At 34.8% G+C, this 72089-nt stretch overlaps 3 protein-coding genes across 3 annotated transcripts in view; all 3 read right to left on the bottom strand.

Annotated features, from left to right (window-relative positions):
- Positions 1-3777, bottom strand: part of LOC131056496 (hexose carrier protein HEX6) — a 4028-nt gene extending 251 nt beyond the window's left edge. The window contains exons 1-4 of the mRNA XM_057990832.2: positions 3627-3777; positions 3211-3536; positions 705-1331; positions 1-242 (exon numbers count right to left, since the gene is read on the bottom strand). The exon at positions 1-242 is cut by the window's left edge and continues 251 nt beyond it. Coding sequence (XP_057846815.1) covers positions 1-242; positions 705-1331; positions 3211-3536; positions 3627-3759 — 1328 coding nt within the window. The 5' untranslated portion in view covers positions 3760-3777. The remainder of the gene's footprint in view (positions 243-704; positions 1332-3210; positions 3537-3626) is intronic.
- Positions 3778-16722: 12945 nt separating this feature from the next.
- On the bottom strand, positions 16723-19477 carry LOC131056495 (sugar transport protein MST3-like). Its single transcript, XM_059208743.1, has 3 exons — positions 19064-19477; positions 17263-17889; positions 16723-17154 (listed from the first exon to the last, which is right to left on the bottom strand). The coding sequence occupies exons 1-3, from the start codon at positions 19475-19477 to the stop codon at positions 16723-16725; spliced, it is 1473 nt and encodes a 490-aa protein (XP_059064726.1).
- Positions 19478-30213: 10736 nt separating this feature from the next.
- LOC131056494 (hexose carrier protein HEX6) lies at positions 30214-51433 on the bottom strand. Its single transcript, XM_057990830.2, has 4 exons — positions 51148-51433; positions 50742-51067; positions 50002-50628; positions 30214-30812 (listed from the first exon to the last, which is right to left on the bottom strand). The coding sequence occupies exons 1-4, from the start codon at positions 51275-51277 to the stop codon at positions 30342-30344; spliced, it is 1554 nt and encodes a 517-aa protein (XP_057846813.2). The 5' UTR covers positions 51278-51433; the 3' UTR covers positions 30214-30341.
- Positions 51434-72089: the final 20656 nt, after the last annotated feature.

The raw sequence follows: 72089 nt of genomic DNA, 5'->3' as shown, positions 1-72089 counted from the left end.
AATCCTTGTGCAATGGCAAATGTAAACAACAGATTAACTGCAACAACAATACTTTGCCCAATTGACCTCACCTCTAATGAAAATATCTCACTCGGTACTAGCCATCCTAATGGACCCCATGACCATGCAAATCCTACCACATATATACAAATCATTACTAATAATAAATATGCATACCCTTTCGAAATGCTTCCATCTCCCGAAGAATCAAATTTAGTAGCCAAAATGATAGCAACTATTACCTACACATTCAAAAAATATTAACATATCAACATTAATAGTATAAATCAAATAATAAATGAAGAAATGTTTGATAAATTGCAATATTCTCATAGTTACACTCACAACACATTTAATGTTTAACTTAGGTCAAAAATGATGTGCTTTTATGTTAATTTTTAAATTAGATAATTAAACAAATAAATTAATGATGAATTTGAGAACTTCTCGAATTGATTGTATCTTTTTTCTTTCAATGCTTGAGATTGTACTCAAGATAGTGAGTGAAAGAAGAGAAATTAGAATATCTAGCTCACTATCTTAATGATGGATCATAGAATATGATCCCAAACTTTGATAAAAAAGATACACGCAGTCAAATCCAAAAACTCTCAAATTCATTAACATGGTTGATTATGAGATTCATAAAATAAGGAGGTTAGAGTTAGAGTCAGCATTTAAGTTTTGAGTAGAGAGTGAAGTACCTGACAAACGAACATCTGTAATCCCCCTTGCAGAAAGAGGAGTCGACGCCCATATCTGTCGACAGCAATCATGGAGACCACCGTAGCAGCTAAGCCAACGACTCCTAAAATGACAGCGGACATGAGAGAGGCATTTGTCTGGAACCCAATTGTGCGAAACAACACCGGAGCATAGAAAACAATGGCATTGATGCCTGTCAGCTGTTGGAACATGGGAATTGCCACTGCCATCACAAGTTGTGGCCTGTATTTCCTCTGCAGCATATTGTACAGGGGATGTTTCACCATTTCTGATGTTTTCGTTGCTTCCATCATGTCACTCAGCTCCTCCTCAACGTCAAGAGTGCCACGGATCCTCTGCAACATAGCTCTAGCCTTTTCAGGGCCCTGTGTTTCCATGAGACTGTTGGGTGTCTCTGGAAGCCATAAACTGCCTAAGGTTAGTATTCCAGCAGGGACAGCAGCCAGAGCAAGGGAGAGACGCCATCCCCAATTCTGGATTTTATCAGTTCCATAATTTGTGAGACTGGCAGACAGGCCGCCCACGCTAACAAACAGCTGGAACCCCATGTTCAGTGCTCCTCTAATTTGCTTCGGTGCCATCTCTGAGAGATACAGGGGAACTGCCTACACTCCAAAGCATGGATTTCAATACTATGTTAGATTCAAGTTCTTAGATAACAACTGTTATAATTGAAAGATGAAGTTATGTGACATCAAATATGACATCAAATATGAACATATTTTTTTTGTTGAGGTCTTAAAAAAAAAATCAATAAAAGAGAGGACTAATAGTTGTGTGTTAACTGTTTTGTTTGTGTGTTGATATGAGATCATCTGATTTGTTGGTTTTTGGATCCAAAGAATATATTTAATTCAATTACTAGTACTTATGATCAAATATGATGCAAAATCAACATACATTTGTTGAGGTGTCAACAAAAGATCAAAAAAAGAGTAGATCAATAGTTGTGAATTAAATCATGTTTTATTTGTGCGCTCATACAAGATGACAATATTTGTTGGTTTTTGGATCTAAAGAATACATTTAATTCAATTAGAAGTACTCTCAATCAACACTAACAACTTTAAAATCACAAATACTAATGCTATGCTATTTAAGATATTATACAATAAACAAACAAATACTATCACAACTATTGAAACATGCTCAACCACTAGATCCTCTTCTTTACAAACAAAAAAGTTTAAATAAATTGAATTCTCTTCAACCAAAAAAAATACATTAAAAGAGCTGTCAACTACCTAACAAATTTATGTTTGTGTTAAAAAATAAAAGTCAATACTAATACAATATAATGTCAATTAGTGTTTATCTTGATACAACAACAAGACATTAATCAATACTAATATAATAAAATATTGATAAATCCTAGAATAAAATAATATTAACCAACAAATTATTATTCTACAATCAACCTATATGAAAGTCATGAAAACATATTAAGACTATATATTATACTTCATGATATGAAGTCTTAGAGGGCCTTAATTGAAATGATTTAAATTTATTAAAAAAAAAGATAAATCACAACTTAAATTGTTTATTGATACATTAATTTTTTTATAAAATCTTTTTTTTTAATATTATTAAATATTAAAAAAATCATCATGATAGTATTTCAAAAGTGTAAAATAATTTATTACATTCAAAACTTTATTTATCACTATTAATATTTGAGAAAAATAAAACAAACATATAAAATAAAATATCAATATCTATTATTAAAAAAATGTTATAACATTTAATTATAAATAGTTTCTATTTCATATCATAGCTTTGTTGAATATCCTTTCGATAATCCAAAAATGTCTTATTAAATTAAAATATATATATATATATATATATATATATATATATATATACTAAAAGAGCTATCAACTACTTAACAAATTTATGTTTATATTAAAAAAGATAAGATATTTCAAAACTAATATTATATAAATTAATTTGAGGGCACCCTCTCTATTCTAACCATAGACTAGTTAATTATAATATAAAATCATATTATCCAGCAAATTAATGTCTTCAAGTTGAATCATATAACTTAATTTGCTATTTAAACCCTTATAAAATTTCTTATATAAAGACAAAAAAAAGCATATTGATTTTACATAAATCAACAAATTAATGCTATGCATAATCAAATCTTATCCATAGATAATAATATCTTGATTGGAACACAATAATCATTTATATAAAATCAAATAAATTAAAAATAATAATTTTAGCACTTTTGTTTTTAAATAATGAAATTTTCATCATCCATGTCGACTACTAGCTCAAATATTTCTGAATTCTATTATGTACAGTTTTTGTTACCAAAATTCCAGATCAAACACCATCACCATGATTCATCACTTCTCTCTTACTTTCTTACTCTAATAATAGATCAAGATGTTAGATCAAGATGTTTGATCCAAAACATAGACAACAAAAAAAAATACACAAAGAAGTCCAAACAAGATAAGATAGAAGACATACTTGATCAGCGAATCCAATTCCAATGCCCAGCATGATGCGCCCAGCAATCAACATACCCACATTAAGAGCGCCGCCATTGATAGCAGCGCCTACCAAAACGCTCAGACCGCCCACCAAAATGGAGGGCTTTCGTCCGTAGAGTCTGGTAAGAGGGGATGCCACCATAGAAGCTATTAATCCCGCTATATACAGTGACGATGTGAAGGTAGTCAAAATCTGGCTGTTGAATTTGCAGTAGGCGCTAGAACGGGCCTCCTCTTGGTGCATCTTTCTGTAAGTAGCCCGGAAAAATTTTCTGAGGAAGGGATCCATGGAGGTCACTCCTCCTGTAAAATTCAAACAGAAATCCATTACCCATTCTAGATCTCAGTCTAAAAACAGCAACTGAGTCTAATTCAAAGGAAAGAGAGTCAAACCTGCGATTCCGTTGTCGTAGCCGAAGACGAGGCCTCCTGTTGCCGCTACAATGCTCACCCCCACTACAAAGGGAGTTATTCCCCCTTTGTATTCCTTCTTAACACCACCCTTGCTGCTTCTCCCTTCCTCCATGTTTGCCTTTGTCTTTCGTCTCGCTGCCTCACAACGCCCAAGAAAGTCTTGTATATATATTTATTGTATAGCTCTCTAGTCATTGATGTGGCCAAATTTGAAGTCAAGCCACTCAACGTCAAGGTGGGCAGCTGTAATCCAAAGTCTTGCTTCTGGTCAACTAGTAGATGAGACTAACTAATGCGCTAGGCTGGGCTGGATACAACGAATGTCCCAATTGTGCATTTTGAATTCGGCACTCTAACTTTGACTCGATGCAATTGTAATAGTGTGTGCATATTCATGTGATTTTTGGTTGGGTTTTGGGTTCATTTTGGGAAAATCAGAACATATTTATTAATAAAAATGATTTTGATTATATTTTTTTGTGAAGTCTTATTTTTCTAGTTTTTATATGTATCTATAAAAAAATCCTTCTTCGCATTCTTCATTTATCATGATGTTTATGACTCTACACATACATGATATTCACCCTTCATACAATTGTGAAGATTTGTCAATCTAGGTTCATTTCTATGATCATATGATTGACCCCATGGTTGTGAACTTGATCCTTACCTTTTTTCTAAATTTCACATTTAAACTTGGTCGATTTTACTTTTTCTACTAGTTTTTATAAGTTGAATAAATTCGCCTTTGTGTGACTTGGTGCTATGTGCTTGTATTTAAAAGCATTTGATCATACTCATTTCACATCCTTGCACATTCAAATCTAGTCAACTTCACTATTCTACTAGTCATTGTAAATTTAATAAGCACACATTTGTGTGACTTGTTATTATTTGCTTGTATTTAAAAGCATTCAATCATATTCATTTTACATCTTCATACATTCAATCATTCTCTCTCTCATCCTAGAAGCAATGAGGAGCAATTAATAGCGAAACACTTAGACTCGGTACATTTTTAAGTAGTAATGAATTTACACACCTCACTTTAGGACACTATTTTTTGTATCTTTGATCTTTTTACATATATTTCAAGGGTTTGACCTACGTGAAGATATCATTGAAACATAGTGACAACCCTTCCAACGTATTTTTAAGTACCACAATCCTTGAATACACACACACACACACACAACTAAGAGAGTCACAACACATAATTACACATAGAGTAGGATTAGATTCGCATACCAAAGAACTCTATGGCCATGAAACAAATGTAGACCCACAAACTCAACTTGGGACATAACACGAGTTCACTCCAATATTTAAGGGATTTCATTGGCAAAGAAGAAAATGAATGTTACTAGGCAAAAAACAATAAATTTCATATTTGCCAAATGTTAGTCATAGAGTTGAGCACCCTATACACCACACATTCTTTCATAGTTTAGCATTTACTTTCACAACACATTAGCATACAACTCTTCTTTATTAGTCAATTTCTATTTGTGAGTTTTAAGAATTCCATTTGATTATCCTAGACTAGGCTTAGGGGCACCCTGTATTCTTTAACATCTTTTGAACTTGATCAATCATAGACAACCTAGTTTCCTCCAAAATTTCATTATTAGTAAGGTTTTTAAATCTATGGCCACAAAACCAAACATAACATTATCACACTTTGAGTAGGCATAAGTCCCTCAATTTTATGTTTTTCTATTTCCTAGATAAGTGAGCTTGCATTTTATTTTTAATTTCCATTTGCAAGATAAGATCTACTCTTTTCATATTTTTCTTTTGTTTTATCAAATTTCTTATGAAGAGTGCAGACCAAAGGATGAACCTACATGACCAGATTGCATGGAGTCCCTATGACATGTCCCTTTATGCATGATTATTTACTTTACATGTATGTTTGTGAGAGATGCATGTTTTTGAGATATATGATAATTCTATGATTTGTAGGTATCTTAAAGTTGGGACAAAGTATAGCAATAAAATTTACACACCCATGCCATTTTCTATTTGGTTTTGTGTCAATTTTAGGAGAATTCTTAATACATCTACACATTAGCAAACCATTACATAGTTTTGTGGAAAGTTGGGCTCATTGTCCTAACCTTTACATGTCCCCATACTATGCCAACCCAATTTATAAGGGTTGTGAAATAAACATTTCTACTAGGGATATTGTTATACATTTTTTATTTGAGATAATAAACTATATAATAACCATAAGTTGAAGTACACTTTGCTAAACATCCTTAATGTAATTACTACAGGTAAAATAGGTTTTGAAGGGATCCCAAAACCCTTAACAAAATGACCAACAAGAAACCACTAGAGAACCAATAACTACATCATTTGAAGGGGTTTTGACACCCAATATCATAGCAAGAAAACAATTGAATTGTAACAAAACAAAACCATTAGACCTCAAGTCCTCAAACCAAAAAAACTACAAATGAAAACTAGACAATGCTTTTTCCTATCAATCTTCGCCCTCTTAACCTTGGGATGGGAGTTTCAAACTAACCTAGGAAGGCCTCTCTTGTTGGATATTATTGAGAAGTTTGCTAGAATGATGTTTTGTCATTGATGTCAACATATGCTTCTGTGTATTCTAGTGTTGTAGTCAAATTAAGTGAGTTGGTTTGGTCAGTGCGTTGCAAATGAGTTGTTACGATTTAATGGGTTTTGAGATAAGTATCTCTAGTTGATTCAACAAAAGTTTCAGTGGTTTGCATGATGTTTTGATTGAGTTGTGTGATCCGGTATTATGATTATTATTCAGTTGTTCGTTTTAGTTGGTATTTTGTTTTGTGCTTCGCATTGCTCTGGAATTGCTATATCTTGGTTTGCAGATTTGGATGAGTATTTGGGATGTTCATTTTGTCCTCAATTCAAATGGTTTGTGATTTGGAAGTCAACAAGTGAATCTTTTAGTTTGTCAGTCAGTTGAGTTGATTTTCTTGAGGTTCGATATAATGATGATAAAGATTCTAGTAAGTGGTGATGTTGTGGTTGTTTCTCTGGTGATTCGCGTTGCTTGTGGATATTTATAGATCGTGTTATATCTGTGTTGTTGGTTTGCATTGATCATTTTGCGAGGTATTGATCATTTTCTTGATCTGGTGGTGTTCTTCATGTTATGCAACATTTATGGTGATTGTAGTGTATTGCAGATGATCGAGGCATAATTATTGGAGGTGTTTCATGCTTGCAGTGGTGATTTGGGTCTAGACTATGTCTTACCCGACATTTTTTTGGGTTTGCATGTGTTGTTGTAGCGTGTGAGGTTAATATTTTGTAATTTGTATTAAGGATTTAGTCGACCTTGAATGAATTGTATAAATACATGTAATATTCATTTGAAAGATGTATCTACGTGTGCAAATATTATTTTTATCTTTCAAAAGGAAAGGAGAAATTAAAAGAAGTGTGAAAGAGTGTGCATAAGTGTGGAAGTATTGAGTCTTGGGGTAAGTGCACAAAGATGGTGATCAAAAAAGTGGACACACCCAAAAAAAACATGAAAAACAACAAAACGCGCATGGGGTATTTCAAATTTAAAGAAACCCGTACTCGTTTAGGCTCATTTTTCTCGAGCCTAACCAAAGATAAATTATGTATGGGGTTTAAAGTATACTAACCATGTACACGGTTTAAAAAATAAAACCGTGTACGTAGTTTAGAAACTAAGAACCCTGTACGCGGTTTAGAAACTAAAAACCTTGTACGCAGTTTTAGTTTTTAAACTGCGTACACGTTTGTCTGTCAATAAAAAGCAATTCATTTAGCATTCCATTAGGTTTTTCGGTAGGATATATACATAAAATATAAAATTTAAGTATGAGTTCTTATACTTTAAGTTATATTTTATGTATATATTATCAGGATGTTTGAGAGTGGTTCTAAATCTCTACGAGTTATTATCAGCATTATCTCTCTTGTCTCTTCCCTACTTCCTTAACCCCTACCTTTTTGTCTCTTACGCATCTCCATCTCTACTTTCTTCCCTCTCTCTCGAGTATCTCTCCCTCTCTTTATCATCTCCCTCACCCTCTTTCTCTCTTTCATATATCCCTCTCTTTCTCTCCCTCTCTCAAATGTCTCTATCTCTCACTCTCTCCCCCTCTCTTCAGTGTCTCTCTCTCATTCTATCCCTCTCCCTCCCCCTCCCTTTCTCTTCCTTTGTCAAGTATTTCTTTCCCTCTAACTCTCTTTCTCTCTCCCCCTCTCACTCCATTTCTCTTTCTCTCAACTCTCTCTCCTTCTCTCTATCAAGTCTTTGGCTCTCTCTCTCTCTCTCTCTCTCTCTCTCTCTCTATCTTACTCTCCTCCTTTGTCAAGTGTATCTCTTTCCCACTCTCTCCCTACCTCCCCCCCTCCATTTCTATTTTTCACTTAAGTCTCTCTCTCTCTCTCTAAAGTCTCTCCCTCTCATTCTCTTTCTCTGTATCTCACTCTCTCCTTATCTCAAGTGTATCTCTCTCTCATTCTCTCCCTCTCTCCTCCCCCTCCCTCTCTCCCTTTTTCATTACCTCTCTTTCTCACTCTCTCTCTCTCTTTGCACCTCTCTCTCTCTCTAGTCTCTTGTACTCTCCTTCCATCCCTTCCCCCCTCTCACTTAGACTCTCTCCATCTCTCTCTCTCTCTTACTCTCTCTCTCTCACCTTCCCTCCCTCCACCTCTTAGGTCTCTCTTTCTCTCCCAATCTCTCTCTCTCTCTCTCTCTCTCTCTCTCTCTCTCTCTCTCTCTCTCTCTCTCTCTCTCTCTCTCTCTCTCTCTCTCCCTTTCTCTATCTATGTCTCCCCCCTCTCTCTCTCTCATTTATTTCTTGTCTCTCCCTCTCCCTCTCCTCCTATCTTAGGTGTATCTCTCTCCCATTCCCTCCCTCTCCTCTCCCTCTCTAGGGTCATATGGTATTCGTAGGGGTCATATGGTATCCTAGGGATCCATGCATGTGTCCTAAGGGGTCATAGGACACCATATGACCCATAACGACACATAAGAGGTCATATGGAGTCCTAAGGGGTCATAGGATACCGTATGACCCCTTAGCACACCATACGACCCATAATGACACCAAATGGTGTCCTAAGGGGTTATAGAACACTATATGACCTCTTAGGACACCATACGACCCATAACGACATCATATGGATTCCTAAGGGGTCAAATGGTGTCCTAAGGGGTTGTAGGAGAACCTGAACTTGGAGGACACCATTTTGTGTTTTTTCATGTCATATGGTATCTTAGGGATCCATGCATGTGTTCTAAGGGGTCATAGGACACTATATGACCCATAACAACACATAAGAGGTCATATGGAGTCCTAAGGGGTCATAGGACACCATATGACCCCTTAACACACCATACGACCCATAATGACACCAAATGGTGTCCTAAGGGGTCATAGAAAACTATATGACCTCGTAGGACACCATACAACCCATAACGACACCATATGGAGTCCTAAGGGGTCGTAGGAGACCATATGACCCCTTAGGACACCATATGACCCCTAACAACACCATATGGTGTTCTAAGGGGTCATAAGGTGTCCTTGGGGTCATAGGACACCATAAGACACATAACAACACCATATGGTGTCCTAAGGGGTCATAGGACACCATATGACCCATAGATCACAATATAACCCCTAACAACATCTAAGGGATCATAGGACACTATATGATCCCTTAGCACACCATAAGACCTATAATGAAACCAAATAGTGTCCTAAGGGGTCATAGAACACCATATGACCCTTTAGGACACCATATGGTGTTGTTATGGGTCGTATGGTGTCCTGAGGGGTCATATGGCATCCTATAACCCCTTAGGAAACCATATTGTGTCGTTATGGGTCGTATGGTGTCTTAAGGGGTCATATGGTGTCCTAAGGGGTCATAGGACACCATATGACCTCTTAGGAAACAATATGACCTCTAATGACACCTAAGGGATCATATGGTGTCTTAAGGGGTCATAGAACACCATATGACCCTTTAAGACACCATACGACCCATAACGACATCATATGGTGTCCTAAGGGGTCATATGGTGTCCTAAGGAATCATAGAACACCATATGATCCCTTAGGACACCATATGACCCATAACAACACCTAAGGGGTCATATGGAGTCCTAAGGGGCCATAAGACACCATATGACCCCTTAGTACACCATACAACCCATAAAGATTATCCAACCAATACATCCACATGATCCAAAGAAACCAATACGTTCATCTTCTCCAAACATTCTACTTTATATCCCATCTTCTTTAAAAATAAAAATAAAAACCGACCACCTTGTCAATCTTCTTATCACCTTATCTATATGCAAAAAAAAAGAAGATATATTGGAGGGAGAGAGAGAGAGAGAGAGAGAGAGAGAGAGAGAGAGAGAGAGAGAGAGAGAGAGAGAGAGAGACCTTTTACGTGCTTGAAAGGGGGAGAGAGGCAGACAATACACATATGTGTGTATATATATATACTTAATATATTACATATTATTTATACATATATATATATATAAATATTATATATAATTATATACATATATATATATATATAGATATTATATATTATATATTTTTATATTATATATAAATTATATATTATATGTATATACACATATTATATATACAATATCATACTATAAACACTCCCAAAATTTAAAAATAAAAAGCATGTACATGCTATTTATAGTAAAAATAGAGCATACGTTCTTTTTATAGTTAAGATAGAGCGTACGCGCTTCTTACAGCATAAGTACCCCATACGCGCTTTTTATACCATAGGTACCCCGTACACGCTTTTGACTATTTAGGCTTGGAAATAGGCCTGAATGACAAAGCTACGGTTTGGAAGTTTGATTTCCCTCCATTTCCCTCCTCTTTGACGTGTTTTATTTTATCAACTTGGTTTCTCGACTTTGTCATCATCAGGTTTACACTTCATCAAGTGGGTATTTCTAAAATTGCCACCATGTTTTCACCCATCTTCTAAGCTTTCTAACCATATAATTTTTTAAAAATTTGAACAACAATAACATATTATTATTGAATTTATTTTACCAGTGTCTCCATAGTTTTCACAGACATACATGCACCATTTTTTAAATAACTTTTGATATACCTATCCAAATTTAAAAAACGTTATATATTATTGTAGTGCACTTGATTCTTTACAAAAAAAAAAATTAAACTGTATTTATTTTTTTAGTGCAACTTATGCTTCACGCACGAACAGGTACCTAATTTTCAGGATGTGCTCGATTGGAAAAATCATGAAAAAATAAAATACTCAACAAAAACTTACAAAAAAATACACATCTTCTAGTGCTCACTCTTAACTATCTTTCTGCCAAAGGATTTGTCAAAATGTTAAATCTAACTATGACTTTTTTGATTCGCACGTCAGACACTATGTTATGTTTTTTGAAAAAATCAAGGTCTGTTTTTCGTGCGTGAAGGACTTGACCCCCTTAATCTTATCCAATTTTGAAAAAGTTTATTTGTTTGGAAACTAGATTCAGAGTACTACAATATTTGTTCTTTGATTATCTTCATATCTTGAGTGGATGACTTTCAAATTTTGCCTCCAAGTTCAAGTTCACTTGATTTCAGAAAAAAAAAGTGTCCACTTATACCCCCCCTTTTGACCACCATCTTTGTGCACTTACCCCTTGAGTATATGTGCTTAACTGAAACTGTAACCTAACATTGGGATGTTATTTCATCAGTTCATGTAATTCGGATTGTTGTCTAAATCTTGTAAGGTAGTGAGCCTTCCTCATGGTTGTAGACCTTCTTGTATTTGAGCAGTGAGCTCTAGGCAATGTGCCTGAATGCATGTGCATTCCCCATTGTAATATTTCACCTACTCCTAACAGGTTATTATCTCAATGTGGGTAGGTTCCCACCATGTTTTTTCCCTTAACTGGGGTTTCCACATCAAAAATTTTGGTGTTATGTATGTTATTGATGTGGTGATGGTTCATGCTTTCATTGCTAATAATCAGATTCGAGTTTGTGTTTAAGTTAAGTAGAGTTTGTGTGCAAAAGGATTCACACCCCCCCTCTTCATTTGTTGCACTGTTGCCTACATCTCTTCCTTTTTTAGATGATCATCCAAGAAACATCTCCTTATATATCAATACATTGGGGAGAAAGGACATCACCCTCTCTCACTAACACCTCCAAGGGAGCTGTGTGTGAAGTGAAAAAAGGAAAACCCAATGGAGAAGATAGCTCCATCAACTTAGTAGCATCACAAGATCTCCCAAAGTTCGCCAACAAGGTCACAAGAACAACCATCAAGTTAGAAGCATCACACGGCCTCACAAAGTTCCCTACTAAGGTCATAGGAATAATATAAGGTCAAATTGAAGTTGTACCAACTTAAGAGGAAGATACCAAAGGACCAACAAAAATAAATTAGGTGAGGGATAAGAATAATCGTCAACCCCTGACGATGATGATTCCCTAGGTTGGATGGTCAAATAGTTAGGAAGGGCTTCACACCATCAAGTAGAAGACTTTGTACTTCTACGATGACGATGAAGATAATAAGAGGCCAAGTGATTGGAATGGCAAAGCACTATTGACACTAAAAAAGGAAGTTTCTCATATTCATGTCGCTTAACTCACTTCCTACCTTCCATCATTAAATTGCCTCTACATGAAGTGGTTTGGAGATGTCTAAGTGCACTAAAATATGAGAATAGATTGAGTTGCTAACACCTAATGAGGTAGAATCCACCTTCAAAAAATTCCAATTGTATTTTCCAATATATTTAAAACATAAAATGAAACCCATAATAAAGAAACCCCCAACACAAGGGTTGAAAAGGCTCTTTGGTGAGAGACCTCTAGGAATCAGAAATCCACTTATGCAAATTAGGGAGAAAAGGCCAAAGGCCATTGAAATTGCAAATAGTATTATGACAAGAATTTTTTTTAATAAATTTTCAACCATCTCCTTACCACAAACCATAACAAGGGGAGCGTATATAGAAGCAAACAAGCCTTCACATATAGAGGAGGGCACAACTAAACCAACCATGTCAACAAAGAAGGTATCACCATTCATTACCACATTGCGGAAAATAGTGATGAGCAACAACCCAATAACGAGAAGAAAACCAACAAGAAGCAGTGAACTAGAGAAAAATGAGTAAATAGCAATGTGTTTGACCCATTAATAAGTAGCAACCCATCAAAAGTGGTGAACCAATGGCAAGAAGTGAACCATCACTACATGATGTACCATCAATGAGCAACTCAAAATGGAAAACGGGTTTCAACTATGGGTGAGGGTGACATCTTTTAATTTTTTGTTATACGTTCTTAATGTTAACCCCCTATTATTCTACCATATATCATCCTAGTGGTTTTTTCGGATCACATTATGTGTGATCATATTCATGTTGGTCATTTTGTATCATTATTTGGTTCAAATAATTAGTCTTAGGAGGCATACATGGGTGCAACCATGAAGTGTCGGATCACATTATGTGTGATTATATTCATGTTGGTCATTTTGTATCATTATTTGGTTCAAATAATTAGTCTTAGGAGGCATACATGGGTGCAACCATGAAGTGCTCCATACTAGAGTGAGTGACATAATTTTATTCCTAGACATAGATTAAATTTAAATTGAGATAAATTAGATGTGAAGTTGAATTGATAATAGGTGAGGATAACTATGCCTACACTAGGTAGTTGTGTAGTAACCATAGTTGTTCTTTGGTGGTTACCTCAATTTCAAGTAGAGTCGGTGAACCTTTAATAGGAGATTGGCCAATTAAGGTATGGGTCAAAAGAAAGAGGTCATGATAGAGGTATTATTCAAGGATCAAGAGACATCAGTCCTCCAAATGCATGAAGAGCAGGAGAGGGATGAAGAAGGGTTCTTCTAAATAACCCCCCTTGAGTAATATGATAATTATTCTTGTTATGTTTTAGGTACTTTAATATACTTAAACTATATGATTTATGATATTAGAGATTCCATTTCTCATGTGACTTAGTCTGTGATCACAATATGTCTATTTTATGTTTATGGTGCTTAGTGTATGTTTGTATTTGCATATTTTTGTAGATAGTTACATATAGATTGTATATGTGTTCTTATATATGTGCACATATGGAAGATGCGTCCTAAATTTTCAATGCACACATTTATATTTTTAATGAATGAAACATTAGATTTTTTTATTAAATCCTTAAAAGTGAATCAATTAATAGATCACAAGAAATCATATAACCATAACACATGTAATGGATGAGCAAGATGCATCATTGGGATATGCACTAGGTTCAACTTTAGGATCTTTACTTTATTGTGCCTCTATATAATATGTGACTTCTTCAAATCATTAACCTGGGGAAACTAGGGATGCATGCATCCCATGAATTAGACATTCTTGGGGCTATTTTGTATATTGTTAATAACATTGGGATAAATATTTAACTTTGAAAAAATATGGTACCAAAAAGTAAATGAGGGAGACATGTTTTTGTAATCTCGTGATTTTAAGGCATGTGTTTATGTACTATCACTTAGTGGTTTTGTGCAAGTTTATTTCTATAAAAGAAAGCACATGAGTAGTTGTTGAGGTTGGTTGCCATAATCTTTAGCTTGTTGGTTAATATTGATTGAACATCTCTTGTAATTTGCATATATACAAGGAGAGGAAGCATGCATTGAGATGTGTTGTTACATGATTCTCATTTATTTGTTCATTTTTTTTGTTACATTATTCTCATGTGCCATTAGTAAACTTAATATTTTAGAAGCCTTGCATGAAGACTCTACAACTGCATTATAATATTTTTTCATAAGGTAACATTGACTATGTGAGTGCTTTTGGAGATTGTTTTTTTTTTTCTTAGAGGGCTTTTCTAGGGTACAAATTATGTCATCTTGATCATATGTTCATATATTCTTTGCATTGAGGATTCTAAATTTACTTGTTTGATTATTTTTCTCTTAAGTAGAGTTATATGAAAATAGCTATTATTCTTGTAAGTTTCATTTCAAACTGATCTAATAATCTCAAGTTTTTGTTGATCTATCTATATGTGTATATTTATATATATGTCAACACTATTCATAGATTGCATATATTTTGTAATGCCTTAGGGTAAAAAATTGCTCTTCATAAACCTTTGGTGCTTGGTTGGGTTGATGATCCCCCTATTTGGTTGGTCTCTAAAGGATGGGATTGGTCAAGTTCTAGAAAAATTGTTAGATACCTTGGTATCCCTTTCTTTATCTCCCCTCCTCTTAATTGCATGTGGGATTGACTCTTTAAGAAAATTGAAAAGAAGCATGAAAAGTGGCAGACCCATTTTCTTTCTTTGGTTGGAAGAATTCAAGTAGTGAAGAAAGTCCTTATTTCCCATGCCATTTACCACTCTTTTGCATGAATCTTTAACAATGTTTATTTTAATAAACTTCAAAGGATTTTGAGAGAATCCATGCGGTTTGATGGGAAGGGTAATTAAAAGAGACACTCTGTTTCTTGGGAGTGGTATTGTATACTAAAAGGTTGAGGTGGCTTAGGCTTAAAGAAGTTAAGAGTACATGATATGGCTTTGGTTTCAAAGTGGATTTTTAAGGCCTTACAAGGTGAGGAGCCTTGGAAAGTGTTGGTTAGAAATAATTTGTGCTTGTCAAAACTTAAGAAAGACAAGTCGTGGGCTTGTATTCATATTCTAGACTTTCTCTTTGGACAACATGAGACTAGGTTTTTTGGCTCTATGGTGTTTGCATCTCTATGGAAGGCTTGGACTCAGATTAGAAAATTGATGATCAATTGGTTAGCTATGTGCATCTCTCTTGCTTATATTGTGACTTCTAGATCCATATGGTGGAATCCATATTGTAATGTTAAACCCTTGGCCTTAACCCAAGGTTGCTCTACAAAATCTTGATTCATACAGAGGGTGTCAGTATTTTTCAAGTTATCCTGAGGGATGGAAAACTAAGGACATGAGGACAAATGAGATTTAATTTCAATATTCCCTCATTTCAAAAGAGGACATTCACCATGATTATTGATGCTTTGGGGGATAGGTTTCTTGGAAAGCTAATCACTGATTCAGATTTTCTCAAGCAAATAAGATGGATTGATGGCACCAAGTTATTGGAAGTGCAAGTTAATAAAATCTACAATATGATGATTGGATTAAGTGACATGTATGCTAGGTTAAATAGGGCCTAGAAACTAAATTGCCCATAACCCAAATGGCTAAAGATCTTCAACCACCTCTAGCTATTGAGGATGTGTTGTGTTCCTATGGTCTGTCTAAGGATGTGTGATTTTTGTAATACTTTTGAAACCTTTTATCATTTATTTATTTATTGTAAACTAGCTATTGCATTATGGACTCTTATGTTTGGTCTTCTTGTTTCTTGGCATAATGATGGTGGGTTTTCTTGGTCTAAGATTATGGTTGGTTGTGGATAAGTTTGATATTGTCCTTAATAGATTTTGGCTTTGTCTTACTTTATTTTGTTTCTTTGGAAGAGGGGAAATGAAGAGATTTTCCTGTCAAAGAGGAGGCTCCTTACTGAGTTTGAATGTGAACTACATTTCTATGTTTCTGTAACTATGGAAATTCCCAAGGATATATTATGACGCTACTTCGGGAAGGTGTTATGCTCGTGTACAAAACTAATATCCAGTATGCTCACTTTTTTCCTCACATGAAGCATGGTCCGAATGAGGAGGAAAAAGAACTGCAACACAATTATAGGGTTGAGAAACAAATTATAAAGGAGCAGGTTCCTTATATTTGACTATATTACCTCATTGTTTGAGATTGTTTTGATTCAATACTCTCGGTATACATTTCTGATAAAAACTTGGGGCAGCAAATGCATATATCGTTATATAAGTTTTGTACTCTATCATTTGTGTGTGTGTAAGAGAAGTCCTAAAAATATTTAGGATTACAATGATGTAAACCAATCAAAAGTAAATCTTATTAGAATAAAAAGTATACATAGTTGCAACAATTATTTTCAACATTGCTTGATACCTTGATTTTCATTGGTGTTGGAATTTCTCATTGACAAATCTCTTCCAAAACCAATGTTCTTTCCACACACTATTCATCTCTTCTATGCCTATGTTTTTGGTCTCAGGGAGAAACAAATACACAAATATGGTCATGAGAAATACCCATCCCGCAAAGAAAAGAAAAATTCCAAACTTGAAGTGGCAGAGCATGGCAAGAAATCCTTGTGCAATGGCAAATGTAAACAATAGATTCACCGAAACAACAATACTTTGTCCAATTGACCTGACCTCTAATGAGAATATCTCACTTGGTACTAACCATCCTAATGGACCCCATGACCATGCAAACCCTACCACATATATGCAAATCATTAGCAACAACAGATACGCGTACCCTTTTGACATGCTTCCATCACCCAAAGAATCAAACTTAATGCTCAAAATGATAGCAATTATCACCTACACATTAAAACAATATTAACATATAAATATTAATAACAGAAATCAAATAAGAAAATGTTAATAAAATTTAATATCCTCATAAAAGCACACTCAATGTTAAATTACCTGGGAAATGAGCATCTGTAATCCCCCTTGCAGAAAGAGGAATCGACGTCCATATCTGTCGACAGCAATCATGGAGAGCACTGTAGCAGCTAAGCCAACGACTCCTGTAATAACAGCGGACATGAGAGAGGCATTGGTCTCGAACCCAATTGTTCGGAACAACACTGGGGCATAGAAAACAATGGCATTAATGCCTGTGAGCTGTTGGAACATGGGAATGGCCACTGCCATCACAAGCTGTGGCCTGTATTTTCTCTGCATCAAATTGTGCAGGGGATGTTTCACCATTTCTGATATTTTTTTTGCTTCCATCATGTCACTCAGCTCCTCCTCAACATCAACAGTGCCGCGAATCCTCTGCAGCATAGCTCTGGCTTTTTCAGGGCCCTGTGTTTCCATCAGACTGTTGGGTGTCTCTGGAAGCCATAAACTCCCTAAGCTCAGTATTACAGCGGGGACAGCTGCCAAAGCAAGGGAGAGACGCCATCCCCAATTGTGGATTTTAGTAGTTCCATAGTTTGTGAGACTCGCAGACAGAGTGCCCACGGCAACGAACAGCTGAAAGCCCATGTTCAATGCTCCTCTCATTTGCTTCGGTGCCATCTCTGAGAGATACAGAGGAACTGCCTACACTCCCAATCATAAATTTCATTACTATGTTAATCCAAGTTATTAGATTAGTACTGTAAAAAAAGATAACCGAATGAATGAGGGAAAGTCATTGATCAAGCGATCTAAGGAATCAGGAGACAGAACATTGAAACATTTTGAAGTTTTTCTATTATGAATTTTAATCATGAAAGCTTGTGAAGTTTTGGATTTTATAATAGTTCATTTAGACTGTCCAATTTAAATTATTATTAAAGTGAATACAATTATTTATAAATCAGTCTTAAATCACATTAAGCAACATATTAGATCTAAAAATTATCAGTCAATTCTAAATATTTAACTTTTAAATCTAAAAATCAAAAATATTTAACTTTTAAATCTAAAAATCAAAACTTAATATATATGATTTAAACCGTTTACTATCGGCATATAAATTCTAACTATAATCCAAATCTTTTCTTTGGTAATCTCCATCTCATAAGATAAAACCGCTGTATTAGAGCATGCAATGGATGCCCAGCAAAACAAAATTACTCTCTGTAACTCTAAGCGTTCCGCACTCTGACAAAAGCTTATAATCAACTTAACTTACAGTCAAGTCACATTATTACAGTCAGATTGAAATCTAATTAATTCCTGCCCTTTTTTGGTTTTTAATATTGTCTTGGCCGATTTATGCTTAGTATTATATGGATTTAGAATCAGATCCGCTGGGCCCTGATGGGCCAATCGGGTATTTTATTGTCTTTACTATCATATTTGCGTTTTCTAAGGGTTTGAATAGATGCGCAGGGCTGGATGGTCAGTCTTCACCTTGTGAATTGAACATGCATTTGGAAATTAAAACTAAAAGAAATAGGCGGGCCAGAGCAGGTATTTGTCCATGTCTGCTAATAATCAAATCTGTAGGTTCCTTAACTGCGTCACTAAATCAAACTCGGCAGGCATTTTAAACTGCAAGTGCACGTGATAACTATTCCAATTACTATTTTCCTCGTCTGTCAATTGAGGAGTCCAAAAAGATCCCCCCACTATTCACTGCCCGCGTCCTACATTTCAAAGATTAAATGCCTAAGTCCACATGCCATCTTTTACAACACCTACCTCATTGGTTGTGGCTGATTAACTTAACAACTTTTATCTAAGAAAACAGGAGACAATTGAGTTACAAGATGGGTAGAAGACATACTTGATCAGCAAATCCAATGCCAATGCCCAGCATGATTCGCCCAGCTATCAACATACCCACATTAAGAGCACCGCCATTGAGAGCAGCGCCCATTAAAACGCTCAGACCGCCCACCAAGATGGAGGGCTTTCGTCCATAGATCCTGGTAACAGGGGAGGCCACCATAGAAGCTATTAATCCTGCTATATACATGGACGAAGTGAAGGTAGTCAAAATCTGGCTGTCGAATTTGCAGTAAGCGCTGGTACGGGCCTCCTCTTGGTGCATCTTTCTGTAAGTGGCCGGGAAAAACTTTCTGAGGAAGGGATCCATGGACGTCACTCCTGCTGCTACGATGCACGCCCCCACTACAAAAGGAGTTATTCCCCCTTTATATTCCTTCTTAACACCAACGCTGTTTCTGCCTTCCTCCATAGATTTGCTTCAAAATGCACAGGATTGATTGCCTTTGGCTCTCGTCTCAAATTCTCACAGCGTTCGTCAAAGTCTTAGTCCACAACCCAAGAAAAAAAGAAAATTTTAGCTGGGATTTTCAAGCTTGAGCTATTTTATATACCTAGCCCTGTGTATTTATGGACAAATTTGAAGGCCTCTGATCAGTGTCAGAATTATGCATTTTGTATTCCGCAGAAAATTTTACTGCAACGTGACTTTTGTTTTTTAAGCTATAAACTTAGCCCAATGCATTGTAATGGTGAAATTTGACTGAAGGTAGTTTATTCTTTTGATTTATATATTCATATGTTTTAGTTCTTTACAACCCTTTTTTATTATTTATAATAAAATTTATGATTTAATATTTTTTTTTTCATTGAGTTTTGTGTTTTTTATATAATGAAAAGTTTGAGTTTTTTTTTTCAGTTTTTAATATTTTTATGCATAAATCTTTATATACATATTTTCACTTTTAATAAAATTTATGTTTTTTTTGTTATTTTTTATCGAGTTTTGTGTTTATATATATAAATAAAGAAATTAGAGTTATTTTTTAGTTTATATTTTTCTATGTACAAGATTTTACGTACATTTCTTCATATCTAATAAAAATTATCATTTCCTATGATTTTTCATTGAGGTTTGTGTTCTTTATATAAAGAAGAAGTTGAGTTATCCGTTTAGCTTCTATATTTCTATGTATAGATATTTACATACATTACTTTAAATTAGATAAAATTTGTCTCCGTGTTATTTTACATTGAGTTTTGTGTCTCTTATATATAATGAAGAAGTTGGATTTATTCATTTAGCTTGTATATTTCTATTTGATTACATTTGATAAAATTTATGGCTCCATGTTATTTTTCATTGAGTTTTGTGCTCCTCATATATATGATGAAGAAGTTGGCTTTGTTCTCTTAGTTTATATATCTCTATGTATAGACCTTTACATACATTTCCTCACATATAATTAATTTTATGATTATGCATGTAAATTAATATTCACTGTTTGTACAATTATGACCATTTATTCCTTTAAAGTTATTTCTACAATCCTAGGATCAATCTCATGGTCATAAATTAGGCCTTTGCCTTTCTAAAATTCACAATCAAATTTGATCTATTCTAACCTATTTTACTAGATGTTGTGAGTTGATTAAACACATGTTTGTGTAATTTAGTGTCATAGGATTGTATTGAAAAGCATTCATTTGCATGCATTTTACATCCTCACGGATTCAACCATCCTCTCTCATCCTATAAATGCCTAAGCAATCAATGGGGAAATGCTTGAACTTAGCACATTTGAAAGGAGTAATGAATTTGCACAATTCACTCTAGGATGTTTCTTTTTTGTCTTTAATAATTTATACACACATTTCCAAGGGTTGACCTACTTGAACATTTCTCATTACAATAAAGTGACAACCCTTGTAAGGTGTTTTTAAATATCAATGTCCCTAAATGTAGGAAAAAGAGTAGATTAGACATAGATCAACAAATTGGGTCATAGAATAGAAGTACATGTACAATAGGTTCGAATCCACACACCAAGGACAAATTTAATGACTAGAAGACAAAACTTGACCAATTGGCTCAATTTAGGGTAGAACACAACACCAATGCAGGTTCTATTGCAATTTACTAACAAAGAGACATTTTATTAGGCCGAGAACAATTAATTTAATATCATCAAATGGCATTCATTCTTTAGTTATAAAGCCAAGTGCCTCTATCCACTAACTTTCTTTTTTTTTTGTATTTTCACATTTATTTTATAATACATCACCCAACAATTCTTCTTAATTAGTCTATGTTGATTCATGTTGAGTTGTAAGCATTTCATTTCATTATCGTAGACTAGGCTTAGGTAGACCCTATTTTTCTTTACTTTTTTAGTGAAGTTATTTTATCCTATATATAGAAAGTGGGAATTTCATGTGAAAGGGGTTCAATCAACTTCATTCAATGTGTGCCCCAACCCAATCCCTCTTTTTAACAACTGATTTTTCTTGTATTCAATTGTAAGGTAGGTATTTACTTGTGTACTAATTTGGTTGTTTGAAATCTTGATAAGATTCCTTCATTTATAGAAAACAGAATCATATGATGTGCATGGACTTTGCTAACTAAAATAACTACTCCATCAAGTATCATCACTATTATAAGAGTGATTCATTAAGATAAATCTAATATTTATTTTGCATCTAAGGGGTTACCTCATTACCACATTATTCAAGAACATCAATTCTTATAGCTGAAGATATTGAAATATTTTAAGCACTATATGTCATCAAAATGGGTTATACAAATTTACAAAAATGAAGTAACCATAAAAGGATTAACTTCACAAAGTTTTTGATTTGATCACTTTTCCTAGCATTATTGGATCTATTACAATAGCTATCACCTTTACTTTGATGTTTTGTACCTAATTATATAACATCCTATTAGGTCATAATTGGATACAAACTATAGGAATCATTCTCTCTTTACTTTAAATGAAAATTTGAAATCAATCCAACGTTATAAGGGATTTATATAAACATTGTCATGAAAATTTGTACAAATTTTTCCAATTTGTAGAGAAATAAAATATCTTAATATTTCCTAATTAATTGATTACACCTAGACTACCATTAGGAACTTTTTCCTCTTCCTTTTAACATTGTATATTGATCCATATGATAATTCAGGATCCTTTGAATTTCATGATGTGATGAGTGACATAAAGTAAATAATAATGATTATACCTGAACCCTCCCTTACACATATGTCCTACTAGATATGGTGAACTATGACCTATTGATTTTTCTATATATATTATCTTTCTAATGTGGTAAAGGATTTTCAACTTTAAATATGTTGGGATATAATGGAAAATAAATAGGTCTGGGACAAAACTTAGGTATTTTAGAAACCATTCAACTATCACATATACACAACAGTATTGGTATAGGTTACTTTCCTACTAAAAATAATAATGCAATAGGACCATCATAAACAAGGTTAAATTATCATGTATGATTTATCATAACATGGATCTACAAATGTTGCATCCTTGATTGATCTATGCGGAATTTCTTAGGAATGTAAATCATCTAGAAACTTTCATTAATGTTGAAGCTTATGTTATTTTTTTTAAATTTTTTAGAATTTTTACTTAAGTTGCATCATGTTAGAAGTTGCCATATATTCTTGATACTTTTTTTATTTTATTTTAGGGAAATCTCTCTTCCTTTGGGCAATCTTCTTAATGTATATTTTATCAATTTCTTAAATAAAATGTAATAGATATATTAAATTGTCATAGTTAGTTTTTGCATCATTGATTAGCACAATTTATAATAATGGTCCTGACTTCATATTATTAATAGATCATTAAGATAAATCTAATCAAGCATAATTTATCTAATAAGCTAGGTTCCTTGGTATATATGAGAAATTTTTTATTTATTTATTTAGGTTATACATTTCTATGTACAAGATTTTACATACATTTCGTCATGTCTAATAAAATTTATCATTTCATGTTATTTTTCATTGAGGTTTGTGTTCTTTATCTAAAGAAGAAGTTGAGTTTTCCTTTTAGCTTTTATATTTCTATGTACAGTTCTTGACATACATTTATTTACATTGAATTAAATTTAAGTCTCTATGTTATTTTACATTGATTTTTGTGTCCCTTATATATAATGAAGAAGTTGGATTTATTCTTTTAGCTTTTATATTTCTATTTTGTTACATTTGATAAAATTTATGGCTTCATGTTATTATTCATTGAGTTTTGTGCTCCTTATATATATATATATATATATATATATATATATATATGAAGAAGTTGGCTTTGTTCTCTTAGTTTATATAATTCTATGTATAGACCTTTACATACATTTCCTCACATTTTATGTTTATGCATATATATTTTAATATTCACCTTTTGTATAATTATGACTATTTATTCTTTTAAAGCCATTTCCATAATCCTAGGATCAATCTTGTGGTAATAAATTAGGCCTTTGCCTTTCTTAAATTCAAACTCGAATTCAATCAATTCTTACTTATTTTACTAGCTATTGTGAGTTGATTAAACACATGTTTGTGTAAATACTATGTGATTGTATTTAAAAGCATTCATATGCATGAATTTGACATCCTCTCTCATTCTATAAATGCATAAGGAGAAATTAATGGTGAAACACTTGAACTTAGTACATTTGAAAGGAGTAATGAATTTGCACACCTTACTCTAGGATTCTTTATTTTTGTCTTTAACATTTATATACACATTTACAAGGGTTGGCCTACTTGAACATTTCTCATTACAACAAAGTGGTAATCCTTCTAAGGTGTTTTAAAATACCACAGTCCCTAAATATAGGAAACAAATAAAAATAGACTAAGATAAACCAATTGAGTCACATAATAGAAGAACATATACAGTAGGATCGAATCGACGCGCCAAGGACAAATTTCATGACTACTAGACAAATCTTAACTTACTGGCTCAACTTAGGGTAGAACATAACTTCAATGCAAAATATAATGAAATTTACTAGAACAAAGAGACATATTTTATTAGGCCAACACCAATCAATTCCATATTGTCAAAGGACATTTATTCTTCAGTTGTAATGCCAAGTCCCTCTATCCATTTATTTTTTTTGTATTTTCACGTTTAATTTTATAATATACTATCCAACAACTCTTCTTAATTAGTCTATGTTGATTCATGTTGAGTTGTAAGCATTTCATTTGATTACCTTAGACTAAGCTTAGGGAAACCCTATTCTTCTTTACATTTTTGGCGAACTTATTTTTATCTTATATAGAAAGTTAAAAAATAGAAAGAGAGAATGATGAGGAGGCAACAGACCGGAAGAAGGTAACCTTGATCCAGCCAATCTTTAAGGCATACAAACTCAACCGGTAATCCCTAATTCCAAAGATCCTTACACAACACCAAGTCAAGCAATGGTTCAATGACACCAAACAACACCTTGGAAAACCCCAAGGCTCCACTATGTCCACTTACAAACAACTAACACTTCTCAAGTTCTTGTGTGACTACACACACCCTTGCATACATGAGTGGGCTACTACTAGGCTTTTAGGGTTTGAATGGCCCACTTGACCAATTCAATACAATGACTCTTGGAGGGGTGTTCTCACAACACCTTAACACAAATGAAATGAGATTTCATGGTTTAGTTCCACCGGATCTTCAATTTTGACTCACTTGCCCACAAACTGAACCGGTTGCTATTAGGCCTCCTTTTGAAGGAATCAGGTGATAACTTTTGACACCCTGAGGCTCTAGGAAAACAAATTATATTTTCAAATACCCTTTTGGGAGTTCTCAACAATATCATAGTTTTCGGTATCGGATCAACTCGCAGATATCCCAACCAATACTACACTAACAGACCTAATAGGTCTATTAGACCTATTTGATTGAACACCTTCCACAAACTAATTTGGTTCTCCTAATGGGTGACCATCACTGACCATGAAATGTAATGTAAACCTCCAAAATACTCTTCTACCACATTCAAACCCTTTTTACAGTGCTCTACCACTCAATTCTCACGCACTGCACTCATCAAACCGGTCTGTCACATATAGATGCCAGACCTAAGGTTAGTTCTCCATCCTCTTTGCCCTATTGTATCCTCTTAATGTCTTTTGGAACTGACATATGATATAGTATCCTATCATCTCCTATATCGACAAAATGTTCAGTTAAGGATTGATAGGCCAAAATCCATTATTGCAATCAAACCCTAGGGGTTTAAGGGCTTTAGGCTACCCGATAGAGATTTTCTTGTAGAATGGGGCAGCAATCACTTCAAGACTTCACACTGAAAGAAAAACAAAGGTAAAATGATCTAGTTATAGGAACTATGCCATGAACATTCTTACCAATCCACCTTCAATATGCAATCAACAGAATTTAGACGGTTTTTTCGAGTTTCCAACAGTTCTTGATGCTTCAATTTCTTTCCAAATCAACCAACTCAACCAACATACATTCTTCAATGTTTGGGGCCTTTAAAGGTGTTTCCCAAATGATCACAACCTCCTCCAACTATTTTTCAAACTGACTGACTGTTGGAGAATCACGACTTACAAAAAGTACAAAATTGTCATGACAACAAATTGACAATATGACAACTTTTGCATAATTCAACCAACTTAGACTCTAGACTATCATAGTCCCCCAAAATGATTACATTTGATTCTAAAACATCAAAAATGACTCAAACAGACTTGTGGTCACTTGATCCCTCATTTTAAACCATTGTGACCCTTATTGACTCAATTTGCTCTACCAAACCCTAGATGACAATTTGACCCAAACATGGACAAACTTGTCACACTCCTAGCTCATTGAATTACAAAAAGGACCCATAGGGTCTTATTAAATTCCTTCTAGGCTAATAGAAAATCATCTTATTCTTGGTTCATGTCTTCATAGGTAGGTGCTCCTGCACCAGAGAATTTCATATGGAAGTGCTTCATTTGAAAGGGGTTCAGTCAAATTCATTCAATGTGTGCCCCAACCCAAACCCTCATTTTAACAACTAATTTTACTTGTAAATTCAATTGTAAGGTAGGTATTCATTTGTGTATTCATTTGCTTTATTGAAATCTTGATAAGATTCCTTTATTTATAGAAATAAATCATATGATGTGCATCCTTTGTTAACTAAAATAACTACCCCATCAAGTGTCACCTCCACTATGGCTATCACTATTATAAGAGTGATTCATCAAGATTATTCTAATATTTATTTTGCATCTAAGTAGTTACCTCATTACCACATTATTCAAGAACATCAATTCTTATATCTAAAGATATTGAAATATTTTAATTGCTAGATGTTATCGAAATAGGGTATAAATTTATAAAAATGAGGTAATCATAAAAGGATTAGCTTCACAAAGGTATCGTTTTGATCATTTTTTCTAACATTTTTAAATATAAATTACAATAGATATCACCTTTACTTTGATGTCTTCTACGTAATTATATAACATCCTCTTAGGTGATCATTGGATACAAACAATAGGAATCATGTCCAAGACATATAAGCGCCCACCCCCACCAATCATAAAAGGATTAGCTTCACAAAGGTATCGTTTTGATCACTTTTTCTAACATTTTTAAATATAAATTACAATAGATATCACCTTTACTTTGATGTCTTGTACGTAATTATATAACATCCTCTTAGGTGATCATTGGATACAAACAATAGGAATCATGTCCCCTCTTTACTTTGAATGAAAAAATGAAATTAGTTCAATGTTATAGGAGATTAAATATAAATATATCATGAAAAATCTATACAAATTTTTCCAATTTGTAGAGAAATAAAATGTCTTAATATGTCCTAATTTATCAATTACACTTAGATTACCATTCAGAACCTTTTCCTCTTCCTTTAAATGTATTATGGATCCATAGGATGATTGGGGATCCCTTGAATTCCACGATGTGATGAGTGATATAAAATAAATGACAAGGATTATACATTCCCTCCCTCACACATATGTCCTACTAGATATGGTGAACTACCTTTGTCTCTTCATGGTGATATTTTACAGTGAAATTGTTCTTAGTCATATATCTAAAGATAATAATAACTATGACTGTGGTATTTATTTTTCTATTTATTAGTTTTCTAATGTGATAAAGGTTTTCAACCTTTAATATGTTCATATACAATGGAAAATATCTAGGTTTAGGAAAAAACTTAGGTATTTTATAAATCATTCAACTCTAAAAAATACATGACTGTAATATTGGTATAGGTTACTTTCCTAATAAAACTAAAAATGCAATAGAACCATCATAAATAATGCTAAATTATCTTGTATGATTCATCATAACATAATTCTACAAATTTTAGATCCTAAATTGATCTACATGGAAATGCTTAGGGATGCAACTTCTCTAGACACTTTCACTAATGTTGAAGCTTATGCTATTTTTTAAGAATTTATATGCATATTTACTTAAGTTATGTATCACGTTACAAGTTGTCATGTATTATTGATAATTTTCTTATTTAAATAAAACCTCTCTTTCATTGGGAAATCTTCCTAATATATTTAATTATTTTCCTAGAGAAAATGTAATAAATATATTAAAATCTATTACTAGTCTTGCATCATTCATTAGAACATTTTACAACAATTGCCCTCATTTCATGTTATTGAAGGATCATTAAGGTAGACCCAATCAAGCATAATTTATCTAATAGATTAGGTTCCTTGATATATATGTGTAACTCAACTCTTACATATCTACATATATGACCCAATTTTAATTAAAAAAAAATTGCAATCATGACTAATGAGCACCTTCCTTTTTTAAACTTGAATCTATAACCAATATTTGATAAATGAACCTATATCCTTTCCTTTTTCTCTCTTACCACAAACAAAATTATAAATAAGAACCACAAACTATGTCATATAAAAAAGTAATAGTGCTCCTATCAACTTTGGAAATATTAATATACTCATTAAAGAACATGTTAATGCTTTTTCATAGACCTTTAAGCAACCCCCTTGGCTTAAGTATCTCTTAAATAAATTTCCTTATTTTATACAATGGCCTACTTTGCCCCTTATCTAATCATAATTTTTTCCTTTAGTCCTAATTTAACGTTCCATGAGCTTCGATTTAGGTTTTAGGGAGTTAAAAAAAATTGAGTTTAACATATGACATCTACTAGAAGGTGAGCTTGAAAAATAAGGTGAATCTAATTACAATATGAATTTATGCTAAGTGACTGTAAATAGAGAGAGAGGGGGACCGTATCTTCACTAATTTATTTGTGATCCATCTTTTATGGATGCAAATGGAAGACCCTTAGTACATAAAGCAATTTAAAATATATTACTACTTATAATTTAACATTATCTATTAGCAGTTAATATAAATATAAATTTTATTGACACACAAGACATTACATATACTCTTATCTTAGATGATCATTAAGAATTTGTATCACCATGGGTATCTTAGTAAGATATGTAGTATTGTGTCTATTTCATGAAATGCAAATCTAGTTAGGGATGCCCTAGAATGCAACGATCAACTAACATTCAATTCTAGTTTCAAAGTTAAATGGCTAATTATTAATTATAACATAAAAATTTAAAATTAATATCTATCTAAATAAAATACTATATATATATATATATAAGTGCAATCCCTTGAAAGAAATCATGTTCTCAATAAGTTTTCATAAAACCTAGTCTTATAAAAAAAAATTCACCACAATGTTATGATATATGTTAAATATATTATTTTTCTTAAGATATTATTTGAGCCTATTACATCCCTTATCCTACTACAAATCTCAATCAAGTTATTATTGATTGGTCCAACAATCTCAAATTGTTATTTGATTTGAATAAAGTGCATAAACAAACTCATTTATAAGGAATAACCGTCACTTAAAATACTGAACAATCCATTTTTTGATCATTTTAAGAATAGTCGACCTACTCAACAAATGGCAATAAGTAATTAAGAACCAACCACAAAAATGTAGACTATAATTGATATTTTCATACATACCCAAATTTGATATTGGACTATTATGTTTGGATTCTATAAATATATTTCTAAGTTTTTGAGATGATACCATGTCATTTATTTTTTGGACATTCCTTTTAAAACTCAATGTTTAAGTTTAAGTTTGGACTATGAAATTCATGTTATAAATTATAACTAAAAATCCTCTAAGGATGCTCAATAGATTCTTTATATCCAGATCTAGTATTGTACTATTATGTTTGGATTCTATAAATATATTTTGAAGGTTTTGAGCTAATACCATGATCTTTTATTTTTTGGACATTAATTTTAAAAATCAATGTTTTAGTTTAAAATTAAATCATGAAATTCATATTATAGATTCTAACTAAAAAACCTCTAAGGATGATTTTTTTATTGGGGAAACTTAGATTTTTTATTCTATTCTGAGCCTAGAGAGACCACTTACGAAGGATATCTTCCCATGAGGCCACTTCCAGAGGGTCGTCATTCCCCACACTTCACTTTTTCAAGCTTGCGATCTTAATGACCTAGCAAAGGCATAAGACTTGCAAGCTTAGTGGCCCAGTGGGAGTTTGAACCTTGGTAGGTGCCTCACCAACAAAGTGTTTCTACCATGACAGTAAACATCTGAAGATATCTCTAAGGATTCTTGAAACATGTTTTGAACCCCTCTTTTTTTGTGGAACATCCAAATCTCTCCAAGAGAAACCTAAAAATTTAATACAAAAACACTTATGTTTTTATTCTCAATTGTAATTATTGTATTACTAAAAATAATTTTTCTAACATGCATTTGATTGTTTGGGTACTTATATGTATAGAAATATATTCTTTAGTTTATTATGCTTTAATGGTATATATTATTCCTTTTCAAATGAGTTGATATAGTGTTCAGAAATACAAGTGCAAAACTAAGGGAAAGGAATATTGTCAAACCTTAAATCTTTTTTTTTTATGTTGTTAATTTTGCATTAATTCTATTATATGGTACTAAAAAATGCTTCATTTTTTATTTAAATTTATAAAAATATTTAATTAAATAATCTTAATATTAAAATATATTATAGAGTATCAACTGATTGTATAATTTGTGCATCAATTAAAGATTATATTTGGTATTTCCTATCACGTGTGAAAAAACTAACAAAATGTATAATTCAAAATTGAAATTATAGATACAAGTCTTAAAATTATTAAGGATTACAATAGTCTAAACAATTTGAAAGTAATATTTGAAGAATACAAACCATGTACTCAATTCTATTGAGTATTTTCTATTTTTCTTGATCCCTCAATTTTTATTGGTATAGGCGATTCCTCATTGATAAATCTCTTCCAATACCAATGCTCTCTCCACACACTATTCATCTCTTCTATGCCTATGTTTTTGGTTTCAGGGAGAAAGAAATATACAAATAAGGTCATGAGAAATACCCATCCCGCAAAGAAAAGAAAAATTCCAAACTTGAAGTGGCAAAGCATGGCAAGAAATCCTTGTGCAACAATAAATATTAACAATAGATTCACTGTAACTGCAATACTTTGCCCAATTGACCTCACCTCTAATGAAAATATCTCACTTGGTACTAACCATCCTAATGGACCCCATGACCATGCAAATCCTACGACATATATACAAACCATCACTAATAATAAATATGCATATACTTTTGGCATGCTTCCATCGCCTGAAGAATCAAATTTAATGCCCAAAATAGTAGCAATTATTACCTACACATTCAAAAAAAATTAACATGTATAAATATTAATAACATAAATCAAATAAGAAAGGGGGGTTAGATTTGATAAATGACAATTTCCTCATAATTACATTCAATGTCAAATTGACAAGGTCACTTAATTTACTTTAAATGACAATTTTTCAAGTTAGATACATCTAATTGAATAATTTACTTTTATGATTTTATGAGAATCATATGAACAATGTTTAAAACATATGTATACTATATTATATATACTTGAAAAACATTTGTTGAAAATTTTGAGGACAAATAAATTTAATTTGATGAAGAGAATAAACTAAAAATGCACACTCTTTTATATAAATTTATATGTAATTAAACTATTGGTGGAATAACTAAAAATATTATTGGTTATATTAAGAAAATTCATGTGTTAATTGATAAAAAAATAAAATAGGTTTAAAATTATTAAAACATGATAACATAGTTTATTTTTCTAAATACTAGATAAGAAAATAAATAATAAATTTGTAAAATTGTTGGAAAATACTTATACATAGTATCTCATAATTCTTATGTTTAACTAAAATTATATGTTAACTTTTTTTGTAAATCAAAATTCTATGATACAATCAATCAATATATAATCACGAATGAAGATAGGAATGAAAAAATAATATGATATGCTTTTACAATTTTATTGAATATTAATTGAGCCATTTTACTAAATTTTGTTTGACTATGGACAATTATATTAAAAAACTAATGAATATTACAAAGTTGTTAGCATCGTCTAACTTAATCATGCATTGTGAGATTCTTTTGAAACATTCTAAAAGTATTAATGTATTTTATCAAAATTTTGAATGATTATAGACAAGTTAAAATACTATCAAATAGTATAAAATACTAAGAGTTACTTATATTTATCATGCATCTTTCAACATTATGATCATGTGTTTAACGATTTTTTGTTAGGGAGGATAAACATTCAAATATAATTAATTTTCATATATGATATGTTTGAATCACTGCATAAAAATTGAAGGGTATCTATTCTACTAAATTCTCTCAAATAAAATGTGATAGACTATAATATTAATTTTTAGTATTGCAATATAATTGACCAAGTAATATAGATAGTAATATAAGTAGGATAAGGTGTTGGAATACTACTTTTATTGGTTTAACTACCTTTACCTAGTTGTCCAAACATAAAAATTGTACTCTAACTTGCCTATGGTTATTATGACCTTGCTTCCTTTCTGGTTTTCTCTGCCCAACCTCCCCAGAGATTTTACTGATCCAACCATCTTGATAAAAATTGGAGCCTTTTGTTTTTTTTCCAAAATTTCAACATGTCTATTGTTGACAGTTCCCTTCTTCCCAAGATCAATGTTTTGGTTGAAAAGAATTTCCTAACCCCAATATCACTTAAATTAGAAACAATACATGGGATTGGGCATCAACTAATCGAGAAGAGTGAAGAATTTTGCAAGGGCAACATTATATATGTCAAGGAGGTTTTTTCAAAGCTTAAATCTATTAGGTCTAATTTCCTTATCCTCCAAAATTCACTCAAAGGTAATTTGATTATTCCTAGTAAAGAAATCTCTCTTTAGAAACCTGGTGAGCCCTACAAACTAATGGATACCCAAGGAGAGTTATCTAGAAAGGGACTAAAAGGAACAAATATTGCTCATTCCTAGTCACATGTACAAAATGCTCCCCCATTAGTGGTTGGCCTATCAAATACACAACATAATACTATAAGGCCAAAAATTATACTTGATGGGCAATAATAGGATATTATTAGACCACAAGTTGTACTCAAGAGGCATGATTTGGGGGGAAATGAATACTTTGTTCACCTTGATGAGAACATGTCTCATGCCCCTCAAGACATTACAATGGATAATGAGAAATTGGAACATACATGGGCCATAGGATCTTATCAAGTTCTATAAGAAAAAAAAGATTTGAATTCACAAGTTGATATAGAATTTGGGCTCAATGACTACTTGTAGTTGAGGACATTTCCATAACCTCTTCCAAGGAATTGTTTCACCTCCTTGAGACCCCACCCTCAAATTTAGCAAGTCGAGAAGAGTTGTCCGACTCGACTCTATGTATTTGACCCGAGGAGAAATTGATTGAGTTAGTGCAGAGTATTGTTGAGAAATATAAATTGGATCTAACAAGATATCAAGCTGATCAAGTTATGTGGGAAATTAATAAAGATTCATCCCAATTGCTCATTCCCACCTCCCTAGTTACATCTTCATCTTCATTTTCACCCTCTGGTGCACGAGCACCAAGGTCATTTTTTGGTAAATAGTGTCACAAAAGAAGTTTTGTGTTTAGAGTCTCCAAATTCATGTAATAAGGCCATTCTTGATGTCTTGAGTCAATTTGAGTTCATTTGGCAAATAATGTAAAAGTTCCAAAAAATGCAAAAAAGTTGTCAATATGGCAAAAACTGCAAAATTGCAAAAGCAAGGAAGACCAATGACCATAGGATTTGAAAAGATGTTATTGTTAGTTAGATATGGTGGGAAATTTTTAAATACATCATTTAATGGTTGAGGTAAGGGCTAGAGTCCATTGGAATGTGATTTGGAACAATAAAAACTTATTATTTCCTGCAATTTCCCACATTCTTTGTTGTTTCAAGCCCTTGTATGGCCCTGTATGGACATAAATCCACTTCCAATTCATTTTAAGTGGTAGATATTTGAATCCTTTCTTTGTTACAAGTGGTCTCATGTGATTTGGTAAAGTTTCAAGCAAGTTATTGAAGCTTTTCTGAAAACCGTTTGGAAACCCTAGTTATTGAGGGTTTGAACACATAAAATATTGTAAATCCCATTTCAATCGGTGGAAATTGAAGAGTCTTGGTGAAAATGGAAAATTGAAAGGTGTTCTAGGTCCCCACAAAGTGGCAGGAGCAGGGGAGTGAGTTTGAAGCACGTTTGGTGATGCCCTAGGTCAATTTTCTCATACATTAAGCCATTGGAATCACATAGAAGGAGGACTTTGTATAAAAATGAATTGGTGAGTGTTCCAAGTGGTGGGATTAACATTTTCAGACCCTAAGTTCTATGTCTAAGGCACAGAGATGAAGTTTGGTCATTTGGAGCTTGAGTTCCTCATAGTTGCTTTGCAAAAGTGGCCTAATTAAGCCTTGCAACAGAATTTGCAGCCAATTATTGAGCCTTGTGTTCCAAAGAAACCCTATCCAATTTTGACATATGTTGTATAAAGCTCAAATAGGTATCTAAAAATGGTTTTATGTTTCTGATATGAGTCTATACTGAAAATTATGCTCGAAAAACCCCATTTGCTGCATTTTTTAAAGCTTGTTTCAGATTACCAGTCAATTATTGAGTCATTTGTTCCAAAACAACCCCACCTCATTTCTTGATAAGTTGTTAAAATTCTAAAAGGGTATCCAAAAGTGGTCTCATATTGTGGATATGAAGTCAGGGCTAATAATTATGTCCAATTGACCCCTTCAAGAGGGCTACTAGGCTATAGGCCTAATTGTGAGAGAAGTAGGTTCATTCATGCCTCTAGGAAGTTGGTAATTATTTAGTTGGGTTGAAACAAGTTATTGATCCCCTATCTTGCATCACCCTCCCATGCTAAATCTTCTAGGAGAAGAAATCCAAAGAACCATAAAACTCGGGTGGAGAATACATCTAGCCTCCAATCCACTTTACATTAGAATTTTACCCCTAAATAGGCCTCTAAACTACAATCCTCAAAGTTTAGTTTTCCTATGAAAAGAGCTTCTATCACTAAGATAAATTTATAGTTTGAATTCTCTTTTGAGAACTTTCCTTCTCAAAACAAAATGCAAAAATACAAAGCCGGTAACTCTCCTCAGGAGCAATGAGGGTTATATCCTGGAATTTTAGGGGCTTAAATACATCTAACAAATAATGCTTAATAAAGCATCAACTAGAGTAAAAAAAAATGATATTTCTCTTATACAAGAAACTAAATTCTCTTATTCAATTGCAAAGACTTATTTTAAATCTTGGAAAGAGTGCCACTTCTTTTCTGTTTCAGCCAGAGGGGCCTTAGGTGGGTTGGCAAGAATTTGGCTTAACAACCAAGTTTTACTGGAATTGGTCTCTTCTATAGATTACCAAATGGTTTGTTTGGTCACTTGCATACTTCTAAAGATAGTGTTTTGGTTGTTCAACATATACGAGCCAACAAACATAACCCATAATTTTTTTTTTTTGGATCATATCTCTTTAGCCTCCAAGCCACTTGTTAATGAATTAAAAATATATGGGGGAGATTTCAATGTTGTCACAAATGAATAAGAAAAGGTTGGAACCATAATCCCGACCAAGAAAGTAATGGAGGACTTCAATGATTTCATCTCTCACAGCTCACTACTAGATTGTGTGCCCAAAAATGGTTCATTTACCTGGTCTAATAAAAGAAAAGACTTCCATCAAATCACTGAAAGACTTGATCATTTCATTCTATTTGAAAACTGGTTATTCCCCCTTTTGGATTTCTCCTCTGCAATCCTAACTAGTGCAGGATCAGACCATTTTCCTATCTTGTTGAATATTTTTATTAACAAAGTGTCAAGTAAGCCCTCCTTCAAATTGGGATCAATGTGGTTCAAGGACCCCTCTTTCATTTACAATCATATTTTTGTGGGAAAACTGTCTGTACATTAAAGTTTCCCGCATGTTTCAACTTGCTAAGCAATTATCTTTTCTAAAAGATAAAATAAGGATCTAGAACTAGACTTATTTCAAGAACATATTTGCTAAGAAAGTACGAATTGAGAAAGAATTATCATATATATAATGTGGTCACCAATATTGGTATGGGCTAGGCTCAATTGATGTAGAAAAGCAAATCAAGATGGATTTAGAAGAAGTTCTTTTGAAAGAATAAATGTATTAGAAGCAAAAATCTTGAGAAGTGTGGCTACAAGGAGATAAAAATACAAAATTCTTTCATGCCTTCGCAAAGTTAAGAAGACAACATAATAGGATCGAGGTTGTTCAAAACAACCTTGGTTAGATGTTAACCAATAGAAAGGACATAAAGAATAAAACTATATCATATTAGAAGAAATTTCTCTCGGCCATGTCAAACAACCTTTCGACTGTCTCCCTTGATCACATCCCTCTCCCGGTTTCAAAACCTAAAAATAAAATGCTCATGTCTAAATTCTCTATGTTTGAATTGATGGAGGAGGTTTGCTCCATGTCCCAAACAAGGCCTTGGTCCCAAATGGCTATACTACATAATTCTTTAGAAATATTGGGACATTGTGGGTCAATATGTCCTCATGGACTTATAACAAGGCTACATGAATAGTGCTATGTTAAAGGAATTAAACAACACCTTTATAGAAATCATACCCAAAAAAGATGCTTTACTGCATTGAATATTTTAGATCAATTGCATTATGTAACACCATCTACAAAATCTTCACTAAAGCTATGACAAGGAGACTAGCTTGTATAATAAATCTTATCACCTCAAAAGAATGGGGAAGCTTTGTCTCAAGGAAAGAGACTCCTGATGGAGCATTTTTTCCCACAAGTTATTACGCTCCATTACTATGGAAAGGCTATCGTCAATGGTCCTAAAATTACACATGATAAAGGCTTATGAAAAACGTTAATTGGGAGTTTTTATTGGTTGTCCTTCATTGATTTGGCTTCAATGAGAAATGGTTGAAGTGTATAAACTCATTCACCTCAAGCCCCAAATTCTCGGTATTATTAAATAGATCACCTTGTGGATTCTTCACTTCTTATAGGAGCCTATGGCAAGGTGACCCTTTTTTGTCTTTCCTTTTCATCATCATGGTTGAAGGCTTAAGTAGGGCTATTAAATTTGCAAACACTAGAAATCTATGGAAGGGGATCTCAATTCTCTTTGTCCCAGACACCTTCACACATTGCCTTTTTGTAGATGATACTCTCTTGTTTGGACAAGGAAAAATTATAGAAGCTAAGGTATTAAAGGATGTATTATCTGAGTACAAATCCCTCTCACAATAAGAAATCAATAAAGAAAAATGTAAAATCTTTCTCCTCAATGTACCTTCCCTTGTTCAACAAAGATTGGCATTTTTGGGGGATTCACTATTGGATCATTTTCATGTAAGTATCCAGGGATCCCTTTCTGCTCAGAGAAAGGTAAACACAAATTCTGAAATAAAATACTTGCATCCATCTCAAAAATAATTCTTTCATGGAAGCACAAATGGTCGACTCTGGCTAGAAAAATAACCATGATTAAATCAGTCTCCAATGCCATCCCTACATACCTCACAACTATTTTAAAACTTCCCAAAGGTTCCTTATCTAACCTCCAAAGAACTCTTCGATTGTTTATTTGGGCAAATAATTTACGCAAGAAAAAAATTCCAATAGTTGCATGGGATGAAGTCCACTTACCAAAACACAGATGTGGGTCTGGCATTATAAATTTGGACATGCAAAACCAAATGCTGGGCACCAAATATCTTTGGCAAATATATTAGAATCCAAACAATAGATGGTGTAATCTCCTTAGTTAGAAATGTCTTGACACTCTAAACAGAGAAATGATCTTCATAATTGACTTTCCACCTAACGGCTCTAAAATCTTCAATTTTTTGTCCTCTTGCAAAATAATAATTTTGCCTCACATCTCATGGTTATTACACAATGGGGAGAAGGCTAGATTCTGGGAGGACTCGTGGAATAGGCATGTGCCTCTTAGAAAAGTTAGATACTGGGCATCTCTTGATGTTTCCCTTAAAGAAATTGGGGCATTCATATTCAAAGACTATTTACAAATTGATTTCTTTATCCATCCTCCTCACATGACTTGGAGATCTGTTGATCCTCTACCTTTCTCCAATAAGTTGAAATCGACATTTCAGACATAATTGAACAACATAGATGTGTTTTTTCCAATCAAGAGGATGAAATTATTTGGTTAAAAATAAAATTAAGAAAATATAATGTGAAAGATGGTTATAACCTTTTGGTCAATAATTATAGGCCTATCTCTTGGGCAATGAACTTGTGTTGGGGGGTATCTTTTCTCCTGACAACTGGGTCCTTTGTGTAGCTAGTCATTAAATATAGAATATTAAGTAGCATGACATTGGATAGACTAGGGATCGCTTTTGTCTTCCCTTGTGTCTTTTGCAAGCATTTCATAGAAGATACAAACCACCTTCTCCTCTAATGACCATTTGCCCAAGAATGTTGGTGTCGACTTCAATAAAAACTAAATTGGTTCTTCCCTTTTCTTCAAACTTTGATTGGCCAATTTCAAGGATGGTATTCACGTCACAAATATTTTATATTTTTTTGCATTTGGGAAGTGACACCATCTATCTTAATATGGAATATATGGCTAGAAAGAAACAATAGGATCTTTCGAAGGGAAAAACTACCACTTTCACAAGTTATCTTCTTGATAGAGAAAGGCATTTTAGAGGTTGTTAGGAGTTATCTCTCTAGGCATATAAATAATTTTGCCAATTTCACTTCATGGGATGATCAGATCATTAATTATTGGCCTCTCCTCAAGCCCATCCCACTCCAAGGGTTTGTCCGCTCTTCTCCTAAAAAATCTCTAAGATAGGATGCTATATGGGTGCCACCTCCACATGGTGTATGGAAAATTAATTTGGATAGAGCCTCTTAAGGAAAATCAAGCATATTTTGAATTGGAGTAGTTATTCACAACTCAAAAGGAAATATAGTTAAAGTTGCATGCAACATCGTTTCATAAGGATCAAATAACAAAGCAAAATTCAAGGATCTCAGTCTTGGTCTGGATTTGGCCTTGGGCCTTGGCCTCAAACACATCCAAATAGAAGGAGATTTGATTCTTTCTTTCAACATCGTTACTAACAAATCCACTCCAAATTGTAAGTTACACTACCTACTGGATAAGATTCTAATGCAATTACAAAATTTTGATTATTTTGTAATTATGCACTACTTCAGAGAGGCCAATGTTTGTGTAGATTCTCTAGCCAATTTTGCTATAAACAATGGTGTCGTCCTTAAAAAAAAAAAAAATTAGATTTTCTAATATTCTCAAAACCGCCTAATGGAGCTATCAATTGACAAGAGTACCACCTTTTATGGGCTCTCAAGATACTCGCCAATGTTGTCTTATTGGGGCTATTGGGTTGATGAGATGGTGACCTATGTGGCATCTACTCTCTACTCTAGACTCATTGACCTAACCATAGATATTGTAGACACCAAAAATTAAACCTTCTTCTAGTCACGAATTCTCTTCAATAACTTAATTGCCTTACTCACAATTCCCCTTTCTTCTAAATTATTTATCTTTAATTTATTAATTAATTTGCAATTAATTAATTATATTTTACCATATTTCTCTATCCCTTTTATAATTAAATACTTTTAATTGTTTCATTATCTAATTTTAGTCTTCTATAGTTGAATAAGTTCTCTAGGTTATCCTTCTATTCCCCATTTCCCTTTTCAATCGGGTATATAGATTAAATGTTCATTTACTTTTACCCACTTGTTGATGAAATTAAATAATTTTATTATTTAATTCTCCCTTTTTCCTCCACCTCTCCACCCTCTTACAATCTCTACACTTGTCCTTCTTCATTTTCCGGCCTTGCCACTTGCCTTTGGATTCCTTCCAAGCATCTTCCCACTCTATCCTTATCTTGGGTAAAATTTCTCTTACACAATCTCAATCGTCCATCTCATGTGGGATGAATTCAAACTCAACCATTGATATGTTGATCTCCCAATCTATAAATTTGAATCTTTCTTCCATTCTCTCTTTAATCACTACTCTTGAGATTTATTTTTATCTAATTGTTTGTGCTTGTAAATTTATGTGGACTATTATCATTGCAATTTGGAAAGAGACTCAAGAACTATGGAAAGATTAATAGAGTATTTATTTAATGGTGGTTTGTTTTGATTTGTTTTATCTTCATCATGCACTCTCATCTTCATGTTGTTCATAGGGTAGTTTGATTTTAGCATAGATTGGAGGAATTGGTGGTTTTCCTTTGATGATTTATGCATGTGGAATTTTAGTCTATACATTTTTTTGGTGAACTCGACATGAATCTAATGTTTATGGTAGCAAATCTTACACATTTTCTTGTGGTTTTCTTTCAAACCCGTGTTGTTCTTTTATTCATAAAAAATTTACATGTAGAATTTCATAAAATGGTTTCATGGGGCTTTTAGGTCTCGCTTTTAGCTTTCAAAATCATTTTACAGTTTTAAAGTTTGTTGAGAATTGATAGATTTATCATCATTTTACTATTGCAAATGTAATTGCTCCATCAAATTGTAAATTTTCTTTCAAACCTGTGTTGTTCTTCCATTTATAGAAAATTTTACATGAGGAGTTTTGGGAAATGGTTTCATGGATTTTTTAAATCTCACTTCTAGCTTTCCAAATTATTTTAAGGTTTGGAATTTCGTTTAGAATTGAGAAATTTATTGCTATTTTACTATCACATCTATGATTGTTGCATCAAAGGGTATGCAAGCATTTGATCTATGTTTTCTTGGCTCCTAACAAGTTTTTGTAGCTCTTATTTCTCTTGACAAATACCCCCTCTCAAACTATTAACAGTCTTATTGCTAAACTAAAGCATGGAAAGGGGGGTTCTTTTTGAAACTTCTAATGTATGGTCTTGAAGGATTTATATTGTCCTTACAATTTTGCTTCCTTCATAGATTAGAAAACATTTCAATTTGGTGCACTAAATTGAACTCATTTTTTTGTGGCTTGCACACTTGTGCTTCTATTTAGGGTGGATCCATAGTTATGCACATATCCTCTCCCCTTGCCTTCGTGGATATGGGGTGCATGAGAAATGCATAATGATGGCTTGCTCTTCTTTTTAGGTAGGCTTCCTTGGGGATTTCATCACCCCTTGGCTTGATCTCGAGTGGTATTTTGTTCAGGCCACTATATAAAAGGGTAAGAGCGAAAGATGTAGCCCATCTTGTGATCATATGTTGATGGGCGTCAACTGGAATGGGAATGTAAGGGCCTTGCCAAATTGACATAGTGACTTAAATGTCTCAATTGTTGAATGGGTATGCGCCAGTTTCCCCAAATATTGACTAAGAACCCTTGTTATTAGAGGCCAACCTTATGCTTGATATTTCATGAAATACATATCATACCCCATAGATACTCTCCATGTACCTCCCATAGTAAAACAAAAATTACCCGATTCGTAAGATCTCAAGATCTTTGGGGTAAGAGGAAATGTGTGCAAGTATTTGCTGAGCATATGTTATCGGGCCCATGCCACCAAACTTTTATTTGCATGCTATGGATAGGCATTTTATTGTAGCAATAGCTCTATCAATTAGTATCATTTGTCCCCTTGATTAAGAAAAGTGCTTTCTTATGAGTGTCTATTAAATTTGATGTGGTATACTACTAGAGTCAGTTGAATCTATGGATTCATTTGGCCCCTCTTGTGAACTCTAGATCCTAGAGTTATATTGGTCCAAGTCAAACAACCTATCTGTCTTTTATTCTTGTCAAGTATTCGCTTGCTTAAGAAACAACTCATTTCAAACACTCCAAGACTTTGTTGGGACTTATTTGAGACAAGTAGGATTGCGCCTTTCATTTCCTTATATTTACCTTGCATCTTTATAATCAGTCATAATTCCCTTGTATCTAGACCATTTTTTAAAATCAAAACCTTGGGTTAATCATTCATTGTCAAAAACCTTGAGTTATTTTCATCATCAATTTGGCCTTCATCTTGGGTCATTGTACCTGTATCATCCTATTTGTTGGGCTTGCACTCATCAATCTAGTGTAAGTTTGACTAAGAAATCATCATCAAGCTTCATTGTCCAAGGTCTAGACATTCATTTGATGATCCTAGGTTGCCTTTTCTTTTGCATGTTCTTAACCTAAAATAATCATCAAGCTTCATTATCCAAGGTCTAGACATTCATTTGATGATCCTAGGTTGCCTTTCCTTTTGCATGTTCTTAACCTAAAATATCCCAAAAAGATTTGACAAATCTCCCCCCAAAAATAAATTATAACATTTCAAAAATCCAAAAACATAGTCTTTAGATTTCATATAGCTTGCATCTCATAATTGGGACCTTTGACTCTCTTTTATGCCTCTCATCATTAGGTCTCAAAGCAAGAGAAACAAAATTGGACAACAAACCCATAGAAAACCTTCTCCAAACATCAACACGATCATACACTAACCTTAGAGAACCAATCAAATCTTTCCTAATAAAATTGATCCAGTCAAATATCATTGCATTGCTTGAAATTGTTCACTATGAACCTCATATCAAACCAACATGGTGCTAAGATACAAAATTTTATGAATACGATAGGACCAAAGGACATAAAACTCTTGACTATATAAAATTGAAAAACCTCATTCAGGACCTTATTGATCAAGGTGGCATTAGTATTAAAGAGCATCTAAATCATTCAACTAATAAGAAAGACACCATTTCCAAGCATGATCAAAATCATATACCTATGTCTAGAAATGGCTCATTCCAAAATCCCTTTCTTCATACCAATCCCCTCTATGATTCAAAAATTCTAGATCCAATACCATCATACACTCAAGTCAAACCCACTCTAGATAGTCTTATTCAAATTCCATTCATGTCATGTCAAAATGTTGAATCCATTCAAAAATCCCTCATATATTTCCAAAAGCATACCCCACTATTGGAATTAGATCTATGCCCTAGAGAAATAAGTTCTAAAATGAATCAAGGTTAAGATCCCAAAGCTTTCCCATTCTATCCAATTGTTGACCAAGATTCCATCTTTCTAGAACCTCGTGATGATTCCACCATCCCTTTTCATTCCATCCAAGATGAACCCCTTCCATCTCAAGAGAAAAGTATCCCTCCAAATTTCATTCATAATCAACTTCCTAAGCAAGATCATGGTATCCCTTCTATCCAATCTAATGACCCCATTTAGAATCAAGAGCAAAGTACCCTTTCCACTCCATCTAATGACCCTCTTTTATCTCAAGATCAAAGTATCCCTTCATCTCCATGTCCTAATCCTCCATATCTATCTCAAGATCCCAACATCCTTCCTAATTCCCCTCATGATCATAATCCTCCTCAAGATCCCATCACCTCTACCCAAGCTATTCATGAACACCCTACTTATCAAATTGGTGGACTCCACTTTTATTCAATCCAGTTTCCTCTATGAGATTTTCATTCCTTCCATACTATATCCCCCTCAAAATGGATTCACATCTTGTTTGAAAAGTAATCAGTATCCCATTGGTAAAAAGATATTTCAAAGCATGCATTATCATGGAAAAGGGTTAGGCATCTGTGAAGGAGGTATATTAGAAACCCTTCAGATCAAAGGAAATCCCAATTATTATGGCCTTGACAACATAGATCACTCTCAAGACATTGGTATCCCTACTAAATCCCACATCCCTCCATTTAAGCCAAAAAATACACATTACCCATCCTAAAAATTAAATCCTTCATCCCTTCCATCCATCTTGGGTCCTTATATCTCTCCATCCACTATACATATCACCTAGATATCTTTCAATCCACTTACCCTATCATATATCAAGATCAACAAAGTCACACATCTTTGAGAGCCTTCCAACCCTCTACTCCCATCAATCCATCCAAAATACCTCCACATCACTCCTATCCATACATGAACCCCATTCCTCTCGAAAGAAATTTGGATGCCAAGCACAAAATATGTGAGTATAAAAATCCACATACATTCAAGGATCAACATGTCCCATCTAAACAACATGCAAAAATAATTAAAGATATGATCCAAAAGAAAAGAAAAAAATCCAAAAGGCCACAAAGGCCCATAAAGCAAAAAGAAAAATTCAAAGGGCCACAAAGGCCCATCAAGAAAAAAGAAAATTAAAAAACCATGTGGATTCTCAAATTTCTCATAGAAGCATTGCATCCCAAAGAAAAAACAAAGTTGGCATCCAAAATTGCTATTCCAAAAGTTTCTTTCATTCACAAATCCACTATCTTAAATCCTCCATCTCCTCCTCCATCCATCTCGAGTCCTTATGTTCCAAACAACACTTAAAAATCCAAAATCCACTTTTTCTCCATCACTCCACCACACCTCAAAGTGTGTGCCAATGTTGATCTTGCTGAAATTTCCATCCACTCATACACAATTCTTCCAACACCCAATCAATTATTGAACACCTATTCTCCAACCTTCCATACAGGTCTCATCTAATTCTTTTCATAAATTTGTCCCCCTTTACATCTCCTCATCCATCTCATCTCCCTACTAATGTCTTTGAGCATACCTTCAATATCCATGGCATATTTTAGCACATATTCCAGGAATGATATGCAAGGGACTTGATGCTTGAGTCCTTCTTCCATCTCCTATCCTCCATCCATTATCTTCCAAATCCACTTATTCATATCCATATCTATATTCCTCTCCATCCAAAGTATTCCCAAAATAATCACAAAAGAATAAGAAAAGAAAAGTAAAGAGAAATAATTTGTCCTCTAGTGAAAACCATTTCGATGGCACCTTGGGCAAGTACTATGATGACAACCTAGCAAAAAAACATCACGAGTAATCCATAATCCTCTTACATTCTACACTTGGGGGAAAGCTCCATCCATGTTTTCCTACCTATAGTATCTGTCATTATCCCTCATCCCCTATCCATCATCCTAACTACATCCATCTTCCCTTTTTCACCTTTGATCTTGGCATGTCTAATATCCTCAAAAACATCATGTATCCTATCTCCTTCACCTTATCCACACCCTTCAATCCATATCCCTTATCTTGTTCATTTCTTCCTTCCATCATCCATTACCACCTTGATCTTGATTATCCTACTCACATCATTTCTCCATCCTATCTAAATCATTCTCTTGATCGTGATCAAAACATAGGGGCATATGCTTTTGAAACGCGTTATCTCATTACCAACTAGTCCTTGAAAATCAAATCAACTATGATTCCATAATAAGCTACCTTCAGCCTTTTTGCTATCCATTTCCATCCACCAGTTCCTTCATCCATTCATAATATTCCATGCCTTACTAGACACTGGGGGAAAACAAATACATCTTTCTTGAGAATAAATCTTGATATCTTAAAAATCCTAAAAAATAAAAAAATATTCTAAAAAAATCCAAAAAATTCTAAAAATTAAAAAAATACACAAAAATATTTCAATCCATGTTATCATTTCACCATGCAATCAAACATCATCATAATACTTATCTACATATCATAGTAAATCTACAATTGCATCATCTGTGTCATCATTATCACACTTTGCTATAAATTGTCTCTTTGATACAATAGTGACATTCAAGCTAAAACAAGCATCACATTAAAACATCTTTATTCAAGACACACTGTTAGATTATCTTATAGATTAAACCAATCAATTGCCTCGTCAACTTTATCTAGATCTTAATCACACTATTAGACTTTATAGACATATAGATCCTAGAACAAATATCATATCAATCAAACAATCAACATCTTATCCAAATATCAATGTATCTAGCTCTATGTTATTTGAAGCAAATATCTAAAGTGTGCATCTTTTGGCAAGACGATCTAAATGGCTATTGACTTGTTTGGTTAGTGGGTATTTTCTTTGTATGATCTTTTTCATGTTAAGTTCTTATGCTACTCAAGGATATCCTTGTGATTAGAAAGCGAGGATGGAACTTGGCATGGGTTTTCATATGTTGTGTTTGAGGGATGTTTTTGTTGAAGTTTTGAGGCAAGTTCTCTTGGTGTTTGTATTGGCACATTTCATTTAGCATGGTCTTATATCCTTTGTAGATCAAAAGTCACCTAACACTTTTTTGCATGTGGATCATGTTTTATGTCTGTCACACATACCTTGACCATAAACACTAACACCTCAGGATAAATGTAATCATTCCTTGCATGTAATGTGTCTGTCTATTTAAATTGATATCATCTTCACCTTGGTCTTTCCATGTACCTTGGTGTATATATATGATCTATTTTTAAAAATCCAAGAAACGCCCAATGAGAAAAATAAGCACTTTTATAGAGAAAGCTCACAATCCTCATGTTCCCTATGTGCCCATCTCTTTTGCATCTATCAATCCATTCTCTCTTTTCTTCTAATCCATTCTTCCAGATCCTATATAATTTATCCATTTTCCCCAACCAACCTAACTTTCTTCTATTCTTACTAACTTTTCTTCAACCTGCTCATATTTCCTATCATATATCTTGTGTCTTGTACATGATATGTCTTTCCTAAAACTAGATGTTTCTATCTATCCTTTGTCTTATACAAGATGTGTCTTTCTTGAAACCAAACATTTTCATCTATCATTTATCTTATACAGGATGTGTCCTTCTTAAAACCATACTTCATCTATCATTTGTCTTATACATGATGTGTCTTTCCTGAAATCAAATGATCATCTATCACTTGTCTTATACATGATGTGTCCTTCCTCAAACCAGAAATTTTCATCTATCATTTGTCTTATACATGATGTGTCTTTCCTGAAACTAGATGATCATCTATCATTTGTCTTATATAGGATGTGTATTTCCTAAAACCAAACGATCATCTATATTTTGTCTTATACGTGATGTGTCTTTTCTAAAACCAAAATTGATCTTTATCAATCAATCCAATCAACCCAATCAATCCAATCAATCAATTAATCAAATCAATCAAATCAATCAACAAATCACTCCAACCATCTCTTCTATCTAATTAATCTCATTTTCCTAATCAAACCCATGCTTTCCATCAAGCTAAGAATTCTTCTATTTTTCATATAACATTCCTTTCTTTTGAGAGATTAACCTCTAATTTTATTTTTCAGCCAATCTCTTGAGGGGGCATCATACCTCCTCATCTTGGTCCTTTGGAGGATATTGGGGCATTCCTTGGAATCTTTTCTTCTTTTTTGAGACAACACTTAAAATCAAATCGTCTCAAAGAGGGGCAAAATGTAGACACCAAAAACTAACCCTTCTTCTAGTCACCAATTCTCTTCATTGATTTGATTACCTTACTAACATTTCCTCTTTCTTCTAATGTTAATTAAATAATTTTATCATTTGATTAATTGATCATTTTCCTTTAATTAATTAGCTAAATCTTACCATATTCCTCTATCCCTTTTATAATTAGATAATTTTAATTATTTAATTATCTAATTTTATTCTTCTATAATTGAATAAGTTCTTCATATTATCCTTCTATTCCCCCTTTTCCCTTTTCAATCAGGTAAATAGATTAAATGTTTATTTACTTTTACCTGCTTGCTCATGAAATAAAATCATTTTATTATTTAATTCTCCCTTTTTCCTCCACCTCTCCACTATCTTATAGTCTCTGCCCCTTCTCCTCATCCTTCTTCCAGCCTTGTCACTTGCCTTTGGATTCCTTCTAAGCATCTTCCCACTCTCTCTCTATCTTGAGTAAAATTTCTCCTACGCGATCTCAACCGTCCAATCAATCCCTTTTGGGATGGATTCAAACTCAACCTTTGATTTGTTTGTCTCTTAATCTATAAATTTGAATCTTTGCTTCCTTTTTTTCTTTAACCAGTACTCTTGAGCTCTCTTTTTATCTAATTGTTGTGCTAGCAGATTTATTATCATTTCAATTTGGAAAGAGACTCAAGAACTATGGATAGATTAGAGGAGTATAAATGTTTTATGGTACTTTGTTTTGATTTATTTTATTTCATTATGCACTCTCATCTTCATGTTCTTCATCTAGGATAGGTTGATTTTAGCATAGATTGGAGGAATTGGTGGTTTTCCTTTGCATGTGGAATTTCAGGCTATACAGATATCACTCGTGTACTAAAGTTTGCGGGAGTTTAAACGTGATCACTAATAATTTAATAAGGTAAGTTTGGTGACTTGGAATCTCAAAAGCCACCTCGTTCACTGATAAGAGCCCATTGGCATTGGCAAATCCATTACAATGTCCAACTAATGACTTCAAACCCATGTATTTGCATACTGTTCACCTAATTGGTCTCTTAATCACATAACAATTCAATGCTGGATTGAGCGCAATCCATGTACCCCGTGGCATCGTTTAAGGATCCAACTTATTTTGATGATTAAGCCAGGTGCCCGTACATGTTACTTAGCAGGATCATTTACTTGATCAAGCATCAGCCTGTCCTTCGCAAAACTTGCAGATGTTTTGATGACAATTTCATGTGAATTTGGTGGGGTTAAAGAGAATTGCTGAGGAAAATCAAACACAATATCCCGCTCACGTGTTCTCATATCTGGCGATAGATTTGATGGGACATTCCCCTCTCCTGAGGACAAGATTTTTGTACCTCTCCTGGCTTCATTCCACACTTGGCAATCGTAATAACATCGTAGCCTGTGATTTTCCCATCTTGCGCTTTCATGATTTTGGTATTCTTGCCACCCTGGTTGCAAGTGCCATCTTCTCCATTTCCCTATTTAGCTCATTTATGCCCCAATTTTTTCCTACCAACCTACATTGAACTCTTTTCCATCGACCCGTCTGTTATCATGGAGACCAAGGCTCTTAACACCAGAATCGTAGTGCTCCACATAAAAAAATGAATACCTTGAATCTTGGAGCATTGATTCAAAACTCTTGGGCTTGCTTTTTGTTTTCAACTGTAGCAGGGTCGAAAGTACCATCCGGTTGGTCGTTGGGGACGACATTATCTAGTTTTCTTCCCCAACTTCTCTTTCTTTTGCAAATAACCTCTTGCTTTCGAACTTGATTCAACCCTATGCACCTGTCTATCAATTGACGGTTGAATGTGTCAAAGACTCCCTCATTCTAGGTACGACTTTTCATAATGCAGTCTAGGGTTACAATCTTCACTCTGACAAAGTTGATGTAGGTGGACTCTTCAAGCACTCTAATCTAAAGAAGAAAACGGGCTTCCTTGCATTTTATATCACCTTCAAAAGAGCCCTATTCGAACAAGGTGAAAGGGTGTTGCTAAAGGATCTAAGAGCTCACAAAATAGAACTGGGCAATGTATTCTATGACAAATGCATTCATATTTGTGGAGCCTTCATTCTCCTCTTCAACCACAAAGTCCATTCATCTTGCCTATGTTAATGTGCAACCACAATGGAAATTGAAGAAGGTGCCTTAGGTGTCTAGGGTCGATTCTAGAAATAAGAACTTCAGTTTGATTTTTTGGGATCTCTATAGCTCGACCCTTAAGATGTATATTAGAATTTTGTTTTGGGTTTTAATCTATTTTGTTCAATGTCTGTAATTATCTATGATATTCTTATACGTTGTAAATTACTGCCTATATCATCATGAAAATATATTGTACATAATTGTAATTGGTTTTTCTACAATACAAGTATAGGCTCGTGCATGTGTAGTTGTAATTGGTTTTTCTACTATACAAGTATAGGCTCATACATATAGATAGACACATACATAGTAATACTATTTTTTACTAATCATAAATCTCACTATAAAATACAATAAAAACTTTATTTGATTAAAAAAAGAAAAATGATAAAGATTAAGAGTAAAATGATTTAATAATGAAATATATTTTTTTTGTGAATAAAGAAGACTATTAGGGGAAGCATACTAGCAATCGTTATAGCTAACTTCGCACCCCCACGGATCCTAAACGATACATCTCGATGATTTTTTTTTTTTTTTTCCATATGGGGCTTAACTGCTTATAGCTATTGTTTTGGCTTTTGGATAATAATGACGTGCATTTTGGGATCTGTTATGTGTACAAAGATCAAAAGTGCTCATTTCGAAGTGTTGCCTAATACCTACTTAAAGATGCCCCAATAATCATGCACTACAACCACCTCAAAAATAGCCAATACTTACATGCACATGTGCCCTCTATAGTCGTGCTCTATGAATACTAATAAAGTTGTGCAATTCCATTAAAAATAAAAATAATTGAACTATTGAAAATAAAATTTGTGATTATTGATATATGTGAAATTTATTAATAAATTATCATTTTTTATTTCTTTAAAATTACTAATTAAAGATTGGAGAACAAGGAGTGAACATAATTGAAACATGAACCAGTTAGTCCTATTTACCTATTTATTTTTTAATATGAAGATGAGATCTAAAATCCAGGTAAACCATTTACAAGTTGGGTAGAGTGAAGTACCTGGGCAACAAGCATCTGTACTCCCCCTTGCAGAAACAGGAATCGACGTCCATATCTGTCGACAGCAAACATGCCGAGCACCGTAGCCGTCGTGCCAATCACTCCTGTGATAACAGCAGACATGAGAGACGCATTGGTCTCGAACCCAATTGTGCGAAACAACACCGGAAGATAGAAAGCAATGGCATTGATGCCTGTCAGTTGTTGGAACAGGGGAATCACCACTGCCATCGCAAGCTGTGGCCTGTATTTTCTCTGCATCATATTCCGCAAGGGATGCTTCACCGTTTCTGATATTTTCTTTGCTTCCATCATGTCACTCAGCTCCTCCTCAACATCAACAGTGCCGCGAATCCTCTGCAACATAGATCTGGCCTTTTCAGGGCCTTCTCTTTCCATCAAACTGTTGGGTGTCTCTGGAAGCCATAAACTTCCCAAGCTCAGTATTATAGCGGGGATGACCGCTAGACCAAGAGAGAGACGCCATCCCCAATTGTGGATTTTAGCAGTTCCATAGTTTGTAATATTGGCAGACAGGACACCAATGGCAACGAACATTTGGAACCCTGAATTCAGTGCCCCTCTCATTTGCTTCGGTGCCATCTCTGACAGATACAGAGGAACTGCCTACAATCTCAATCATAAATTTTATCACTGTGCTGAATTCAAGATACTAGATTGCAACTGCATAATAACTAAAAGATAAAATCTTGTGATTGTAATTGGGGGAAAAGACATACTTGATCGGCAAAACCAATGCCAATGCCCAGCATGATTCGCCCCAATATCAACATACCCACATTAAGAGCAGCACCATTGAGAACAGCGCCTACCAAAACGCTCAGACCGCCCACCAATATGGAGGGCTTTCGTCCATAGGTCCTCGTAACAGAGGAGGCCACCATGCAAGCAAATAATCCTGCTATATACAGCGATGACGTGAAGGTGGTCAAAATCTGGCTGTCGAATTTGCAGTAAGCGTTAGTGTGGGCCTCTTTTTGGTGCATCTTTTTGTAAGTAGCAGGGAAGAATTTTATGAGGAAGGGATCCATGGACGTCACTCCTCCTACAAAGTTCAAATATAAATTTGTTATCCATCAAAGATCTTACTTTTATTCAATTCAATTCAGGAAAAAACTGAAAAACCTGAGATTCCATTGTCATAGCCGAAGACAAGCCCCCCTGTTGCCGCTACGATGCACACCCCCACTACAAAAGGAGTCGTTCGCCCTTTGTATTCCTTCTTAACGCCAGGGCTGCTTCTCCCTTCCTCCATGCTTTTGCTTCAAAATGCTCAGCGCTGAATGCCTTTGGCTTTCAGCTCATAGTCTCAAAACGCCCTCTGGATTCTTGTATATATAGACTCTATGCTCACATAGAAAACAAAGGCAAATAGCTGGGAGTTTCAATGATTGAGGTAATCTCTACAGTCCTCTGGCGGGTGAAAATTTCAATGACTGGGCATTATGGCCAATTTTGCAGTCAAGTCAATCAATATCAAGATGGGCAACTGCAATTCAAATTCTTGCTTCCATTCAACTATCACCGAAAGCAATTAGTACACGAAATTCAATTGAATTCAATTGAGAACAAACTGAGATTACTTATCTCACCCAAGACAAAGCCCCCCCACAAAGGGAGTTATTACCCATCTGTACTTCTCAATACTAGGTAGGGCCATCGCTGTCTCTATTTCTGCCAGTCTCCATCTTGCTTCAAAATGCTCAGAATAGATTGCCTTTAGATTTCATCTCTCAATCTCACAACGCCCGGTCTATAAGGTGCGCGCGCACATATGCCTATATAGAGTCCACATAAAAAAAATAGAGGCAGGTATGTGTAACCCTCTTGTGGGTCATTGGGGGCATTACGGCCAAATTAGACGTCAAGATGCGCAACTGCAATTCAAAGTCTTGCTTCCATGCAATCAATCGCTGAAAGCAATTCATAGACGAGGCTTCTCAGTTAGTTTTTATCTGGTTTAGTTTTGTGGTTATTTTGTGAGATAGATGTCATAATTTGAGTGAAATTGGATTCATTTTTTTGATATTTCTTTCTATACAAATGTCTGACACGTCCTTCTCTTATTTATGAGACTTACAATTCTTCACATAATCTAACATTCACCCTCTAACATTCACCTTCTATACAATCAGACCATTTACCTAATAATTATCTATCTTATGACATTTACAACTTTTCACATAATCTTGCATTCACCCTCTACACAACCATGATAGCTTATCCACCTAATGGTTTTTCTTTTTGTGATTGTGGACTCCTTGGTCGTAGATTCAGTCCTTACCTTTCTAAACTTCACATTCAAATTTGTTTGAGACCCTAATTCTCATTGTGAGCTAATTAAACACACATTTATGTGATTCAGTGTCATGTTCTTGTATTTAAAGCTATTTTATTTGTACTTATTTCACACCCTCACATGTTCAATGATGCTCTCTCATGTTAGAAGCATTTGACAAATAATTAATACTGACCACTTAGGGGGAAATGATCCAGTAGTTGAGTGCATTCCAATAGTTGTTATAGCACTAGTTGGTTTAATGCCCAATATTGCACCAATAGTTGTGACATTAAAATTGTTAGTGTTGATGATAACTACTCATGATTGAATGAAATGTATTCCTTAGATTGAAAAAGGAACCTATTATGTGATGTCACATCAACATGCACTAACAAAACATGACTTAGTGCACAAGTATGGCTCTTACTTATTTGGGGGGCCTTTTTGGACACCTTGGCAAAAAGTAGGTTGATGTGGCATCCTATTTGATGATGTGGCCCTAAAACCTTAGCTATAAGTAGGGACTTGTCAAGTAAGTTGCTGTAAAAAATTGAGAGTGATTTGTAATTTTCATGTAGGATTTTGAGAAGCGCAAAGTTAGAGTGCTCAACTATTGGGTCCTCTCCCCTAAATTTTGTACATTTAAAAGGAGTGACAAATTTGTATACACCAAATTAGAGTGCTAGTATGTTGTCTTCAATCTTACAATACAAATTTTTCAAGAGTTGATGTAGGTGAACATCCCATTATTACATAATGACAATGATTCCAAGATATTTTTAAATATTGCAAGTCCCCATAAATGAAAAAAGAGCTAAACAAACTAAGATCAACCAAGTGAGTTGTAGAGTAGAAGTATACACAAAGCATGAATAAATTTGCACATATAGGACATGCATTTCCAAATCAAACCCAAACCACATACTCAATTTGGGACAAAGAAAAACTATGCACAACTCACATATACACATATGCTAATGAATTCCCTACTTATCATGGAATTTATGACTCCACACATACCTTGATATTCACCCTCCATACAACCACAACCATTTGTCCACCTTGTGTCATTTATCTAATCGTGGTCAATACCATACTCATTGTAATGTCCATTTATGATTAATTAGGCTATATAGATCTTATTTTTATTGCTTTGATAGGGGTACAAAAACATTTTAATGTAGGAGTCATGGTTTAGTAACAAAATTAAAAAAAAATAGTATAGAGTTGTGGATTTCTATAAAAGGTTGTGGTAACCTCTAAGACATTTAGTAGTTTATTTATGACAAATTCTATGATAAGACATTCTTGAGGAGTTACAAATTGCTTTTCATGACAAAGTCAATTCTTTTCTGGGGTAAAAAAACTTATTAATATTTCAATTTTTTTATTAAATTAAAAGGGAAAGTGGGGCATTGAAAATTTGTTCCTTGTTGGTGCTAAATGTTTTTGATTAAGGTTCAACAAGTTTTGAAGGTACCTGAAACCCTTTTTACATTAAGCTGCCATAGAGATAAAAACTAGTAAATCAACAACACACCATCAACAAAAAACCGAGCCAAAAAATAGAGAACAACAAAAAAACAGAAAAGCTTATTTTAAGTCCTTGAGAGCCTTTTCTGCCTCGACTTGTAGTTGAGTCATACTCAGGGCAATTTTCTTCAGGTCCTGGATGTCTTGGGAGGATCATTTTGTAGTTCTTTTCAAATTTTCTCTAGTACACTTGCAAGGGCCTTTATCCTCCTCCTACCCCTTCATCTTGTCCAATGCTTCAACCTCCACCACAACCCCTTTCTGCTGAGATTTTTCCAATTTTCTAACCAGGGTATTGAAATTATCAGCTAAGCTCTTGACCACTCTATGGCTAAAAGTAACAAGGGAGATGAGGTTGTCATTTATATTTTTAAACTTGTTCTCTGGGTATTGAATTCTTCCTTCATAATCATTTCTCAAAACTTCCACATTTTTCATGGCCTTTTGTAGAAAATTACCAATAGACTTCCTTTCGTCCTCACTCCATAGCTCCTCATTGCTTCCTTCCAGTTTTCTAATGAATAATCAGAGCTTGAGATTGATGTCCTTGATTTCATGAAATATCCATTTATTCATTCTAAAATTATCAACCGCTGCATTACGTGCTATAGCCAACACATAGTTATGGTTTTCCTAATCAAGGTTAAGGAAAGGAGAAACGACATTGGGATCCCTCAAGAAGGAGGGTCTCCTTTCCCTATTGATGGCAAGCACACACTCTTCAAAGAGACTATGAACAAATGGGCCAGTCATAGATTTGTTCTTAGAAATAGGGGATTTATTCCTCATGGGCTTGGAAATATTAGACCCCTTTTTCTTCACCTGAAAATCTGGCTTAGACTCATCATCCTTAGTTTGCCAATCATCCCCTTCAGTAAAATGACTCTTAGAATCCTTTTCCTCAAAGGTAGATTCCTCATTAGATGGAACATGGGAGATTTTGGAGGGAGACAAGAGAGATTTACAATGTTCATAAATCAAGAGCAACAAACCTTCATAAAGAATCAAAATTTTCTTAGGGTCTTTCCTATGATCCTTGATACTATCATTAACTAAGGATAGCAAATAGAAAGGAAATTAAATTTTCACTTTATTCTTGAAATGATTAAGCAACACAAAGTGATGACCAAAAACCCTAGTGTATCCACCATCCTTAGAAAAGTATATCATGAGTACCTTTAGCACAACCTGCACAGACTTAATTTGGTCGATGTCGTAGCCACTCTTGGATGCTTTAACGAGGTTCTTCCTCTGATTCTCCTCTTTGGGGAATTTCTTGATAGATGCCTTTGAAAATTTCCTATCCCTAAACACCTTGGCCCCTTTAGTTGACAACCCAGTAACTTCCACGATGAAATGCTCATCAATGTCAAAATTTCTCCCAAAGAGAGAATTTTTCCTATCTTTCCAACCCTTGGAAAACTTAGAAGTAATCTTGGGGTCAAAACCATGGAGCTTCTGAATGAAGGGGGTAACACCTCCCCACTTCAGAATTCTATAGATAGTAACATTGTTCTTGGACTCCTCATAGTTTAAGGATTCAATTTTTTTTTGTCTCCACCCATCCTCAAATAGTCTGTCAATTTTTTTAGTTGATGCAAGAAGATTAAGAATAGAGGCAAACAAAACTAAAGCCACAAACACCCAAAAACCATGGGAAGGGCAACAAAAATCAAGTCTATAAAATCTCCTTACAACCACTCCACTCCACATAATTTAATGGAAATTAATGCAAAAGTTGATAGCCACATCATTAAAGTATATGAAATCGGGCACTCTGCACATAAGTCCTATTATATCTCATCAAGGAGTTAACATCCTATAGAACACAATTTGCAAAGTGCCAAGTCATCTACTTATTTGCATGAACCCCCTCATTAGCAAACAAGTTTGCCCCTCTATTGGTTTCTTGGAAGGCATGATAAATATGAACTTTTTAAAAAGAATTTAAATGTTCAAGGATTTATTAATCCACTTTTCAATGTTCCATGAAGGTTTTTGAATGCCCTTAAGGCATTGTATTATATTGTTCAAATATCTTTGTAACCACACCATCTTTCCATTAAGAAGTTTAGTCATTCTTAAACTATGGTAGGTAGCAACAACTTCTACAAAGTGGTTTGTCTAACATCCCAAAACGAGTGCCACCATTGAAAAGAACCTACCATTATCATCTCTAACCACTCCCCCACACCCAACTAGCCCGGGGTTTCCCTTGGTTGCCCCATCTAAGTTGATTTTCACCTAGCCAGAAGGAGGAAGATTCCAAAAAACATTATCTCTGGGAGACTTAATAGGCCTAAAAACAATGGATATTGTCAAATTGAATCTTCCCATTAGAAGTCACCCAATAATCATAGTGAGAGAACAACTTCTTACCCTAGCAAGTGAGCTTAGAGGTAGTAATATTAAAATTTTCCAAGATTGCTCTATTTATCTTTGCATAAACAACATCAGGAGGGAGGGCGAAATCCTTGAAAACACTGTTATTTCTTTCCTTGTAGATCCCCTAGACCAAATGGGGAAAATTCAAGGACCACATAAGGCTCGAAGCCAGGTTTGAAGTAGGATCAATGTGTTAGATAAAAAGATCCTCGATAGACAACAAGAGGACCCAATCCAAATTCCATTTCTGGAGAAGAGGACCCCAAACATCACGAGCATAGGAGCAATTTAGAAACAAATGAGAACACTACGAGCTAAATGTTGAGATGCTTACTTGCCTTTGAAATATCTGTACCAATTTATTTAGTCTTCTTTGTCATAGTTTGAGCCTTATGTTATACTAATAGAAAAAGATGAAGACCCTTGGATTAAGAAGATTAAAGGACAATATCTCTTTGATTTCTTGAGGTTTGAAGATTGAAAACACTTTGATTTCCTAAGGGAAATCTAATATAGAGGTCTAATTTCTACTTCATAATATTGCTTGGTTTTCAATGTATATTTTGGTATTTGATGTTTGCAATAATTTTTATATTTCTAAAGTTGCATCATATCGTTGGAGTATATATTTTGTAATTATTAAAGTAATATTTTATTGTCGAAGAAGTTTTACTCTTAGTTTTCGTGTTATTCTTTGAAGTTTCAACATATCTATACTATTTTTGCAATCTATTATTACATTTGTTTGGATATTCTTATTGTTGGAAATAATAAATTAAATAAGTATTCACCCACCTTATGATCTAGCTTTGCCCTCATAGGATTTGGGTGATCATAAAGTATTGGATAATAATATTTAATCATTACATAGTCTCACCTCTCCCTCGTTGGATCTTGGTGGTACAAAGTAGTAAAAATTATATTAAAATTAGTTGAGGATATTGTAGACACTGAAAAATCAACCTTTCCTCTACGAATCAATCATCCACAATAATTAAAGAATTTTTTAATTAACTTACTAATTTTCCTCCTTTCTAATATTAATTAATTAATTTTCCTCCTTTTTAATTAATTAATTAATTATCCTAGTCATATTCTTCTTGTCCCTTTATAATTACGTCAAAGGCATTTCCTATGGCATAATTATGCCTAATTTTTGAGATAAATGGTCACAATTATTCTAGGAGAGTGCAAGATGATTCAAAATATCATAACCTCGTTATTTTTAGTATTTTTTGTGTCACATTTAAATTTTTTAGTAAAATAGAGTCTAGCAAAACTCAAATAAATTAAGATTTTATCAAAAATATCTTTCCATATTTATAAAGTCTTCACATTAGAATTTATACTAAACTAATTTCAAACATCAATTTTTTAAATTTTTTTTCTACTATTACATTTATATCATATGATAAAAATAATTTCACTCTTTTTCGAGTAGATATAAAAGGAGTACACAACCAAAGAAATTATTGGCAATCAAAATAATCACGAGTATGCTATACATTAACAAAGGTTTTCATAAAAACATTGTGAAAAAGAAAATCAACACAATAAACGTCAACATATGTAAGCATGCCAATTGTCATATGATGTCAACCTTGTCAATGTGTATTTTTCTACAATGCAAAACACATGCTCTCTCTCTCTCTCTCTCTCTCTCTCTCTCTCTCTCTCTCTCTCTCTCTCTCTCTCTCTCTCTCTCTCTCTCTCTCTCTCTCTATATATATATATATATATATAAAATTTTATTTTATTTTTTTTGATTAAGTGACTTTTGAATTATTGCTAATGTTGATTGGCTTACAATTAAAACCATGAAAGATAAAATTTGAGATTTAAATGTTTTCATTCTTCTAGTTAAAATAATGATTGTCATAAATAGTGTTTTTTATTAAAAAAGCAATGAGAACTAGGGCACTGACCCTTTACATAGCATGGACTATCAACAACACCATTACAACACTAGAACAACATAAAAATAGTTAAAAGCTAAAGCCTTTTAAAACTAAAAAATAGCAAGAGTTTGAACAAACAAAAGACCAACAAAACAAGACCTAAGGGGTTGACTTGTGAACCCCTGTCATATCTATGACCCCATTCCATTAATTAAAGAGGAACTTATATAGTTCCCTGGCCTCCTCCTTATCAACATCATTGTTTGCAGTACACTCTCTCAGGAGGGAGAGAGTCAGAGTTGAGCTCTGAAGAACTGTTGAACACAATGTACCATTGAGGGGGGGGGGGGGGGGGGGGTGAATCGGTGGTTCCTAAAAATCTTTTCCTTTTAAACCAAGCCTTGAGTACTGGTTAACAACCTAAACACTAAGTAGTCAAACCGGTAAGATATGAGAAGATATTAAAAGAAGCAAACATACAAATGCATAACCCACAACACCAAATATACGAGGAAAACCCAATATGGGAAAAACCTTGGTGAGAAATGTTGCTAGAGTCTACTGCTCCAATTCAGCCTTACAATGAAACAATAGATTATAATGATTTAGGGTACCAACCCAAGGAGCACCAACCCTTGCACCAAGCACCAACTCGGTATAATGTGATGAAATACAATTTTAATGCAATGATAGCACCTAATTGCAAATGAGTTCTGCAACACCTGATCAACTGATGTTTGTTGGTTAACAACCTCTTCCTCTTCACTGGTTCTCACACTGTCAGCTATCAGATTATTTTCTCTGATCACATATCGGTTACTCTCATCCTTTCTTCTCTCTCTTTAAGCCTCACACTTCACAATGTCACACTCGGATGCCTTCCTAACCAATCACTCCTTACCAGTACACTTGACTGTTAAGACTGTAACAATTTACCAGTTACTCTATTTTTGTCGGTTAAAATCTCTCATCGGTTCAGCCTGCTAACACTTTGACACTTTGTTTTTCGGTAAGATATTTCTCAAACTGGCTTCTCTCTGCTTGCTCATACACTCACACTTCTCACATCTGGCATCTAGCATCAATCCTCTTCAATCTTGAGTTCACATATTTATTTGTGAATGTTCCCGCCAAAGGCAAGATTCAAATGGTGGCGTGCTAGGGGTTTCCTCCACCAACTCAATCCGTATCAAATCTGATCAGATCTACTTTTCTAGAATGATGATCTGCATGTCATCAATCAACACTGTCATCACCTTGCCTTCCAATGTGCATTTTATATATTTGGATGTCTGCAACATGCTTTTCTATGTTGCTCTGTCAAACACCATTAATGGATCGATTGTTTCCTTTTGCAAATAGGTACAAAGATCAGATCATCTTGCAAGGTCAGTTCAATCACCTTTCCACCTTGTCTTCCTCAAGCGCCAACATTTTGCCATCCTCCCATGATTTGTGGGTTCTTCATTAATGTCAACTTGCTTGTTAACTACTACATCGATGAATACTTCACCGACCTCTGCATGCTTGCCACCTGGTTTCCACCTGTAATCCTTGTCGACATCCACCTATGCTCGGTTTTCTATGTCGATTTGGCATCATCTTCAGTCTGCTATGTTGATTTGACATCCTTTACTGACCAAGACTAACTACTGATTCAACTCACCTTACCAGTATAACCTAACTTCACCGGTGGACCTTCATACTACTTGACCTCTTCTTTGTCAGTGGATCAACTTGGCCTTCCATAAAACATGTTGGTCCATCTACTAAGTCCATTTACCAGTATAATTAAACTTCTTTGTATATATCGGTTCACATCCTTATGTTCTTCTTTGCTTGCTTGCTTAGTCTTGCTAGTGGTCTTGCTTTACTGGTAGATGATGCATTTCATGTGTACTAGTAACATACCTTTTTATATGCTTACACACATATTGGTTGACACCATCATGTCCTACTTCACCCATACCCGTCACCACTACTTACTCATGGGTGACCATTCCATACCAGTTGACATCAATGACAACCTAATGCCAACAATCTCCCCCTTTGGCATTCATGTCAACCCACTGCAAGTCTTCACACCAATAGATTTCTCCCCCTTTGACATAATGACAAAGGGTTAGGGTACTTCATTCTTCCCCTTTGATTCATACTTCTCTCCCCCTTAGTCACATCTTCTCTTAGTGATTACAGCTGGTACTAAGACATACAACCTTGAACTTTCCCTATGATCAACATGTGGCTCAAGATATATATATATATATATATATATATATATATACTGCTATGAACTCCCCCTGAACCATATATCTCCTTACAAACTTAAGTGCATGATGCAGGCGATACAACTCCCAACTTGTGTCTTAAGTACTCAAAAGTGCTTACCAGTAATGGTTTGGTGAAGATGTCTGCCACTTGTTCTTCTTTAGGGACACATTCCATCTTTACTTCGTGTCCTTCAACCTTCTCTCTGATAAAATGATACTTGATGGCTATATGCTTTTTCCTTGAATGCATCACAGGGTTACTTGATATGTTGATGGCACTTGAACTATCACACCAGATAGGAATAGGATCAGAGATATCCACCTGTATGTCCTTGAGGGTTTGCTTCATCTAAAGCACCTGAGAGCAACATGTAGCAACATCAATGTATTTTGCTTTAGCAGTTGATAGGGAGACTGAATCCTACTTCTTGATATGCCATGAGACCAATCGGTCACCTAGGAAGAATGCACCACCACATGTGATCTTCCGGTCATCAATGCAACCTGCCCAATCAGCATCAGTATATGCTTTCAAGATAAATTCCCCTTATTTAGGGTACCATAATCCATAATTGAGTGTCCCTTGCAAGTACCTAAAGATTCTTCTTACTGCATTCATATGTGACTACTTAGGTGCTTCTTGAATTCTAGCCACCATACACACTACCTGCACTATATCCGATCTAGAAGCAGTAAGATACAATAAACTACCTATCATGGATCTATACAATGTCTGATCCAGTACTGGTGATTCATCATTCTTACTTAATTTTCTTTTGGTCACCATGGGAGTACTCATTGGTTTGCAGTCCTCCATTTGAAACTTCTTTAGCATGTCCTTTGCATACTTGGTTTGTGAGATAAAGATTCCCTTATCTAGCTATGATATTTGCAAACCAAGAAAGTATGTCAATTCTCCAAGCATTGACATCTCAAATTCTGACTACATCTGATCAACAAAATATTTGCAAAGAGTGTCCTTGTTGCCTTCAAAAATGATGTCATATACATACACAACCACAATGATCATGTGATTTCCATTTGCCTTGATGTATAGATTGTTGTCAGCACTCCCCTTTTTGAATCCTTTCTCCTTCAAATACTGATCTAGCCTTGAATACCATGCTCTAGGAGCCTGCTTTTAACCATGCAGGGCTTTCTTCAAATGACACACAAAGGTTTCATTATCATGTAACAAAAACCCTTCCGGTTGCTCCATGCACACTTCTTCCTCCAAATTTCCATCAAGGAAGGAAAATTTTGCATCCAATTGATATACCTTATAACCCTTGTAGGCTGAAAAATCTAGAAACATCCTAATTGCTTCTAATCTAGCTACCAGTGCAAATTTTTCTTCAAAACCAATAGCGTCTACTTGAGATTAAACCTTGCACACAAGTCTAGATTTATGCCTAACAATTTTACCTTCTTCATTCATCTTGTTCTGGTAGACCCATTTGGTGCCAATGATGTTCTTGTCTTTCGGTCTAGGGACTAATTCCCAAGTCTTGTTCTTCTCAATCTTCTCCAACTGCTCTTCCATGGCATCCATCCATTTTTGACTTTTTCTGACCTCATTGAATGAGTTTTAGATTCTACTTCAGTAATGAGGCATAAATTGACTTGTTCATCATTCCGGGCAAGTCTTCTCCTAGTCTGCACACCATCACTCTTATTACCTAAAATCTTCTCTTCCGCGTGGTTTTTTGCACATATCGGTTAGGAACCTTATTGGATGCTTCTTTTGGTTCATTGTCTGACTAAGCTTCTTCACCTTCATCACCAGAATCATCATATCAGTTCACTTGTGCTTGTCTTCCTTTATGCATATCCTCATCAACTCTTACATGTACACTCTCAATGACTCTTCTTAGTCTTTTGTTGAAGCATTTATAGGCCTTACTGTTAGTTGAGTAACCAAGGAAGATCCCTTCATCACTCCTGGAATCAAAACTACCTAAACCATCCATATCTCTCTTGATAAAACACTTGCTTCCAAATACCTTGAAGTACTTGACTGATGGTTTCAGTCATACCACAACTCATAAGGTGTCATTATGTTGTTTGTTCTTAGTTGAACCCGGTTCAAGGTATATGCAACAGTATGAACCACTTCCTTCCAATACATGTCTGACAGACTTGCCTCATTTAACATTGTATTCTTCCTTTCTACCACACCATTTTGTTGTGGTGTCCTGGGGGCTGAGTATTGCCTTTTGATTCCATGTATTTCACAGTAATCTTCAAACTCATTTGATGTGAACTCTCCACCCCAGTCCGATCTTAAGCATTTCAGCTTGCACCCATTTTCCTTCTCTACCATCTTCTGAAAGATCTTGAATCTGTCAAATGCTTGTGATTTATCTTGTAGTAAAGTGACCCATTTCATTCTTTAATAGTCATCAATGAAGAGGATAGAATATCTTTCACCGGAAAGAGTTCTTGTCCTAGTTGGACCACATAGATCTGTATGCACTAGTTCAAGTGGTCTTGAAGTGTTGTGTTCTTTTGTCTTGAAGCTCACCTTAGTCTGCTTTCCTTTCACACATTCATCACAAAAAGTGATTACAGGTTTGATGATGGGTGGTATATTTCTCACACAACTCTTTTTGCTTACTACAACTAGATTATCAAAATTTGTGTGGCCTAATATTTTGTGCCACAACTAGCTTTCATCCACTTGTCCCAACATGCATTGGGATTCAAAACATTCTTTCAGATTGTATACATTATCATCTGTCCTCTTACCTTCAGCTACAACCTGACCGATACTCTCCTTCTTTATCTGGCAGCAGGTAGAATCAAAGGTGAATTTATAACCTTTGTCACACATCTGATGCACACTCAACAAATTATTCTTAAGTCCTTCTACATAATACACATCATGTGCTTTCAGTTTTCCATCAATATTTAGAGTACCTTTTCCCTTTATCTTGATAGATGAGTTGTCTCCAACCTTACTAAGCCACCATTCCAATTTTCAAGTTTGATAAATTTGTTTTTATCACCGGTCATGTGGTTGGAACAACTACTATCTACAACCCATATATTTCTTCTTTCAACATGTAGGGCAGTATGCACTATCAGACTTGATTTTTCTTTGTCCTTTTCTTTCTCAACCCAAACTGGTCGAGTTTCCTTCTTCTTATCAGCTGCAATTTTGTGCATCGGTTTGCTACTAATTCCTGATCAGGATCTACCCTCTTTTGCTTGATTTTCTTGTTCTTACAAAGCTTTGCTATATGTCCAAACTCTTGATAGTTATAGCATTTCACATTTAGATTGAAAGATGAATCTTCAAGATTATTAAGGACACTAGTTTACTCTTCCTACATTCAAAACTCCTATGACCAAATTCATTGCATTGATAATAAACAACATTTATATCTCGGAGTGCATTAAATGGATTTCTACTCTCATAACTCACAGTGGGTTTATTTGTTAATCTACAGTTAGCTAACCTATGTCCAAATTTGTTACACTGGTAACAATAACCATAAAAGTTTGGAACATACCGGTTAGGTTGCCTTGGTCCTGCAAATGTCTGTCTCACCAGGGGTCTTCCTTTCATACTGATAATTCTAGTGAATCCTTCATGATCAAACCTTGCATTTCTCCTCAAATCTGCATTCTGGTACATTGAGTGTGGCCTCTGATTCATTGATTGTGTATATTGCTTTGTGTGACGGTTTCTAGCAACTTCTGTATAAGTATTCTTACTGGTATCCTTGCTTACTATGAATGTTTTCTTTTCTTCACCTTCACTAGAAGAAGTGAACTGTATCTCCTTACCGGATTTGTCTTTGTTGTTTGAACTTTTTCCTTCTTTAAATCCTAAGCCACCAGCATCTTTAGATTGCTTTTGTTTGCTCAATATCTTGTCTAAGGCTTCTGTGCTACCCTCATATTTGGTCCTCATATTCAGTTCATCCTTACTCTTTTAAAGCTCTTTTCTGAGCTTCACTATTTCTGCTTCTAGATCTTGATGGTCCTTTTCCTTCTCATCAGATTAGATCATGTAACTTCACATATCCTCTTGGATTCTTCCATCTAGAGTTTTAAGTCAGAGATAACTTGATTGGACTTATCAAGGGATTGCTTCATGAGACCTTGTTCTTCTGCTACAACAAGCTTGACCTTCTTGAGTTATCTTCTTGTCTTACTTAACTCCTCAAGAGAACTTATGAGCTCACCTTCTAGATCCACTTTGGCTTCAATGTCTTCTTCTTCCTCATCTTCACCAACCGGTTCATCTAGTGCCATAAAGAGATTAACTTCTCTTTCATTCTCATGGTAGTCATCTTCTGATGCACTTTCTTTGTCTGTGGCATCATCCTCAATAGTATATAGGTTGTTCTACTTCTGATAGCCTCTTCTTCCTTGCCGGTATACATTCATTTCTTTGTCTTTATTGAAAGATCTGCCAAAACATTTTTTCTCATATCCATCAGTTTCATTATAAGGACATTTTGCAGCAAAGTGTCCAACTTTACCACAATTGAAGCATTTGAGTGGTAACTTTCCTTTATACTTGTTAGATCCTCTCTTGAGCCCTATGAAAAAGTTTGATACCTTTGCATCCAATTCTTCACTAGATCCTTTATGAGAAACCTCTTCCTTGCCCTTTTTAATGGAGTTGAAAGCTGCCTCTTTCCTTGAAGATGCTTCACTGGTTGTCCTCATTTCATAGGCAGTTAGAGAGCCAAATAGCTCATCCATTGTGAAGTTTTTCAGATCCTTTGCTTCCTTAATGGCAGAAACCTTAGTATCATACTTAGATGTGATAGATCTAAGTACCTTCTTGACAATAATGTCATCAACAATTTCCTCTCCAAGTCCCTTGATGGTGTTCACAGTTTCATGTACTCTGTGAAGGTAGTTTGCAATCTTTTCTTCATCTTTCATCTTGATGCCTTCAAGTTGGTCTCTTAGTGATTGCAACTTGGCCTCTTTGACTTTGGCATCTCCTTCAAATAATCTATGCAATTTATCCCAAGTCTCCTTGGCGGATGCACAATGCATGACCTTGACAAACTGATTATCTGACAACCCACTTAAGATATCATGTTTAGCCTTTGCATTATTCTCATATTCCTTCTTAGCATCTAGATCAGTGAGAGGAACATTAGGGACAATATACCCATTCCTGACATACATCCACACACCAAAACCAACAGAGGAAATATAGGTCTCTATTCTTCTGCTCCAGAAGGCATAGTTAGATCCATCAAACATGAGAGCTTTTGAGGAGGCAGACTCATTTCTTGCCATTGATTTCCTTGACCAGAATCTACCCAAGATAGAGAAAGCTTTATTCAATTGGTAACCTAGGCTCTGATACCAATTGTTGAACACAATGTACCACTGAGAGGGGGGGTGAATTAGTGGTTCCTAAAAATCTTTTTCTTTTAAACCAAGCCTTGAGTACCAGCTAACAACCTAAACACTAAGCAATCAAACTGATAAGACATGAGAAGATATTAAAAGAGGCAAACATACAAATGCATAACCCACAACATCAGATGTACAAGGAAAACCCAATATGGGAAAAACCTCGGTGAGAAATGTTGCAGGATTCTATTGCTCCAATCCAGCCTCACAATGAAATAATAGATTACAATGATTTAGGGTACTAACCTAAGGAGCACCAACCCCTGCACCAAGAACCAACTTGGTGTAATGTGATGAAATACAATTTTAATGCAATGATATCACCTAGTTGCAAATGAGTTCTGCAACACCTGATCAACTGATGTCTATTGGTTAACAACCTCCTCCTCTTCACTAGTTCTCACACTGTCGGTTATCAGATTATTCTCTCTGATCACATATCAGTTACTCCCAGCCTTTCTTCTCTCTCTCTAAGTCTCACACTTCATAGTGTCATACTTGGATGCCTTCCTAACCAATCACTCCTTACCCATATGCTGACTATTAAAATTGTAACAGTTTACTGGCTACTTTGTTTCTGTCGGTTAAAACCTCTCACTAGTTTAATCTGCTAACACCCTGACACTTTTGTTTTCAACAAGATATTTCTCAAACTAGCTTCTCTCTACTTGCTCAGAAACTCACACTTCTCACCTCCGGCATCCAACATCAATCCTCTTGAATCTCAAGTTCACATATTTATTTGTGAATGTTCCCGCTAAAGGCAACATTCAAATGATGGTGTGCTAGAGTTTTCCTCCACCAACTCAATCCGTATCGAATCTGATCGGATATACTTTTCTAGAATGATGATTTGCATGTCATCAATCAACACCACAATCACCTCACCTTCTAATATGTGTTTTCCATATTTGGATGTGTGCAACATGCTTTTCTGCGTTGCTTTGTCAAACACCATTAATGGCTTGGTTGTTTCCTTTGGCAAAAGGGTACAAAGATCAAATTGTCTTGCAAGGTTAGTTCAATCACCTGGCCACCTTGTCTTCCTCAAGTTGCAACATTCTGCTATCCTCCTATGATTTGTAAGTTCTTCATTAATTCTGACCTTCTTGTTAACTACTACATCGATGAATAATTCACTGACCTCTGCGTGCTTGCCACCTAGTTTCCACCTACCATCCTTGTCGACATCCACCTATGGTCGGTTTTCTATGTTGGTTTAGCAGCATCTTCAGTCTGCTATGTCGATTTGACATCCTTTACCGACCAAGACTAACTACCGGTTCAACTCACCTTACCGATATAACCTAACTTCACTTGTGGACCTTCATACCTGCTGACCTCTTCTCTGTCGATGGATCAACTTAGCCTTCCATCAAACATGTTGGTCCATCTACTAAGTCCATTTATCGGTAGCATTAAACTTCTCTATGTATATTGGTTCACATCCTTCTGTTCTTCTTTGCTTTCTCGCTTTGCCTTGCCAGTGGTTCCGCTTTACTAGTAGATGATACATTTCATGTGTATCGGTAACATACCTTTCTGTCTGCTTACCCACATATTGGTTGAAATCATCATGTCTACTTCACCCATACTAGTCACCACTACTTACTCACCGGTGACCATGCCATACCATTTGACATCAATGACAACCTAATGCCAACAAGAACCTGCAAGAAAAATTTGTTAAACACTGATAATCTTAGTATCACAGACCTCCATCCTTCGTTTCAACTCTTTAACCTCATTAACAATGGCCTTCACATCTAGGAGCGAGGCCAAGCTTTCAATACGTGTCAAGATCATTGTGACCTTCGTACTGATACTCTGGATTTTCTCCATGTTAGGGATCCCCTGGGGGATTTTTCAGTCTGTGCAACACTACCCTCCCTTTTCTGCTCCTAGTTATGCATAGTCTCTGCATCCAGATCCACTTTGTCTTCCTTGGTAATCTCAACCGTTTTCACAACATCCTCCACAAGGGCACTAACCGCTTGGTCTCCCATATCCTCCAGGCCTACCATTTTCATGACCTCCTTCGGGTCCACTAGGTTGATCGATACTTTAGGTTCCCTTTCCAGCTTTGCATTTCCAACATCCATAGGGGGCCCAAAAGTATCCACATCCATAAGAATTTCCCCCTCCTTGTCATCAATATGTTCCCCCTCAGCATCAGAGACATATTGAGTTTTTTCTTTTTTCTCCAAGGAGCCCTTAGACGCAAGTCTACGAGATCTCCTCCTTCCTTCTGTGTCCGGAAAGGGGTTTTCCTCTTCCATATCATCCGAGGAAGAGTTGTCATTAATGACAATTCTTTTGCGCTTCGCCGAAGGTTTCCCTTTGCCCTTGGGGGGAGTATGAAACTTCTCTTTACCAATGGAAGAGGAGGGCACAAAGTGGGTAATTTCAGTGATATCAGAGGGGGGAAATTGGGCGGTCGTAAGGGCATTCTGCGTAAATTGGAAAAACCTAGGAAAAACAAGGCCAAAAGAGAAGGTTGTGAAAGGGTTCAAAGTCATAGTAGAGGGTTGAACCAGCATGAGGTTCCTAGGCGGGAAAAGAGACCAATGGAAATCATAGCCTGTAAATAAGGCCTTGGTGAAGCGGAATAGGTGGCTTGTCCCCATTCTTGGGGTCCAGGGCTTCTCTAATAGAAGTTTCCAGAGAATGCAATAAGAAGAAAGGTAAACAAAGCAGGTCATTATTATGGAAGTGATTGAGCAAAAGAAGGTGGTAGTAATAAAATACCTTGAAGCATCCTTCCAGTGTAAAGTATTTATTATCATTAGGCAGATTTGGTTCTAGGGGTGCTTCAGTTCTTCACAGGAAAAACCAACCTGCAATTTCACCGTCTCCTCCTTGTTTTTGAAGAAACATTTTAGACCTTCACTATTAGACACATGGCTAGTCCTCTTCCACCTTCTCCCTTCCAGCAAGAGACCCGTCATTTGAGCAATTGAGTCCTCCAAAACCTCAAAAGAGACACCCCCAATCATGACCCTTCTCCCAGACCAAGAAGCCGCAAACTGAATCGAGACCTGCTCATCATGGCCTATAAGGTGCTCCATGAAATTAGCAACCCCACCTTCCACACAATAATTCTAGACCAAAGCATCATTCTTATATTTTTTTGGATTATCAGGTTTGTAATGCACTCTGTCACCCCTCATATCCAAGTCAGAGAGTTCTTTGTTTAGCAGAAGACATAAGCAAAGCCACACAAAGAATGTTGAGGATGCAACTTTTAAAGGAAATATAATTAACAATTTCAGAAGGGTCAGATAAATTAAGCCTAAGGCGACTAACAAGGCACCAAAAAGTAGAATTATTGCCCTTAATGACCTTGGAAATAGGGAACTTGTGAGAGTCATTAATCATAACAAGAGACACAACCTTACGCACATAGGAAATTATCTTGTAATCGAATCCACCAGGGAACTTGTGAGAGTCATTAATCATAAATAGTGTTATATCACCATGAAATTTAAGTTTTTAAGGTGATGTACACTTGAAAATAAAAGCATTTAAATTTTGGTCACTAAATGAAGAATGTGGTCAACTCAATCCTTGTTTTATTGCGAGGTATTACTCTTTTGGGTCAAAGTTTTATATATAATTGTAACATTTTTTGGGACTATCTAATTTAGATTTTTTTTATATAAATAAATAAAATATAATTGATATGATTGTATTTTGTATTTAAACCTAAATAATAAATTTAAGCCAATTAACAAAAATGTGATAAATTTTCAAAAATAATTTTACTTATTATTACACAAACAAATATCTACAAAAAAAACAATATTACACAATTAATTCCCAATATAAAGATTCAAAGTTTCAAGAAATAACTCAAAAGCATTATATTTATATTAATTTTAACCTAAAAATATATATGGCATTTAAGTTGGGTAGTTGCTCTCTGTAAATGATTGAACAAAAGAAATAATTTTCATTGCATTTTCCTATCTTGATGTTGATTTGCTTGCCTTCTGTAAGAAAGTTATAGAAAAAAAACTTCCTACACTAATCTTGAGAGGAGGGTAACGCAAATATTTTATATATCTATACAACATAAATAAACATAAATAGCGTGTATACTACAATAGAGTGATTTATGTGGGAAAAAACCTTTCCAGAGAAAAAGACCACACTCGAAAATTCACCCAATATATAATATAAAAATCAAGAATTGATTATAATATACTTGTAGACAAAGCTTCTCACAAGAGTATCACCTATGGATATTTAGAGGTAGATCAATAGCTATTAAACTCTCAAAATACATCACAACACATATCCAAAATATACAATGCCCTCATTATAAAGGGTTGCTTCTAAGGCAAACAAAACACACAAAATACTCACCGTTATAGCTATGACCTAATGATAGATGGTCAAGATTTAAAATGATAAATTATGCAAAAAAAATTGGAGTTGAGGTTTGTGTGGATCTCTTGTAATTATCATGAAGGATATTTAATCTCTATCTTTTGTGATATGGAGAACTTGGAAGAGCTATGGAAACTAGTGATGACATAATTATTTTGTAATGATTTAGTTTGTTGCTATATAAATAAATGTATATAACTATTTTACATTATATGATAAATGATTTGACATCCTCTATATGAGTGTAAAGCGGAAAATCATGAGCGAACCCTAAGTGTTCCCCCCACCACTCCAAGGAGAGAGAAAGGAGGTCACTAGGGTTGACGGTTTTCACTTAGGGGAGACTTTACATTCAAAAGAGGGGTTGAAACCCACAAGATCCAATCCCACACAATGCAAGATTGGATTCTAAATGAGTTTCAAGGGTTAAGACAGCAAGGCTACCCTCTTTTGTAAAGAATGTAGATAGAAGGATTAAGCTAGGAATGCATGAAAAGTGAGAAAGATTCACTTATAAACAGAGATAGGAATATAGGATGAAGCTACGGACCTAGAATTAGTAGTAAAATGTCGAGACGGTGCTGTCCTGCAAATTTGAGCGAAAGTTGACGGGACGATGGCACCCGGCGTGCACACGGTCCTCTGAAAAATCCGCGAAACGAAGGGGGATCTGTTTGTCTCTGCACAAGGATTCCAGATCTTCAATTATAGCCGCGTACCTGCAACCTACACACAGAAAAGAGAGGATGATTGGGGGGTTAGGGATTAGGGGTTTGCCCTTAGGTCAAACCCCAGTTTTGGAATTAACCAAGAAATGAGAATGCTGTAAATGTAAATGATTGTAATGTAAACAAGTACTGATACCTTGTTGTAAGAATGTTTGTATTCTTACATGCGAAGGTGTGAATGTTGTTGTATGTTGTATGTTGTAAGTGATCTCCTCTTCAATGGTTGAATCCTTGTCTTGAATGCAACACTTAGCCTTGAATGGAGACTTAGAATGATCAATTGCTTGAAGGAATGCTTGAATGCTTGAATGCTTGAATGCTTGAATGCTTGAATGTTTGAATATCGTTTCCGCCTTTTTTCCATCTACCCGGATGGGAGAGGAAATGTAGTTTATATACTTGTCAATTAGGGTTAATAGACTGATTTTTCCGACCTTAGGCCGACTTGGGAAGATTATTTTCCAATTTGCAAACATAAAGACCCGAGACCCAAAAGAGACCAGGCCCAAAAATAGGGCCAGGGACCAGGGCGCTGGGCACCATGGTCCTGGGGGACCAGGGCGCTGGGCACCCTATTCCTGAAGGACCAGGGCACTGGGCGCCATGGTCCCACCTCCAGGGATAGCAGGGTGCAAGGAGGATCAGGCCAGGGTGCTGAAAAATGCAGTTTTTGATGTCATGAACAAGTTTCGGGGTCTCCATTCAGATTCAGTGTTGCGTCGCCATCGTGAAGACCCAAATGCAGTTGAAATTGCAAGTGTCACAATTTTAGGATGCTACATTTAGCCCCCACTTTAGCGGGAGTATAAGCGTATGCTCATACTTCTGGTAAAGTACAAGGAAACAACATTGAAAGACTTTCACCACGTCAAGGAGGCAAGACACACCAAGCCCCCAGTGGACTAAGGATCTTACGACTTCGATTGACAAAGTAAAAGGAAAGATCATGAGGGAGAACCATGACTGTCAGTAGTAAGGTTCCCTCACTATGAGTCATGTAAGAAAAATACCAAAAATTTTCAAGGCAAAGCTAAATTTGTCAAGAAATTTTCAGGTATCTTGAAGGGATAGACGGGGTGTATGCCCCCCTACGTTAAAGCGATCGCACATGCCTCAATGGGGGTGATTGCTTTAAGGTAGTGATACACATAGGAAATGAGAAGGGAAAGGAGCACGTTATCACAAAGAT

Source organism: Cryptomeria japonica, chromosome 7, assembly GCF_030272615.1.
Source record: "Cryptomeria japonica chromosome 7, Sugi_1.0, whole genome shotgun sequence".
Lineage (NCBI taxonomy): Eukaryota > Viridiplantae > Streptophyta > Pinopsida > Cupressales > Cupressaceae > Cryptomeria > Cryptomeria japonica.
Note: the sequence above shows the minus strand (reverse complement) of the source record. Positions and strands in the feature narration are given on the sequence as shown.

Coding starts and splice junctions, on each gene's coding strand:
- LOC131056494 (XM_057990830.2), bottom strand. CDS start 51,277: ATGGAGGAAGGGAGAAGCAGCCCTGGCGTTAAGAAGGAATACAAAGGG. Junction 51,068..51,147: donor CTATGACAATGGAATCTCAG/GTTTTTCAGTTT, acceptor TGAACTTTGTAG/GAGGAGTGACGTCCATGGAT. Junction 50,629..50,741: donor GCATTGGTTTTGCCGATCAA/GTATGTCTTTTC, acceptor TTGAGATTGTAG/GCAGTTCCTCTGTATCTGTC.
- LOC131056495 (XM_059208743.1), bottom strand. CDS start 19,477: ATGGAGGAAGGCAGAAACAGCGTTGGTGTTAAGAAGGAATATAAAGGG. Junction 17,890..19,063: donor GCATTGGATTTGCTGATCAA/GTATGTCTTCTA, acceptor TTGGGAGTGTAG/GCAGTTCCTCTGTATCTCTC. Junction 17,155..17,262: donor TACAGATGCTCATTTCCCAG/GTAATTTAACAT, acceptor TTTAATGTGTAG/GTGATAATTGCTATCATTTT.